The sequence below is a fragment of the Momordica charantia genome (genome assembly GCF_013281855.1).
Source record: "Momordica charantia cultivar OHB3-1 chromosome 5 unlocalized genomic scaffold, Mcharantia_2.0 BLBB01000005.1, whole genome shotgun sequence".
In the NCBI taxonomy this organism is placed as follows: Eukaryota; Viridiplantae; Streptophyta; class Magnoliopsida; order Cucurbitales; family Cucurbitaceae; genus Momordica; species Momordica charantia.
In genome coordinates this window covers 8,190,102-8,262,190 of record NW_028275163.1, presented here as the reverse complement: position 1 = coordinate 8,262,190, position 72,089 = coordinate 8,190,102, and the positions used below count along the sequence as shown (strand labels likewise).

The 72,089-nt window shown below is 33.2% G+C and overlaps 3 protein-coding genes, 2 long non-coding RNA genes and 1 pseudogene across 8 annotated transcripts; 3 read left to right on the top strand and 3 right to left on the bottom strand.

Annotated features, from left to right (window-relative positions):
* Positions 1–7,541: 7,541 nt before the first annotated feature.
* On the bottom strand, positions 7,542–9,639 carry LOC148211237 (uncharacterized; annotated as a pseudogene).
* Positions 9,640–13,271: 3,632 nt separating this feature from the next.
* On the bottom strand, positions 13,272–17,984 carry LOC111015227 (uncharacterized). Of its 2 annotated transcripts, none has more exons than XR_002602000.2 (4): positions 17,223–17,984; positions 17,008–17,055; positions 13,639–14,349; positions 13,272–13,562 (listed from the first exon to the last, which is right to left on the bottom strand). It is a non-coding gene; the product is annotated as an uncharacterized LOC111015227 (long non-coding RNA). The 2 variants fall into 2 exon arrangements; XR_002602002.2 differs by having other exon boundaries at positions 13,639–13,673; positions 17,223–17,976.
* A 19,359-nt stretch (positions 17,985–37,343) lies between these two features.
* LOC111015174 (protein NLP8) lies at positions 37,344–45,881 on the top strand. The gene is made up of 5 exons (XM_022290118.2): positions 37,344–39,133; positions 39,761–39,805; positions 40,446–41,174; positions 42,189–42,312; positions 44,262–45,881. The coding sequence occupies exons 1-5, from the start codon at positions 38,189–38,191 to the stop codon at positions 45,377–45,379; spliced, it is 2,961 nt and encodes a 986-aa protein (XP_022145810.1). The 5' UTR covers positions 37,344–38,188; the 3' UTR covers positions 45,380–45,881.
* An 8,133-nt stretch (positions 45,882–54,014) lies between these two features.
* Positions 54,015–57,311, top strand: PEX13 (peroxin 13). Its single transcript, XM_022290175.2, has 6 exons — positions 54,015–54,192; positions 54,814–55,047; positions 55,158–55,480; positions 55,836–55,928; positions 56,730–56,979; positions 57,076–57,311. The coding sequence occupies exons 1-5, from the start codon at positions 54,165–54,167 to the stop codon at positions 56,946–56,948; spliced, it is 897 nt and encodes a 298-aa protein (XP_022145867.1). The 5' UTR covers positions 54,015–54,164; the 3' UTR covers positions 56,949–56,979; positions 57,076–57,311.
* Positions 57,312–60,162: 2,851 nt separating this feature from the next.
* LOC111015202 (GPI-anchored protein) lies at positions 60,163–66,288 on the bottom strand. 3 transcript variants are annotated; one of them, XM_022290150.2, is made up of 8 exons: positions 66,033–66,288; positions 65,021–65,177; positions 63,404–64,264; positions 62,348–62,593; positions 62,229–62,243; positions 61,335–61,475; positions 61,182–61,229; positions 60,163–60,450 (listed from the first exon to the last, which is right to left on the bottom strand). In XM_022290150.2, exons 2-8 carry the CDS (start codon positions 65,052–65,054, stop codon positions 60,374–60,376), a joined length of 1,422 nt encoding a protein of 473 aa, XP_022145842.1. In that variant the 5' UTR covers positions 65,055–65,177; positions 66,033–66,288; the 3' UTR covers positions 60,163–60,373. The 3 variants fall into 3 exon arrangements, with proteins under 3 accessions (XP_022145842.1, XP_022145841.1, XP_022145843.1); XM_022290149.2 differs by having other exon boundaries at positions 65,021–65,158; XM_022290151.2 differs by lacking the exon at positions 65,021–65,177.
* Positions 66,289–67,404: 1,116 nt separating this feature from the next.
* Positions 67,405–70,231, top strand: LOC111015225 (uncharacterized). The gene is made up of 2 exons (XR_002601999.2): positions 67,405–67,764; positions 68,961–70,231. It is a non-coding gene; the product is annotated as an uncharacterized LOC111015225 (long non-coding RNA).
* The last annotated feature ends 1,858 nt before the right edge of the window (positions 70,232–72,089 follow it).

Here is a 72,089-nt window from a genome sequence, read left to right as displayed (position 1 = left end):
AAAAAAGACGTAAAGAGAAGTTTTTAGAAACCAACCAAAAAAAGTGCCAGGCGCAATTTTGGACAAAATCCCGAGCGTGTTGAAAATCAAATCATTTGACTAAGGCATTCCACAAGGAGGTTGATAACTAATTTAGAACATAATTAAATGAAAGTAAATGCACGAAAACATAAAGAAAGTATTTTTTATTGAATTTAAATGAATAAACGAGCCGTACAAGGAGTTCTAGCTTAACCCTCTTCTCTCTCGAGCGTGAGGGGAGTTGAAACTCGCTAAAGAACTTTAAAAGAACATAATGAACAAAGAACGGAAGTAAGAACTCGAATTAAAAGCACTACGAAAGGTAAAAGCGTGAAAAACAAAGAAATGAACAACTAGAACATGAACATAAACCCTTGAAACGTGTTCTACAACTAGAGAGCATCTATAAGAAGATGAAATGAAGCTTGGAAGGGATGATTTGCTGAGGGATGGATGGCCTCCTTTTATAGCACCATAGGTTGGTTGAAACTCCCCTCCATTTTAGGTGGAAAAGGGTTGAGATTCACCTAACCACCTCTCTTGGACTTGGACTCACGGTTTTGAACATGTGGGAAATGTCCTCATTGCCCTTCATTAATCAAAACGTGCGTTTTGACAAATTGTCCTCCAAAAATGCGCCAGGCGCAATTCTGCAAAAGACAGAATTCTGTTATTTTCTTCCAACTTTGACCGCATTTATCTCATATTTTTCCTAAAGTACCATAGTTTGACTTTTATGCATAAATAATCTATGTATGTTCTACTTTAAGAATATATGGTCCTTTTTGGCAAATAATAATGGGAAATGGGTCAAAAACGTGGTCAAACAGGGCTACTGACACATGTTTCTGCAGTAAAAAGTCAACCGTAATACCAGCCACCGCTGCCGCCACCACCACCATCGGCCACGGCCGCCGTCGTCGTCGCCTTCTGCCACCATCATAGTCGAAAGTTTCTACCACCACCGTCGCAGTCGCAAGCTTTCGTCACCGCCGTCCCCAACGTTGCTGTATTTGTAGGCCACTGTCACAGCCTTCATCACCGTTGTAGCCTTCATCACCGTCGCACTTGACCACCGTCACCGCCGTCAACCGCCGTCGCTGTTTAATGCTTCCCGTGGGTTCACCGGTTCGCTGTTTGTGGTTCATTTTCCATTGAAGGTGTGGCTGCTAGGGTTTCTAGTTTCAGAAAACACACGGTCCGGTTCAGTTGGCCCAGTTCAGCCGGTTCAGTTCAGTTGGTCCATTTCAGCCGTTCAGTTTAGTTGATTTGTTCGGATTGAATCAATTCGGTTGTTTGTTATGGCTGCGAAGAAATCAACTGTAGCATCTGAGATTATCCCAATGCTACGAAAAATTACAGAACATAAGTTAAATGGATCAAACTATTCTTCATGAAAAATAAATGTTTGTGTTTTTTTGCGAACTATTGATATGGACGATCACATAACTTAAGATCTTCCTAAGGATGAGAACCAGAAAGCTTGGTTGTGGGATGATGCTCGACCGGTTCTGCAGATCAAGAATTCGTTTGAGGGTGACATTATTGGCATGGTCAATGAGTGTGAGTCCGTTAAAGAATTGCTTAAATACTTGGAATTCCTTTATTCTGGAAAAGGAAATGTTAGTCAAATATTTGAAATCTGCAAGCGCATCTACCAACCAGAGTGTGGTGACCAATCGCTTACAAGTTAGTTTATGGAACATAAAAATACTTATGCATAGTTTAATGCATTACTCCCAGATAATAATGATGTAAAATTTCGACTTGTCCAACGCGAACAAATAACATCTATAAGTTTTCTTCTTGGTCTTCCACCTAAATTTGATGTGGCCAAAGATCAATTACTCTCTGGTTTGGAAGTCACAACTCGTCCTGTCATCTCAGTCTAATAGTGCTTTGGTTGGACGTAGTACAAATGCATACTCAGGTAATACCTACCAAGGAAATTCCACGACTTTGAATACTCAACGATGGAATTCTAGTGCTCCAAAATCTAATTCAGGAGATGTCATTACATGCAATTATTGTCATAAGTTTGGACATACAAAGCGAGAATGCAGAAAGCTATTTAATAAAGGTCAAAGAATACAGTCTGCATATGTTGCACATACTTCTAATAATGCTGGTGAGTTAGTTACGATTCCTGCGGAAGAGTTTGCTATGTTCCAACAGTATCAAGAGTCATCGATGGCATCGTCCTCTAATCCGATTACAGCAATCGCTGAATCAGGTAACACCAAAAAATGTCTTCGTTCCTCCGCGACAAAATGGATCATTGACTCTGGCGCGACAAATCATATGTCAGGTAATCCTAATTTATTTGCTAATTTCTCCCCATCTACATTGTTGCCTGATGTTACCATAGCAGATGACACCACTTCTCATGTTCTTGGCTGCATCTTTCCAAATCGCTTTCATTGACCTATGTCTTAAATCTACCACAATTTTCATTTAATTTAATCTCTGTCAGTAAACTTACTCGTGATCTCAATTGTGGTGTCTTATTTTTCCCTGGTTATTACTTATTTCAGAATCTTACGATGAAGAAACTATTGGTAAAGGGCGTGAATCCAATGGCCTCTACACATTTGATACACAAATCCTTACAACTACTGTTTGCACTCGAGTACTATCTCTTTTCCAAGAACATTGTCGTTTAGGTCATCCATCTCTCTCTGTGTTAAAAAGTCTACGTCCTCAATTTCATAGTATGAATTCTTTAGATTGTGAGTAATGTCAATTTGATAAGTTTCATCGTCTCAGTTTGTATCCTAGAGTCAATAAATGAGCTAATGCTCTTTTTTAATTAGTTCATTATGATGTTTTGGGTCCTTGTCCTATTGAGTCCAAAAATTGGTTTCGGTATATTATTACCTTTGTCGATGATTTCTCTCGTGTAACTTGGTTATATCTAATGAAACATTGTTCTGAATTACTTTCTCATTTTCGTAACTTTCATGTTGAAGTTCGAACTCAATTTGGTGGCCGTCTTAAAGTTCTACGAAGTGATAATGTCAAAGAATATTTTTCTGGTGCTCTTGGGTCTTATTTGAGTGAATATGGTATTCTTCATCAATCCTCGTGTGTGGATACTCCGTCTCAAAATGGAGTTGCAGAAAGGAAATATAGACATCTTCTCGAAACAACAAGGGACTTAATGTTTCAAATGCATGTTCCAAAATATTTTTGGGCCGATGTTGTTTCAACGACTTGCTTCTTGATTAATCGCATGCCTTCATCAATTCTTAAGGGTGAGATACCTTATCGTACTCTATGTCCTACGCAACCTTTATTTTCTCTTAAGTCTAAAATATTTGGTTGCACATGTTTCGTTCGGGATGCTCGTCCCCAGCTCACCAAATTAGATCCTAAGTCATTGAAATGCATTTTTCTTGGTTATTTTCTTGTTCAAAAAGGATATCGATGTTATTGTCCTGATCTCAATAGATATATTGTCTCTCATGACGTTACGTTCTTTGAAGATACTCATTTTTCATCATCCTTGAGTACCAGTCAGGGGGAGCATTCATAGGAAGATGATGACTTTCTTGTCTATTTCATTGTCTCTACTTCCACTGAAATGCTTCCAAGCAATACATCTCCGCCTATGCATGATTCCTCTCTCCCAACTGTTACTCAAGTTTATTCTCGCCGGTAACCTCCTACAGACTCATGCCCTATACCAGCAGCTTCCTCGTCCGTGGATCCTGGAACAAGTGATGACCTTCTTATTGCTCTTCGAAAAGGTAAGCGTAAGTGTACGTATCATGTTTCTTCTTTTGTTTCATATAACCATTCGTTCTCATCTACTTATTCGTTTCTTGCATCTCTTGAGTATGTATATGTTCCTAAAACTGTTCATGAAGCTTTGTCTCATCCTGGTTGGTGGGCTGCTATGTTGGAGGACATGACTGCCTCAGATGATAATGGTACTTGAGATTTAGTGTCTCTTCCTCCAGGAAAGAAACCTATCGTTTGTAAATGGGTGTTTGCTGTTAAAGTTCATCCTGATGGATCAATTGCTCGTTTGAAAGCTCGTCTTGTTACTGAAGGATATGTGCAGACTTATGAAATTGATTATTTTGATACTTTTTCTGTGGTTGCTAAATAAGCTTCTGTCAGGTTATTCATTTCCTTAGCATTTATTCACCATTGGCCCTTGCATCAGCTTGATATTAAAAATGCATTCCTCCATGGTGATCTTTAAGAAGAACTATATATGGAACAACCACCAGGTTTGTTGCTCAGGGGGAGAATGGAAAGATATGTCGTCTTCATAAATCCTTATATGGGTTGAAACAAAGCCCACGAGCATGGTTTGGAAAATCCAGTTAGGTGTTTGAGGACTTTGGAATGAAAAAGAGTAAGTCGGACCATTCTGTTTTCTATAAAAAAGAGTATGGTATTATCTTGCTAGTTGTATATGTTGATGATACTATGATTACTGGTAATAATTCATCCGACATCCTATCACTCAAAACTTTTCTCCATAGTCAATTTCATACTAAGGATTTGGGAGTGCTGAAATACTTCTTAGGAATTAAGGTAATAAGGAGCAAGAAGGGAACTCTCTTATCACAGAAAAAATATGTACTTGACCTATTAACTGAAATAGGAAAGTTAGGTGCTAAGCCACGTAGTACCCAATGATACCTAATTTATAACTTACAAAGGAAGGGGAGTTGTTGAAAGATCCTGAAAAGTATAGGAGGTTAGTTAGGGAAGTTGAATTACCTTACAGTTACGACGCCAGACATAGCTTATCCAGTCAGTATTATGAGTCAATTTATGAGTTCTCCTATGACTGACCATTGGGCGCATTGGAACATATTCTATGTTATTTGAAAGGTGCTCCTAGACGTGGTTTGTTATATAAAGATCACGGTCATCTTAATATTGAATGTTTTTCAGATGCTGATTGGGCCGGTTCTAAAGAAGATAGAAGATCAACCTCAGGATATTGTGTATGTTGGAGGTAATTTATTTCTTGGAAAAGTAAGAAACAAAATGTGGTGTCGCGTTCGAGGCTGAATCAGAATATAGAGCTATGGCACAGTCGGTGTGTGAATTAGTATGGATATATCAGCTTTTGACTGAATTGGGATTTGGCATCACCACTCTAATGAAACTTTGGTGTGATAATCAAGCAGCTCTCCATATTGCATCTAATCCAGTATTTAATCAATGAACCAAACACATTGAAGTTGATTGTCATTATGTACGTGAGAAAATACAGCAAGGATTGGTGGCTACAGGATATGTGAAGACTTGAGAGCAGTTAGGAGATATCTTTACTAAAGCATTTAATGGAGCACGAATAGGTTGTCTGTCTAATAAGTTAGGCATGATTAACATATATGCACCAACTTGAAGGGGAGTGTTAGAGTATATATATTAGTATATTTTATTCTATTGTATTAATATGTATTAATTTGTCATTTACCTTATTCTTATAGGATTAGGTCAACTTTATATATTTGTCTATATATATAGACTTTAATAATGAGAATAAGTCACATTGGATTCTCTCAAACCTTAGTCTCTACACTGCCAATATCAAACCAAGGCCTCCCTTAGGGGTTCCTTTAGGAGTCAAAGCAGTCCAATTGTTAACTTCTAAACCATATATAGTATCGATCACCCGTTCCCACAGGGCATCATCTTCTTGAGTGAAGCGCCAAAACCACTTAAGGATAAGAGCATGATTTCTCTATTTGAAGGAACCTATAACGTCTATCCCCAAGTCACTAGAAGTGAGGGGGAGGGGTGTCCACTCCAATTTGACTAGATGACTATACGAATGAAAGTCCCCACCATCCAAAAAACAAAGCTCTCACTAATGTGTCTATTTCTTGATCCCCACTAGATCTTTTAAGGAGGATAAGTAGTATAAAGGTAGTCTGTTAAGGATAGATTGAACAAAGTTAATCGACCACCTTTTGAGAGGAGGAGGCATTTCCACTTTTTTAACTTTACTCTAAACTTATCCCCCGTGGGCTCCCAACAACCAAGAGTTTTGGGGTTTCCTACTAAGGGAAAACCTAGGTAGTAGATGGGGAAAGATTCTGTTGCGTATCCCAGAGAAGCAACATTGTTATTCAAAATAGTTTCACTAATGTTTATTCCCACAAGAGACATTTTGGCAACATTAAGGGAAAGACCCAAGGAAAAGATGAACAAAGAAATGAACCTCCACCAATTTAACAAATCATCTTTGGAGCCATGGCTGAATATGATTGTATCATCGGTGTATTGAAGATGGGTTAGAGGAACTTGCTTGTTGCCTACCAGGAAACCTATGAAAATTTTCTTCTCTTGACAAAAATGAACTAAACATCTTAAAGCATCCCCAATTATTGTGAAGAGGAGAGGGGAGAAGGTGCAACCTAGTCTAAGGTTGAAATTTTTCCTTTAGATCTTCCATTGATCAAAACACCCAACATAAGAGGTTGTATTGCAAAGGTTTTACAAATTAGATGATAAAGGAAGGAAATGTTGTGCCATAGCCTCTCAACTTATTCTCAAATAGCCTGAATTTTTTTAAATGAGGATATTGTACCATCTGGTACATTACAATCTTGAAAGTCTTAAGGTGGTGTTTGGCCCACGGGTTCGGAATCAGTAGCATGGATTTGTGTAACCTGGGGGTTTGATGTTGGGGTGTTGTACAGCCTAGGTTTGTGTAGCCTATGTTTGGGGTGCAGGGTTGGGTACCCTGGCTTTATGTAGTCTGTGTTTGGGGTGTAGGGTTGGGTAGCCTAGGTTTGGCAGAAATTTTTTATTTGTTTCTTAAAAAATTGTTAAGTATTTGATATAGTTTAATTAAGTTTTTAAATGTGTTTTAGAAGGCAATTAATCTATCTATTTCAAAATTTACATTTGTTAATTTATATATTTTTCAACCATAATTTTCTTCATTTTTTCTGTTGAATTGCCACGTAAGTTTAATTTTAAAATCAGACAAATAGTTCACTATAATTTGGAGCAAGATCCTATAATTTGAAGTCAAAAAAATTGTTTTATTTGAAACAAATGTGTTCATATAACATACATAATACTTGTACATTTAATTATAAATACATAAGACATTCTACAAAATTAATTATAATTACTTAATATATTCCACAAAATTACATCATAGGTTCCTAACATATCTAATATAGTCCATAAATTTACATAATAGACAACATAATTAAAAACTTTAAAAGTCTTGGAATACGTACCGGTTCACAAACTTACGTTGTATCCAACATGTAATTACAAAAAAATAAGCTTAAAAATTCTTGTAGTAGCAAGTTAGTCCACAAAATTATATCATATAAAAAATATATGAAGATATTGTTAGAGTATCACGATTATGGGTTCTTTCCAAGTAGACGCATGCAGTACCTGTACTTCCAATTTGGTGGGAAGTCAAGGAATGTGTTCACCTTATTGGAGTCTGCAAGTAAAGTTTCTCCGACTACTAAAGAGTCATCCAATGTCATTCCAGGGACGGACTCAAGTTCTGCAAACACTCATTTCCTTTGAGCTGAGGCCCTTTCATCTCTTTCGTTTGGCCAAGTTGCGATCTTGTCGAGAACAACTGTCTGTATGCGCATCCCTGATTGGACTACTCCAACCAAATCCCCAGACGAACATTGCTTCCTCTTACTCGTTCTTGATGTCCCTGTGCCATCCGGCTTGCTCGAAGGGGTCAATGGTATGTCTTCCCTGAGAATGTAATTGAAGGCTGGGGGTTCTGGTATGTAAGGTTCTTCGTTCTGCATATTCAGGTCCTCGTCTACACCTAGATTTGTAGTAGATGTCATGTCAGATGGAGTCTTCGCGCCTGCACCTGTGGCCCTATCCTTCCCAAATACAGTGGCAAGGTCATCAAAGTAAGGGAATGACTTGTTTCGAAGACCCTTGGTATTCGGATGAGTCTGCACATATTCACGCAAGCGTAAATATAACAGACTATTAATTAAAGTATTAATGCTTGTATTCGTCGTACCTTGACCCATTCATCGTACACATCATTCTTTGTCTCAGTGCATTTAAGTTCATCGTTCTAACCGAATCCACTGCACGCTGGTCCCATCATCTCAACAATAGCAGTATATTGTTTCTTTAGAATTTTGACTCTCGATTCTAAGTGGGGGTTCACTCGTATGCGGATCCTGGAATTTTTTCTCTCATTAATTTTTCAACCTGCACTCAATAACCGGGCCTGAATGTCCCATTATCTCCCCTCCAGCCACCTGATTACACTAGTTGCACCAGACATTCAACTAACTTCTCGTCCTAAAATGAGTTCCATACATGTTGGATTTGGTACCATACTCTACCATTGACACTAAAACACGTGCAAAAAATGAAAAATACATTTAATTATGTAATATGTTTATCACAATTCACATGCATACATTCATATATATAAGTAGTTCAAAATACAACATCCTACAAAATTATATTTTAACGCGTCGTACATAATACAACAAAACATATTTATGCATTCGACCATTGAGCAAACATCTCGTTTGCGAGGCTATCTCTCAATGCAGTCTATGTAGTAGTTGTTTCGACAAAGTTTATGTTATCTCCACTGGAACCATCAAATTCATTGACAACAGGACACACTTGCTCGAATGATGGATCTGGACCCATTTCTCTACACATCAAGTTATGTAACAGGCAACATGCTGTTATGGTTCTACGCTGTATCTGAACGGGGTAATATGATTTTCCTCGTAGGATTGCCCACCTTCCCTTTAGAGCGCCGAAAGCCCTCTCGATAACATTTCTTGCAAAAAAATGTCTCATGTTGAATAGCTCTTTTGGAGTAGTTGGTTCGTTTCCCCCACTCCATTCAGTCAAATGGTATCATTCTCCACGATATGGCACCAAGAATCCTTCGACATTTGGGTAACCAGCATCAGACAAATAATAGCACCCTGTGGTGCATGGATGAATAATTTTTTTTAATTGACAACATGGTATATGCTATATGCACTTTGCAACACTAAGCATCATCTTACCCCTTGGGACATTCAGACCAATAGGTCGAGATACTGCATCTCTTAGAACTCTTGAATCGGATGCGGATCCTTCCCACCCAGGCATAACAAATATGAACTGTCCATTCTGGGAGCACACAGCAAGCGTGTTCGTTGTAATATCCCCCTTCCTATTTCTATACCTCGGGCGATCGCCCGACAGATACGTTCACTTTTATGTGTGTGTCATCTAATACACCTAGGCAATTCTGTTATGCAGAGATACAAACCTTGGATAATTGATTTTAAAAACATCATTTCTATTAAGAACTTAGTTTATTTCTTATACCTAAAACCAGTGCCACCTCTTGTCCGTGCAAGAGTTAGTAACTGGCCCGGGTGTCTTCAAAAGGACATTGTGAAGTCTAAGTATGACATTTAGGACAGAGTTAAAATGTCTAGACACCGTCTCGCTGAACCTTGCAAATTGTCGCCTTACGACTCTAATCTTAACATCATGTGCTAGGATATGGAGAAAAATAGTGACCATCTCCTCGACATCCACATATTGAGTCGCTGTCAACTCCCCCGTTGTCCTAAGCAAGGTACATAGTATAGCGAAACATGTCCTATCCATCCTCGTACTTTCTCGACATGATAAATCGTCTGCATGAATAAGTCGGAAGAAAATCAGTTGTCTAATTTGGTGTCTAAAGTATGGTGATTGATTCTCTATCCTCTTTTGGCTCTTTAGTACGATATCTAAGACTACTATGAACTGACGTTGTGTTGTACATATGACAGTTAATATTGCAATCTACTCATGGGGTTCTATGTCCATGTCCATTACTAATAATTTTCGTTAAGGTCCTGAAACAAAAGGATTCGATACATGAGCCTCACAAATTTTTAATGAAACTACTTCCTACATAAACTACAAGTATTCCAAGTATAAACCATATTGCTAACAATCTGATAACATAAAATCTTCCTTCATATCCTCCTACGTGGTGAGTACTTCTTGTGGGTTGGATGATAAAACCATGATTACTAGGTCCTAGATCAGTCGATTGGCCAACTGTGGCTACAATGTAGGCATACTCAGCTTCTTTTAGTGTCAAATATGACTTGTGCACAGACAAATACGAAATAGAATTTCGTTTTTCCCATATCCCTAATATGTAGAATAAAATCAGTTTACATCTACCCCTAAGGAATTGATCTATCATTGCTTCCCATAACATTCCCAAAATAAGTTGTCATTCATTATTTAATCATAGTTCCCATGGTCACTTAATTAGAAGCATATTTTAGTAAGTTGATTTTAAAATTAATTGTTACTTATTATTTCAAAATATTATCAGAGTTATGAATAGAATAGTCCATATTTATGACACCACTTTTCCAATCATAGATAGTCCGACTTTAAAAAAAAAAATGCAACCATTTTAAAATAATCTGGACTCGTTATTTTAAAATATTATCATGATTATAAACTACTAATATAAAATATTATCTACTTTTCAATTATTATATTAGGATCAAATATTTTGAAACATATTAAGCAAAAAAAAAATTCTCAAATTTTACGGTCATTTTTAAAATAATGGTACTGAAGGGATGTGAATCCCGGAGCGGAAGCAGACCGTTGTTCGTGATATTTGGGTAACAAAATCAATATTCAAAGAAGAAAAACAGGAGAAAAATTATACCTTTGAAGAACTTTTCTTCAATAAATTTCCCTCGAACACCACCACTGAATCTTCCTTGCTATCCTCTTGGGTTTCGAGATCACGCTTGTGGGAGCGTTTCTTTGGAATGAGAGGGAGTGTTGAGAGAGCTTGAGAGAGATAGGAGTTCTGTATTTTTTGTTCTGTACCTCTGTGTTTTTGCAGAAGTGCAAAAAAGGAAGAACAAAAAACAGTGACGTGGGAGTTACCGCACGTCACTTAACTGCCCACTCCCCTGCAATTTTGCAGGGGAGTTAATTATTATATATTAATATTATTAATTAATATATATAATAATTAATATATATATATATAATTTATTAATTAATCATATTAATTAATAAATATAATTAATTATTAATCCAATTAATAATTAATTAATTAATATATATATAAATCAAATAAATAATTAACACTTAATTATTTATTATAAAATTAAAATCATATTCTAAAACATTTCTCTCGCATAACCTATAGTTGTAATGTACATCTTATGCACATTATTTTCAACCTATAGTTTTAATATGAATCATATTCATATTAATTTTATTTGAATCTCATTTAAATAATTTCTCTCATAATATATTATAATGTAATATACATATAATCCCTTAAGTAATTTGAACAATTCAAATTCTTCCAAAAACTTAATCCTCGTTTTATCTGTTATGAGCTAGCAAAGGGACCTAATGGACCTACAGATCAGAAGCTCCAACGATGCAAGATTAATCGGTCAAACTCATTGACCGAGTTAATTAAGATTCATTAACTATGGGTCATTCCACTAAAGACCCGTAATTGCACTCTTCTCACTGCAGAATGTTTTCGTGTCCATGGATATACGACCATTAATGACGAGTCAATTCTTCATGAGTGCTCGTAACTCAAGTTGGGTCAAATTACCGTTTTACCCCTAAGTTATATCTTACTCCTTAAATACCACTGCTCCTCTAATGAACAACCTGGTTATGGTCCGACCAATAACCGGAAGTCCCTCTCGGGCCAATGAGAGGGTGGGGCCCCTTGTTCAAGTCCCAGCGTCAGCATTTAAGGGAACACTCATCTACTCCCCTAAAGTCGAAGAGGAGTGAATTCCATCTTGTGAAGTTATGTTCCCAGTTCCCCACTCGGTCTCATCTCCAAAATGGTAGGAATGTTGAGTCGGCAACTTGGGCCACTCTCACCCATACATATCAAAGGACGAGCCCTCACGGGCAGGAGTCTATAACTCACTCAAGATTGAGACTGAGTTGCCTGGTCGTCCTAAGAAACAACAATCTATTAGTTAACGGTGTTACATCTAAAGATTGACTATTTCGTGGTCCAGTCTTATACAAACTCATTGTATAGGATACCTCCACTCGCATGTCTCCACACGAACGACCTGGATCGAGTCGTCTGTAACCTTTACAGAGTGGGCCGTATCCATAGTGTTGCCAGGATAAAGTACCCAGCCTTATCCATATACTATAAACCCTTTAGGTTATTCACGGGACATTATCCACTTGTATATCAGGGTATATCAAATATATACCTCGTATATCATGGGTATATCAAATATATACCCAGTATATCAAATATATACCTAGTACATATACTGTCCCGGTTTCACTAAAATAACCTTGGATGTTTAGTTTATTGGATTTTGGACAATGCAATGCTATGAATTCAACGACAAATTTATTGAATATACATTTGTTTTTACACAAAATACAAACACCCAACAGGTGCAACCATTGCAACTGAAAACATATTTTAGTAAAACCATTTTGCAACCATTTCAAAATAGTCTTTATTGAATATTTTAAAAAATTATCATGGTTATAAATGAACAATATAAAATATTATCTACTTTTATTATCTACTTTTCATTTATTATATTAGGATCAAATATTCTAAAACATATTAATAAAAAAAAGTCTCAAATTTTACCGTCATTTTTAAAATAATGGTATAATCATTGCAACTTAAGGCATATTTTATTAAAATCATTTTGCAACCATTTCAAGATAATCTTTATTGATTATTTTAAAATATTATCAGGGTTATAAATTAGTATTATGAAATATTATATAATTTTTGTTGATTATATTAGGATCACAGAAAAAATTAATTGCAAACTTAGACATATTTTAGTAAAAACATTTTATAACTGTTTTAAAATTAATTGTCAGTTATTATTTAAAAACACTATCAAAATTATGAATATAACAATCTAAATTTATAAGACTATTGTAAAAAATAATTGTTATTTGATCGAGTTCAAATGTTCTAAAACATATACCTAGAAATCTAATCTTAGCAAAAACATTTGTACATTCATTTACAAATATCATTATCATTCATTATTGGAAAATATTATCAAAGTTATATGTATAAGAATATAATTTAATTAACCACTAGTTTTAGCATAATTTATTTATAAAAAAAAACAATCTTAGCATTCATTCCATGTCTTGAATACTTGCTGTTGTGATCTCATCCATTTCATTTTAAAAGAACATCTAAATTTCTCTTATTGTTATGAAAGATATGTAAATAAGACAATAAAATTGGCATAATAAATTATAATATAGTAATGTCCAATACAGATGTAAGCTAAAGTTGAATCATAATACAATAAGTTAAAAACAAAGGTTTGAATTGCAAACATAAATGAGTAATGAGCTTGAACAACATATAAAATTAATAACTATAATGGTATGTGCACATAGCAAAACACTAACAGATGAACCAATGCGTAAATATAGATTGGAAAATCGAATATTACGTAAATGCAAAGATGTGAGGTCGAGAGGGGCAGAGATGACGTAATGAATGGTCTCACGAACTGCAAGGAACATGAACAATATAATAAGTAGGTGAGTGGGGGCGCAAAAAAAATAGATAAAATGAGAGGAGAGTACCTTAGGAAGCTATGATCCATGTGAAATGCATGCTGCTAAATAAGAAAGGCTTGTATTAAGAAGGTAATAAGAACAAGAATAAGGGAAAAAATTAAAGTGAGAATAAATAGGTTAGGTCATGCAATAAAAATAAAATAGATAAAATAGAAGAAGCAAAATTTTGAAGTTTGGCCTCAAGATTCGTTGCTCATATATTTGAATAAAAACTAGTATGAGATCCAACATCAACTACTCACATAATGTAATATTGCAAATCAAAAAGATACATTACAGCTCATGGGAGATAAATTCATTTTACAAAGCATCACCAAGTAAGTGTTAAGGAAGGAAAAAAAAATTACAGTAACAATGAATAAGTTAGGTCATGTGTTAAAAAAAAACTATGTATAAGAAGGAGGAATTTTAAAGTTCGACCTCAGTTTCGAACCATTGCACATACACGGTGAATCAAACAAGAAGTATGAGATTCAACACAAAGAATGGAAAATTTGAAACACAAAATATACATAATACAACTTACCATAAACAAAGGCAGAATGGGTGGCAAATAGAAATTACAAAGAAAAGTCCGAGTGTTGGGGGTGAAAAGAGGTGAATTTATAGGGGATGTGGTTTGTCGCTACAGGTTTGCGACGTGGAGTGTCGACTTTCTTCCCGAGAGGAGAAAAAATGGAGTGGCCACCAGTCTTTATTTAGGGAGTGACTGGCCACCTGAAATGCATGGATAAGTTGATCTGCACAAAAAGATTTAGGTTCGGGTGTCTTTTGTGTATGGGGAAGGTATTAGCACCTCACAACACTCGTTCACTGAACGATAATTTATTTTTTTGTATTATTTTCAAGAAAAATGGCCCTTAATAAAAAAAATGTTTTATTTTATTTTTAAATGTCTCGTGCTTAATTGGTCCTTATTCTTAAGATAAATAAGGAACAAATAATTATGGATGGCTTAAAGCCATTAAGAAAATTTTAATCATTTGAATTTAATTTGGCCTTCCAAAATAAATTCATCACCTCAAGAATATTAGAGGATCAACCTTTCGAATTCCCCCAATTTCCGTCATAGGAATTTTTTTAGAAAAAAAAATTTAATGACGAGATTTAATTTGTTAACTCTTATAAATATCACGAAGGAAATACCTTTATGAGATGCTCATTTTTTAAATGCTTTTCTTTTCACAACAAAATTTTCCTTATAAGGAAAAAGTCTTACACGAGACAACGAAGACATGTTTTCTTTATTTTTTTTAAGAAAGATAAATTTATTTACTTCAAAATGATAAAAACAATGAGAACAATTTGCATTTTAGTGGATTATTTTATTCAAAAAAGACACATAGATAAAAATCAAATTTATTTAAAAAAAACGTCTCTCTAGGGAAAGATAATAAAAATCAAATCTCGGCCTCCCGAAATATTGACCTTTACCCTCAAGAATCCCAGAACGTCGGCCTCCCGAACATTTCAAGGTTCTCTCGTTGGGACTTTCCTTTACAAAGTAAATGTATTTGTTTTTTTAAGGAAAAAAAAAACTTAGCTTAAAGAACAAACGGAAGAGAAGAGATAAAAACATAAACATCATATAACTCCCCCGAGCTAGCATAAACTTTGATCCGAATATCGTTAACTAATACACATAAAATGGTCAATATATGTATATATGTCTATTCCAAAAAACCTAAACATCGTATGACTAACACGAGCTAGCATAAACTTTGATACAAATATCGTTAACTAATATGCATAAAATGGTCATTATATGCATATGTCTTTTCCATACCATAATAATAAATAATGATCTTAAAATGAATCACATGTTCACTAGTAATCTTCAACAAAGACTTTAATATGAATAAACGAAGAAACGCAAGCCGAATCTTTATTTCAATGCAAACATGGTTAAAACTATGAATATACAAAGAAGCACAAGCTAAGTTATTATTGTTTTAGGAAGAAAATATTGTTTTAACATAATGCAAGAAGATGATAAAACTAAACTACCCTTTAAAATAAACTAAAAAAAAACAGTTTTGAACTTTCTCAAGTAATCTTTTTCCTTATCTACGTATATAAAAAGAAATATACCTCAAAGTTAGTGGATGAAAATGTAATATCTACTTCGTGAGTGAGGAGCATGTCATTGGAGGCTATAGAGTTACGACGATCTCGATGATGTGGAGAAGTGAAAAAGAAAAAAAAAAGGTTGTTGGGATTTTGCACTGGTGAGGGAAGAAGAAAATGTAAAGCAGAATCAAAAAAATCCCAGCCCACCGAGAAAAAAGAAAACCCTCCCCTTACTTCAAAACATTTTCCCACTTCATAGGCATTGAAATCTAATTTTGTTAAGGGAAAAAAAATCAAATAATTAAATCTAATTAAAGAAAGATTTGTTTTATTTTTAAAATCCTCAAAATCTTAACAAAAAAAGAAAGAAATATAATTACTAAAAGCCTCATTATTTTTTTACCATTTTTGTTAAGTCAAATCAAAAAGGTTTTTCCTAAAAAAACTCATTTGCCTCCCAAATATCGACCAAAATGGGAAGATTATTTCCCTCTTTTTTTTTTTACTACTTTTGATCAATCAAGTAAAAGATTTTTCCAGAAAAAGAATTTTTATTTTATCTTCCTTAAAGATTTTATCCTTAGAAAATGAGTGAATCAAAATATTTTTATTTTCCCTTTTTTTATAAAACATCACAAAGAAAATATTTGTCATCAATTAAAATAAAAGTTCTAGAGGGAGAAATATTAAAGACTAAAAATAAAATATAAATAAAATACAAATATAAATACAAATAAAAAAGAAATAATGAAATGGAATGCCGAACAAATTTAGGGGTCTACATGGTTAGTTGAGGAGGTGAAGGTATTTATTATCCATCCATACAAGTTAATTAACATCTCAACCACCATGACGAATATAAAAGAGAAGTAAATTGAACTTCACAGAACATAGAAGTAATAAGTGAATTATATTTCAGATTTTCAAACAAATAAAAAAAATTAAAAATAAAATAGGAATTATTTTTATAAAAGTTATTAAATATCCCAACTACCATTTCATTTCATGGGGATGAAGAAGAATAAATTGAAACTATAGAAGTAAATGGATATGAGGACTATCTTTAATGCAATTGGTGGTAGGAATACGAATAAAAAATCAAATATTATTGAATAACAGAAACCTCATACATGGAACAACAAAGAACATAGCAGAACATGAAAACATGGAACAATAAATCACAGGCAACAAGAATATAACAATGCCCACAATATGAATCACAAACATCTAATCATATCTATGTACTCAGAAAATTAAAAATAATGGTAACAAAATAGAAACAGAGGACATCAATGGCAAACCTACTCCAAAATTAGTCTTGGAAGGAAGTTGAGAACCAAATGAAACTTCAAACTACATCAGAGAAACAGTTTAAAAGGAGATTAATAATTACATCAATCGGAAAAAAGGAAAAGGAAGCAAATATGGGAAGGAAGCATAAAAATTATAGATGATACAATAACATACAAAAATTTCAGAAAAGGTTCCTCATCATCAGCCGTAAAGGATAGAAAACAAACCTGTTTGAAGACCCTCCCCTGCCAAGCTCTAACAACCCCATCAATTATCCTACCAAGCCTTCATCTGAGAAGAATCATGTTCTGTTCTTGGGATAATTGGAGGCGGCAAGAGATGAAATGTTGGGGTAATTTGAGCGACAAGGGATCGGATTTGGGATTAGGGTTTCTACAGGGTGGCTATGAAATGATGGTAGCGCAAGAGAGGGAAATAGATGAAGAGATTGAGAACGTAACACAAAGGCAGTAGATCTGAAGAAAAACGAAACCAAAATCATAAATCTAAAGAAATGGAAAACTGAAATCATAGATCTGAATAAATACGACACCAAAATCGTAGTTATGGAGTTGGGGGAGAGGAGGAAGAAAATTGAAATCATGCGGCGTGAATGGTTAGAATGAAGAGGTGGTTGGAGATTTCGATGAGGGTTTTTGAACAATGATTTTGCATGAGGAAGAATGAGAGAAATTAGTAATAAAATTTAGAAGAAATTCATAATAGGAAGGTGAGAGATAGAAGAGAGAAGCTAGAACCCTAATCCGTATGAAGAAGGCAAGAAGACAGATGAAGAATGAAAGGAGAAGACGAGGAAAAGAGGAAGACCAAACCTGTGTTGCAAACCAAGGGATTACAGAGTATTCTACTCCAAGCTTCAAATTAATTCATGGACTTCTCTACCCATTGAGCCAAACGTGGGGTTAGCTCAAGATACCAAACCCAGCCCAAGCCAACCCCACGGGCCAAAACACCCCTAAGTACCTTTTTGCCATTCTTGGGGTTACCTTGTCTAGTTGCAGCCACTTCCTCTCACTCCTTGGGGTCCACTTGTCTCCATCCTAATTTTGTCCCAAATTTCATTCTTACACTTGGATCCAATCTTCTTGATTCATTCTTGGTCCAAGATTTAAACCATTTGTATTATAGAAGGCACAAATGATTTGATTTAAATTTGTTAAAATGTCTTCAATGGCAGTCATCCTTCTATCCAATCCTTCCAAGGAAGAATGTGTCGTTGGCCATCAAGAATGGAAGCCTGAAGCTCACAACCTGTCAAAGTGTCACTTACTTTTCTTGCAAAATATGGCTGGACACCATCCTATATTGGGTGAACACAGCTCTCATACCACTTTAATGTGAAAGTTCTTAAGAGAATATCATTGATGGTTGAATGAGTGGGCAAGCTTTTTTCATAACCATCAACCAGCGACCAATTGACCCAACTAAAGAAGTAAACAATAAGCATCTTGTTACCACTAAACACTGTCGTGGTAAAATACAAAGCTTAGACACTGAAAAAATACATAAAAAACGAACAAACAACCTACATTACATTTCCATTTTTTGCCAACTTTATCATAAGATGTCAGTTGCCAATGACAAGAGCCCATATTACGTATTTCTATCTGAAAACTGTATCTAAATAGAGAACACGAATTGTAGGAAAATAAGAAGTATGCCTTGATACTACTCAAGCCAGGAATTTTCAATACAAATTAAGGTCATTGCACTGATTAGCACTTGGATGATAAAATGTTATCGACAACACTCCACTTATATTGTACAGATACTGAAGTTGGAGTAAAGCTTCTGAATAAATACGGGCCAAATACCAATATAATCTAGAAAGAGAAACTCTAACTAGAAACCAAAACGTAAGAAAACCGAACAAATAAGGTAAGAAACGGGATGAGATATCATATAGAAGTGTTCAACTCTCAAGCACATGCATACTCATAGTTGATGAGAGTCTTACAGCTATAAAAACCTTTATGAGCAATTGTGAAAGGCATGGCTCGTCAATGTCTCGCACAATCAAACCTACTTTCTGCAAACTGACAGCGCCGACTTTTCCACAAGTCCATTGCTCGTCAGCTTCCCCACCACAAGACATCACAACCCAGAAAACCCATAATCCCCCTTCTTCCTCGCCTCAACCATTGCCAGGGAAAGGTCAAATGAATAAACATCAATACTACAGCAAGGAACATATAAATGATAACCCTGAATGCCCCAGAAGAAATAACCGACTTTCACAAACATATAATCACCACTAACAAAAAAAATGATAACCTGGGATGCAGTCTTGTCTTGAAAAACTCTCGAGCAAACAAAAAGAAGTAGGAGAAACACTTGTGAGTTCAATAAAAGATGAAGAAAACGAATGCGGCATGGCATGAAATAAGGGGAAGGAATAAGCAATCAGTGGTTGATTGAGATCATCGATGGAACTGCAAATTGCATAACGTGAACGGGCGAGCGAGGAATTTCTTCAAAAGCGATTGATTGAACAAGAAAAGAGCTGAAGAGATCTCTGAAATTCACAATTAGGTTTAAACTTGGGTTTGGACAGAGGTTAACGAAGAGAATCTCCCTCGCTATTTACGCAACAAACCGTTTCTTTCATCATTCTCTCTCTAGTCCTTCTCTTTTATCTCTCTTTTTTATTTTTCTTTCCTTATTTTCAAACAAAACTCAAGAAGCAAAGCAACAAATTTTGAGCACTGTTTTATGGCTAATGCTAATACTAATTTAGTAGAAATCGTTTTCTCTCTCGTGGTGAGGTTTTTTTTAATATAACATATGGGATAGGTGATCGAACTCAAAATCTTTTATTATGGAAAGGCTTTTACTTCTGACTGAGGTGTCCACTAGCCTGCTCTATATAACTCGGCTCGTCCACTAGCTATGCAAGAAAATATGCACACAACGAATAATGGTTGAGAACGACAAAGGAAAAATGTGTACTTACAAAGAAAAATAAACAATATTTTATTATTGCTTATTTTTACCAGTTTTAATGAAAAACATTTTATTTTGTTTTAATTGATTATTTGAACCTTACTGAATTAATTATTTCACGTTTTAATTAATTCATTCATTTTGTTTTCTAATCTTTTAATTAATTAAGTTAAAACATTTATATTTTTTCCAACTAAATCAAGTTTTATTTATGTGATGATGAGATCCAAAAAATTTTGACAAAATTTATAAGCATGTTTTTCAATTTTATTCGACTCAGACGAGTGCACGTCTGAGTTCGAAGTTGTGCTAACCTTGGGAGTAACTGACGTACATACGATTTAGTACCGTGATCGTGCCGAAATTACTTTCAAGACAATAGTTCATCTACGGCACAACAAGTGTTTTCATCTAAATCCTCTTTCAATTTTGAACCATACAAACTCTGACACTCAAGTCAGTCCAAAGTTCAAGCAATGTAAGTCGAATCCAGACATAAACACATACACTACGAGAGTGAGTGCGCATTTATAGAAATCACAGTCGTTACAGAGGTTGTTACATGGTTGTAACTGGTTTCATCTTGTAGCTCGGTCTTTTTACTTGGATAAGCTTTTCGAAGAGGTACGAGCTATATGAGATCAGTATATTTCATAAAGTAGACAATTCGTCAAGTGTTGAGCTATTGAGCTCGTTACTAGTAGGTAAGATGTTGACCTGAGGAAACGAATGAGGCATAATCATCCAATTTTATTGGTCCATGTGACATGCTATAATTTATCATCCAACAATATATTTGGTAGTAGATTTAGAAATTGAATCATAATTAAAAATATGTTGAAAGTGTGCTTAGTAATATATTTTAAACTAGTGCAGTTACCAACTAAATATTTAGTATAATTGATAATCCTTGATTTCAATGGCAAAAATGGTATAATTCATGTTAATTTAAGTTTGGTTGAGTAAGAAACCACCTTTAAAAGAGCTTGTCTTGAGTCCAAATAGTGCATATTCATGATCTTAGTATTTAAAATTAGATATGAGTAAGGCTTATAATATAGTGGAGTGGAGTTTCCTTGAGAAGATGATGTTGCATTGGGTTTTGTAGAAGAATGGGTGAAGTTGATTCTTCAATGCATCTCCTCAGTCTTGTGTTCTTTCATCCGGAATGGAAAGCGGCAATCAGATTCAACTACCAAACGAAGCCAATTCCTCGAGCGAGCAAGCTTCAAAGCTTCCAAGATTCCTCTGATTTCAGCCCAAGGAGGAGTAAGGGGATGCAGAATGTATTGTCTCTGATCATCAGACCAAGTCTCGTTGATGTAGATAGACAAGCTGAGAGTTAACCTTCATAATAGAACTAGATGGAGGAAGCCACCGATGAGGGCTTCGGGACGAAGAAGATTCTAAGCTTTGCTGAAGCAATTCTCCTCTATTTGCCTGTGCATGCAAGTAGCTTTGGAAGTAAGAACTTATCCAAGCACACTTTAAATCAGTGGAAGACCGTTGTTCCATGGACCGTGACATTCTGATCACCCCAAATCGCCCAGTAGGTAATAGTAGCAAGATCTCTTTCTTCTGAGTTTAAACTATCATTCACATAAACATAAGTCTTAATTACGAAAGAAGACATAGCCCTATTACTAGAATTCAAAGACGTTTTGTTGCTAGGTGAAGCCTTGCGGGAAGAAGACACTTCATAGGTTAGTCTGCTATTGGGAGATGACAAATCCTATTTGATACATCTCATCTCTAAGAATTCCTTGCATCACCACCTTTAAACGGATTGTTTCCAAACTATTTATTTCCACCAGTAGTTTGGAAGAAACATAGTTAACACTTCCTTCAATATGTTCACTGTGTTAGATATCCAATATATGAATTAAATTTACCCAATCCATCAGCTTAAGCTTTTGGGTTGAGTGGTGGTTTATTCACTCTTTAGATGGTATCAGAACATGATCATGTGTCTGATCCCCTGCATTGTTGTTTCCTCCCCATTTATTATGTACACCAGCAAATCCCAGCATACCCCTGGTTGGGATGGGTGGCTCTTCTAGGCGGGCTACAGAGAAAGCGGCACTTTCGTGTAACATGCTATGGTCTCAATGCAGAAAAGGCTGCTGAACAGAGTGTCAAAGGAACACAGCCTACCGAATGTGTTCCGGAACTTCGTCCGCGTTGTCGGGCTACCAATGGATGATTTGATCTGAAAGCTGGAATAACTCAGAAAGAGAGTGGCGCCTACGTTGGTACTCCGCATCTTCACGGAGAATTCAATTTCACCGGGTCACGAGGTTGAAGCAAAGCCAAAATCTGTCCCACTAACCTGGCCAATCTCTCGGGTGAAATGTCTGGGGTGACATGTGCATTCCGAAATATTTCCCATCCACATAGAAAGCTTACCCTCTTCCACACATTACCGGTGGATGCTACAGCCGCTATCACTTTGGCTGCAAGAGGGGAATGAAGGTCGAGGGGAGGTAACCCTATACAAACAAAGGCATCAGGAACGAACGGGTACATACCCACTAGCCTCAAACCAGAAAATACGGACAACTAACTCTTCTAACACATTTGATACAAACTATCACAGTTAAATAATAAATCCACCACATCGTTGATGGGGACTGAAGTGTTGCCATACGATCATACACGAAGTCCGTGGAGAAGAATGTCTAGAGTCGTGCACTGTCGGGCAATCAAAAATCTACTGCGACAACGTGTAAAATCTGCTAACGCTAGTGTTCGTGGCCGCCGCTAAATTTCATGGACGTCAGAGTTCGTGAGAGACCAATCACCGGAGTGGATGTCATGTTGCTACCGTTCACTATCCTTGAGTCACCAATCTAAGTCTCATGGGTGAGTTTGAGAAAGCGAGAGATTTAGAGTGTGAAAAGAAGGAAGTGAAAATATTGATGGTGGTGGGTACGGAGGAGAGAAAGTGATCAAAAGAGAGAATGTGGCTCCTATCCTTTCCAAAAGAGATAATTGAGGAGAAGATATGCTTTGCTACAATGAGGGAGGATATTTGCATCTCCCAAGATATCTATTTTGCAAATTTGATTTTAGATTTTTTGAGTTTATTAAATATATATAGTTAAAAAACACATTTGGTCCATCAATTTTCATTAAAGCAACGATTTAGTTCTTTAACAATTTAGTCCTTCAACTTTTAAATTGGTAATGATTTAGTCCCTACCGTTAAAAATTAAGTTAACAGTTAACGAAAGTGTGATGTGGCTGCCAACTTGGATCCATGTGTACCAATTAAATGACCAGCTATATGGGTCGGTTTAACTTTGGTTCAATTCAAATCGATTTACGGTTTATTTTTTTACGAGAGAAAGAATGAAAATCCAGATTCCAAAATTCTCTTCGTCTTCCTTTCTTGCGTGAAACATCTCACCCTTCGACCACTTGTCCGTCTCTGAGTCATCTCTCCTTCATGACTCTCTCACCCTTCAACGCAAGATTTTCAGGCTCAATCTCAATCTCCTTTTCTAAGTGATGCGGCTTGGATTACTCTTTACCTCCATTTATATATTGTTTTTCTTAAAAAAAAAAAAAAAAAAAAAAACAGTTTTAGGACTAATATGGATTTTAAGTCATATCAACCTATTTTTCTTCTCATGTTCAATAACATTTTAGTTCCCATATTCTAACTTTTCATTGTAAAAATCTTAGTTTTTAGCTCAACATGGACAGAAATGAACATCACCAATGGTAGATGCCACTGTAATTCAATAAGAATATTAAAAATCAAATTTTTTTTGTAGTGCTCAGATCAATAATTCAACAAGAATGCAAAACAGAGTCCTCATTCCCAACTATTCTCCATCACATCCAAACCCCAATAGAAATTATCGAAGTATCTAACAGAATTCCATTATTCTCTGTCAATCTAATTTATATTTAATGAGAAATTTCTACAATTCGTAATACTAAGTTGAAGAAGAGACAAAAATCGAGAAAATCGTGAAATGTTTTCTCCTTTCTTTTCAAAAATAAATCTTGAACCAATTTGAATTGGACCAAAATTAAACCGACTTGTATGGTTGGCAATTTAATCGGTACACGTGGATTCAAGTTGACAGCCACATCACACTTCTGTTAACTATTAACCTAGAGACTAAATCGTTACCAATTTAAAAGTTTAAGGACTAAATCGTTAATTTTAAAAGTTCAGGGACTAAATCTTTACTTTAATGAAAGTTGCGGGACCAAATATGTTTTTTAACCGATATATATTTAAGATGACAAATTTGTAAAGTTCTAAACGGGTTTCCTCCTGTACTGGCCATTTTAAGACAAAAATGTAAAATCTTAAACATGAATCCATTTATGAATTTGAATCTTCATATAGTCTACTAGTGTACTTATTCCTATAAAATATACTTAAAAAATCATATTTATACTATACTTAAAAAAATATGAAAAATACATAGTAAATTTACCTCATATGTTGTACTAAAAATATTAGGGAAATTGCATTGGGTAGCAAAATTTTTATACATATTTACAAAAATGTCAACTTCTTTTTGTATTTTATAAATATGGCAAAATATTTGAATTTTTATTTTCAGAATTTTTATTATTCCAACTTTACCCTTATGTCATATGATGTATTTATATCTGATATACCCCTGATATACATCTGATGTATATCTGATATACATTCGATGTACCACTTATATACATCAGATATATAGACTATACATCTAATATACATATAGTGTAATTCTAATTTATGATATACTAAATATATTTGTAACTGATATACTAAATATAAGGTATATCAAATGTTTAATTTTCAGTGGTATATATGTTGTTTAAATTGTAGTTTATCACTATCAATAATTTTGATTGTTATATCACTACTATCTAATTTATATTAATATTAAATATATACTAAATATAATAGATATCAGCTATTTATTAAAGTACATCAGACTTTTAATTTTTAATTTTTTTTGGCATCTATGATCAACATCAATCTTTTATGCATTAACTTTAGATTTCATTTTCTTTTTTTTTTCACCACTATTTTCATTTAAAAAAATAGTGGATATATTAGTAATATATCAACACACATATGGAATAGTTACGTCAGTAGATATTATAGTTATATAAGGGGTGTATTAGTGGTAAATTGGAGGCATATATTAAGTATATATAAGAGATATATCAATGTTATATTAGTGGTAAATCATATAATCATGTAAGAAGTTACATTAGTAGATATCATAGTTATATTAGTGGTATATCATTTGTATATCAGTTGTAAATTAGAAGCATAACAAGTATATATCACAGATACATAAGTGTTATATTAGCGTGGTAAATCAACGGTAAATCACATAATCTTATCAAAACTTATATCAATAGAAATCATAATTATAGTATACGTATATGTAAACCATATTAGAAGTTGTATTAGTAGATATCATATTTATATCAGAAGTAAATCAATTATATATTAGTAAATATATAACGTGGTCTCATTGATATAATCATATAATAAGTTATATTACTGGATATCATACTTATAACAGTCGTATATTAGTAGTAAATCAGAGGTATATCAAGTATATATCAGATATATATCTATTGGTGCTATACAATATTATTCACCACTACCAGGGTAAATTTTACCTTTTATTATTTGGACCTCCATTTTTTCCAAAAAATTTGCTATATTTGCAAAACTAACATGTATGTGCTAAACTTTTTGTTTCCTTAAATTTTTTTGTCATATTTGCAATTGCTCTAAACAAAATTATCATTTTTCTTTTGAGAATTTACAGTGGGTGTCTCTATTTATCACTTGGTTTTGAAAAATGGTCATATAGTTTTTGTTGATAAAAAATGTTCATTCCGATTTTTCCAACTGTTTTATAGATTTGATTTTGAACATCCTACCATTTCTATTTAGTTATTATTTTCAAAATCAAAATAATACTTTTTCTCATATTCTCAAATACATGTTTCTTGTTATATTATCTTTCTTTCCTCCTTTTAAATATATATTTGAATATAACATACCATAACTCAAGGAGGACAGCACACAAAGTGAGATACGGTCAAGGGGTATCGCGGGAGACAATGGGTATGGACGGGAATTGAGCGGGAATGGAAGAAATTAAGCAAGGGAGATAACTGTGGAGCAACAAGACGGGTGACATAACTGTAAGTGAGGTGGGGAGTGGCGAAGGGTAAATAATAAAGATGTCAAACAGTATCATTTTCTATTGAGGTAAAAATTTTATTTATTTATTTATATTTTTGTATTAATTGTGTCACAACAATAAACATTATGTGTTCATCTTATTTTGCACAGTAATGTTCATATATTTGTTCACCTATTTATCGTATTTGTTCAATTGTTCACCGTATTTGTTCAATTGTTCACCGTATTTGTTCAATTGCTTACCATATTTGCTCATTTGTTCATCGTATTTGTTCATTTGTTCACTGTATTGTTCACTGTATTGTTCACCATGCTTGTTACTGTATTTGTTCATCATGTTTGTTACTGTATTTGTTTCCATCTTCGGTTTTGGTATTTCCAGTTCTAAAATGATTTTCTTGTTTAAATTTTGGAATTTCCATTTCTAAAATGATTTTCTTGTTTAAATTTTGGTATTTCTATTCCTAAAATGATTTTTTTGTTTAAATTTTGTTTTAGATTTTAATTTAAATAATATTTTTTCTTTTTAGGTTTGTTAGTAAAATTCTCTTTGAAAAATATTTGAATGAAAAATATCGGTAGGATTCTCAAAATATTTGAATGATTCATTAGAAAAAAAAAATATAGATATGATTCTCCTATATAAAATGATAAATAATATATTCATTTAAAAATCATGGAAGGGTAATTTCGTATCTACAGAGATTTTGACATTTTTCAAAACTAAAAATTATTTGGCCATTTTTTGAAATAACTTATTTTAAATAGCTATATATGTTATTATCCCTTTTCTTTTTCTTTTTTTGTTAATAAATGAAAAACAAGATGTTGGGCCGGTGGCATTTAGATGGGCTCAACCCAATCTTCAAAAGCTAAGTCCAAGACCTATCTCATGGGCTGAGGTTGGATTGGGTTTAAATTACTTTAAATTAGACTTGGATAATATTTTTAATTAATTCGAAACAGATAAAAAGGAAGGAATTTATCTTTAATTATTTCTTTAAAACATTTTCAATTAATTTATTGAATTAATTAAAAAATATATTTTTCCATTTTTTCTTTTGGTCCTCTCTTTCGTAGGATTCATCTTCTTCAAAAACGAGATCTGAACAAAAGTTTTGAGACCACATAATACACTAATCGATTCCAATTCTTCACTAACGAGTACATTGTTGTGTTAATTTTGGAAAACAATTAATGTATAGACGATTTAGTATCAATGTCGCAATACTTTTTTATCCTTGAAATATACCACTCATCATATTTTACTTGTTTAGATAGACCTAAATTAGACTCCACGCTCAAATACAATTCTAAATATTTATTTAAAAAATATACTATTGTAAACAATTTCTCTGACAAACCTCAAATTATTTGCAGTCCAGTCCCCACAAATTAAACATTATAATTACAAGAATATTTTTCATCCAAACCAAAGAATCTTGGTGGGGAATCAAAATCTGATATAGGAATCAAGATGGACGGCTGTGATCGTCCCAGATCCAATGCCATTGGTAATGAAGCCCATGTTCAAAAGTAAAACATATATATATATACACACACACACACAGCTTGAGATTGGTATCTTAATTTCTTATTATATAATTTGATTCCACACGGTTTGCTAGCTTTCCCACTCCTACTCTTTTGACTATTTTTTAATTTTAAATTATACCCTAAGATCATTTTCATAGCCAAAATATCTTGTATTTAATTTGTCTTTAAATCTCGAGCTAGGTTGGAATGATATAATTAATCAATATTGAGTCATTTGAGTAACAAAATTGTATTTGACCCATACAAAAATATCTTTCGTTATAATAAATTATTTGTATTTAATGGTATTAAAAAAATCAAAAATTAGATCACTTGAACATAGCTCAACTGATTAAGACACTTATCTTCAACTAGAAAGTCGTGAATTCGAATCTCCACCCTACTGAAAAAAATTAAAATTAGACAATTTTTTTTATTATTATATATCATGCATGATTTGGTTAAAAATTTGATAGATGTTTATTCTATAGAAATACTATTTGTGGTGTCAACTTCTAAAACCACTTTTAAGAAGGTGAGATTTTTACCACATTTCACCTTTATATAACTATACAATCCAAAATTTTACGATTTTTCTTCAAGTATTAAGAGTTAGTATTCGGTCAAATTATAAATTTACTTTTGATTATGACAGAGGATTGAAAGATTCGAACGACGTCTAATTTTTAGGATAGTAAATAATGTTTTGTCTAGTTGAACTATTTTCACAATAAAAAACCTATAGTCCCTCAAGTTTAAGAAAAAACAACTCCAAAAATATTCCTAAACTTTTAACTATGTTTCTATATTTACGACAAATGATATTAAGAAAATATATAACTATACAAAATAGAGTGACACATGCAACGCACCGTACCGTGTTTTTAAAAGCAATATTAACTAATAACTTGACATGATTTTATGTTAAAAGAGTTGTTTACAAACTATTTTCCCCCAAATGGACCATATTTTTCTTCCCTTGAGTTGGATTCAATTTGTCCTCATCCAATTGAAGAAGGAAAAACAAAAACCCAACCCCAAACCAACATGTGGTTGTATATATTTGTTTTAGAGATTAAAAAAAAAGGTTGGCTGTTTAGGAAAGCAACTTGTACTTGGTTCAACTTAATTGATTGCGGGACAAGAAGGAAAGAATAAGTAGGTAGGTTTCTATTTGGTTTCTGAATGCTTTTAAAAAATGTGATTAAGTTTCTTAACGTATAAATCTTATTTACTTTTAATGAGAATTTTTATATTGATTAATGAAATATGAAGGCGTGATATTTCATTTCTTGAAATTTGGATGATGTGACATGCTAATATAAAAATGAATGGACAGAAAAGTGGATAGATAGATGCAGGTGAAATTAGATTTAGGATATGGATTCAACAAGCAACGGGTGAAGGATTGATACCACATTTCAGGAGACTTGAGCATATAGCTTAGTTGGTTAAAGTACGAGAAACCTTCAAATACTATTTGTTTGAAAAACGTTCAGATTTAATTTTTTTTATATGGATTAAATTTTAACCATAATTTTAATATGTTTGTTGGACTTGTGATTTATTGGCCCAATTTTATATATAAAAAAAGAGTAAATAAGCATAATTTTTAAAATTGCAAAATAAATAAATAAACGTGTTAGAGTAGAATTTTATCACTATTTATATTCAGGATCTTTCGTTCCTTTTTTTTTTTAATAAAACATATCGGGATAGAAGATCGAACTCACAATCTCTTGGTTGAAGATATATGTCAATTATCGTTGAGCTATGCCACTTTAGCATACAAATATATCGTTCTATTTTATTATTATTTATTTTTTTTAAAGACCAAATTTTAATGTAGTTTTCAATGACTTTTCATTCCACAGGAAAGTGTCTCCTTTTTGCGTTCTCAATTTTTGGGGAGGAATCTTTGAAATAAGAGATTCCTACTGTTGGGTAACTGTTTATTTGAAGAATTATATCTAAACTTTCTCAATCATTGGTTTGATAGATTGACTTTCTTTTTCTTTTTCTTCTTTTCTTTTAAATAAGTTATATTAAGAGTTATTTTGTTCTAAATAGGCTTACAAATTTATCTAATACAAAGGATTTTAAATTATATGTTAAATTGAAATCTGTTTAATTATATTTGACATTTGAGCTGTTCACTTTAAAACTGTATTAAAAAATATATAATAATTGTATTCTTATAGTTTTTATTTACTTTCTATACTCAATTTAAAGTAGTAGTACTTTGATTACATTTTTAGTATAATTATTTATTATTGTAAGAGTTTTAATTTTAATGAGAAAGTAAACTGTTTTTTTCTTTTTAATCCAAAGAAGAAAACCATATTTGAAAGAGAGTTATTTTATAATTACTTATTTTAATATTAAATTTTAGATCTAAAATTTCTTAGAAGTGTTTCTCTTACCACAGCCTATACAAGAAATACAACATATTTTCTGCCTACTTTAAATTCTCTATTTCCTCTATTTTGCTATTTTAAGAGCAATTGACTATAAAGACCAAGGGTCTTCTTATTATGGAACTTTGAGGTCAGTCTTTAGTGACATAGTAGTTTGAGCTACACAACGTTTAAGTGGGTTGTTGTATTCGGGAGGGGACAGAAAATATATGTTGCATTGTTGATGATAAATAAATACACACCGTAAATGGTTTAAATTATTTTTTGTACGGTCTCAAACTTTCAAAATATGTATTTCAGTCGTTAATTAAAATTTTTGATTTATTCTTCAAATTATTTATTTTGGTCCCAAATTTCTTTAAGAGTAATTATTTTGGTTTAGTTATTTAACATAATATTAAGAATAATAAAAACTTCAAAATGTGTTGATGTGAGCATGTATTGAAGCTGACATAAATTAGTCAAGACAAGTATTAAGTGACATAAATTAAATGACAGAATAAAAGGCGGATCAAAATAGTTAATTTTAAGAAGTTTGGAGATTAAAATAGGTATTTTAAAAGTTTAGCCACTAAAATGGATTTTTCTTATAAACTAAGATATATATTTTGAAAAGTTTACAACCAAAATGGGATATAAATCATGTAAGTATATGATGCAATATAATCATATATTGTTGAAGGGTTGGCTTGAATAACCTATATTTCTATTCCATTGGTGTGACATAACAACCAATAAAAATAAAGGTAGAAAAGCTTTATAACCATTTTCCCAAGTTTCTCACCACTAGAATCGTGAATATATGATTCACGCATGACAAAAAATTTGACTAAGACCTATACTTGCAACTATAGTTATATTACAAAAAAAATAATAATTATTATAAATATGCTCTCTTAAAATGATAATATTTATGGGTTTCATCTCAAATATTTTTTTTTTCCGTGTGAAATCCTTAACATACACTTCAAGATCGTGACTTATTTGACTTATTGATTTTGACTGGATCAAATTTTTGGATCTGATCAAATGCGTGTTTGAATTGTTTGGATTACAATAACATATCAATATTCATGGAGTTTAATTGATTTTTCTCTCATAATCTATTGATAATGAGAATAGTAGCCTGTACCTATTCTATTAATCATATTCATGTATTTTTTAGGATAAAATACTATTTTCATTCTATATTTTTAATTTTTTTTCATTTTGGTCAATGTACTGTCAAGTTTAGTCTATTTCAGTCATTGTACTTTTAAATGGTTTGTTTTTATCCCTACAATTTTAAAAGATAATGATTTTTGTCCATTCATTTTGATTTTTTTTATCTCAGCTATTTTCGCTTACAATTTCAACATGACAGTATACTCAATATATTTCTTGAAAATGCAGTCATAACTTTGCATCAAAGACTTTTAGTTGTGTATAGAATTCGTGTTAAAATATTGCAAACATGGACTAAAATAGTAACTTTTTAAGAGTACAGGGACGAAAACAAAAGTACATTGACTTAAATGAACTAAAGTTGAAAGTAGAGAGATGAAACAAAATGAACCAAACTCAAAGTAGAAGGCATATTTGGTACCGTTCCTGTCTTTGACGGCCGTGAAGTCATCAGATGAATTGCCGAGTTGACAGATCATATCTAGATGCGATTGTTGCTCTGCAGCGATACAGATTCGATCCATCCGCTTTCCATTACTCAACGAGAAAAATTTCTCGCACATAATTAAGGGAACCATTGAAAGGTGACTGAAACACTATAAACCACGACTACTCGAACCAAAAAAAAAGGAAAAACTGCTCCCACCTCAAATTCACATGCATTTAAAAACTATTTATATGTTTGTAGTTTCTCATGTTATAAAAACATTTCCAGAAACAACAAAATCAAATTTGTTATTAACATTTCTAATTTTTTTCAAAATATTAATGTTTTATCCTTCTCAACTCACAAAAAAGATAGATACTTACTTAATATGATTATGTTTTTCTATATTAGAAAAATTGAAAGAAAAAAAATTACCAAACCAACCTGAAAAAGAAAAGAATGAGATTTGTTTTGAGGGACACGTAAGGATACAGGTGTAAATAAAAATAATGTGGTGTCGTTCGTAACGTAAGATATGGCTGTGGGTATGGCCTCCGCCTCGATTTCCATAAAACCGCTTTTTCTACTTTCCCCTTCCGTTTGGAAATTGGAATCTCATCCCTCAGATTCACAGAATCTGACAAATTAAAAAGAAGAAGTAATAAGTTATACTAATAAATAAATAAATATAATAATAAATATAAAAACTGGTGATGTCTAAAACTAAAATAATAATAAGAAAAGTAAAAACTGGTTCCACGTGTCATCTCATCACGTTACTCTCCACTTTCTCCTCTCTTACTCTTTCTTCCCTTTAAAGAAGAAATAGATATGTGTAAGTTTGATTGAGGACTATATACTATAGATTAATGATGTCGTCTTCGAGATGCACTTATACTTTAAATTTGTCTTTGTTTTAATTATCCGTCTGGATTTTTTTTAGTGTAATATATGGGGTGGAAAATCGACGTTACAACCTCTTAATTAGAGATATATATCAATTACCGCAAAGTTATGTTCATTTTTACAGGCATATTACATATCATGTTTCACAATTATTCATTTTTTAAATATTTACGAATATAAATTTTCATTATTTAAATAAATTATCTTTTTTTCAAATTACCCTTTGCAGTCATTCTATTAAAGTTATTATTATACTTTAAAATGTATTCCAAAGTAAATATTTACATTAATTATTAAAGGATAATATTTTAATAAATAATTAAACAAATATAGTAACTATTGAATACACCTATTCTTGCTTAATGTTCCAATAATTTTTCTTTCAATTTTTTGATGTATATTATTTTCTTAGAATTTAAGTTTATGGTTTTATTTTTTTATTATTAAAAAATTGTCTTTGGTCAAGTATTCAAGATTTAGAGTTTAGGGTTGGATAGGTCTATAATTTTTACATGGATTTATAAATATTAAAAATTTTAGACATGTACGTAATTAAATGCTTAAAAAAGTCTAAGTGTGTTACCTAAAATTTATTTGTCCTTTTTGGTGGCTCCCCTTTGGACCATTATTTTACTATATTTAATTTATTTTATATGCTTTTAGACTATTTTTTTAGTTTTTCAATTTTCTTATTTTTGTATATGTTGGAAAAACCACAAACAATAATGAAATTGCTAACATGAGCATGATACATCTACTCTTTCCTTTAAGATCGGAGATTCACTCTCATACTTCCAATTTTTGTTGTACTAAAAAAAATAATGAAATTAACTTTAAAAAAAGAACTAGTGTTACCCTACTAGGTTGTTGGTTGACGTTTCAATTTAATTTAACCAAATATATTTCCAAGTTAAAATTGCTCCAATATCTAAGAATAGGGTGAAAACGATTTTTTTCCTTCTCAGTTATTATTTATCATTTTTTCTATACTAAAAGAAACTAAAGTCTCCGTCTCTTAACATTCCTGTTTCTGGTTTATATTTCTTGATGGAACAAGAAAATAGAAACTTGTTTTTGATTGTTCATAAAATTTCTATACCATTGTAAGAATGTTCCAAAAAAAGAGAAACAATAAATAAAGTTAGTTGTAAAATACTCAGGGCCGTTTGATAACCATTTTTTTTGTTTTGTTTTTTTTAAAACAGGGTTGTTTGATAAGCAATTCAATTTTCTGTTTTTTGTTTTCAAAAACCATTTTGAAATTCTATGTAAATTTCAAAAACAAAAAAAAGTAGTTTTCAAAAATAGGGTTTTGTTTTTATTCTTTATTCTAATACTTAATTTTTTTTTTCTTTTTCATGTTTATATATAAAAAATTTATTTCTCACTCTAAAATTTTTTATTTCTAAATTTCTCTCTACAAACTTTATTTTTCTCCCTCTAAAATTTTCATATTTTGAATATTTATTATTATTGTCTCTCCCCAAATGTATTTTTGTTTTTTTTCCTAACAGATCAGTTTCATTTCTCTCTCTAAAAATTTAATATTTTTCCTAACTTTTTTCTCTTTAGAATTTCATCTTTTATAATTTTTCTTTCTTTTCGTAATCTATTTTTTCCTCTGAAAATTATATTTTATTTTCTCGTTCAATTTTCTTTCACTGTAACGTTTATTTATCTTTGTATTTATTTATTTTCTCTAAAAATTATATTTTAAATCTTGTTTTTATGTCTAAATTTGTTTCCACTATAATTTTTCTCTTTCTTTGTAATTTATTTTTTTTCTTTAACATCTCTATTCATCTCGAGTTTACTTTTTTTTCTCTAAAATTTCTCTTTTTATCTTGAACTTTTCTTCCACTATTTTTTTTAAATCCTTTTATTTATCTCTCTAAAATTTATCCTCTAAAAGTTATTTACATCTCTCTAAACTTGTATTTTCATGTCTCTACATTGGGGATGACAAAAATTCCCGTAGGGTCAGGTCAAAAAAATAGGAAATGCATGTCCCGACTCCGTCCCCGTCCTCGGTTCCATTTTTTAAATAATTAGTATATATTTATTACACTTTTGTTATACTTAAATTTTAAAAATAATTAAAAACAATTATAAAACCGATAATTTTTCTCGAAAACATCTCTCGGCCCCAAGAACGAGTTGGAGATAAAGACTAAAAATTTTTACGAGCACGAGAATGGGGGAGAGCATCCTCACTCGCACCCACACCATTGTAGTCTCTACTCTACATAAAATTTTCTCTCTCTAATATGTATTCTCAATTTTCTAACTTTTTAAAAACAAAAAACAAAAAATGGTTATCAAACATGTTTTGGTTTTCTGTTTTTTAAAAACAAAAAACAAAAAATTGTTATCAAACATATATTGTTTTTGTTTTTTAAAAACAGAAAATCAAAAACTAAAAACAAAAAAAAAACAAAAACTAAAATGGTTATCAAAGGGCCCTTAAATTTCTTAAGAAAATTGGAAACGAGAAACAAGAAAAACGTTACCAAACGGGCCCAAATTGATTGATTTGATGCATTCGTAAAATAATGATTTAAAATCCAAAATATCAAACAAATAAAAAATATATTTAAAAAAAAATCATCCCTTCTGGTTTTTTAAGAGGTGAAGAGAACATCCCCTTAATTTTGATTTTTGTCGTTCACAATGATTAAAAAATATATGTGATGCAATTATAGTAATTCATTAATTAATTTTTTTAATTGAATTAACAACTATGAAATGATCATAAAAAATCTAGGGTAAGTAGGTCTTTCTTTATTTATCTTGGGATTGTTCTAACTTATTTTTTTTTATCAAAATTACGGCATAAGTATATATTTATATAAATATCCTTCCTTTTTGTTTTTTCGAATGTCACAAAAATAATTTACAGTTTGTTTCAAGTGATAGGTATAAGTTTTGCAATTTATGCTATTTTTGTAAAATTTTAAACTTAATAGCAATACTATATACATAAATATATATATATATTTTTTTTTATTTTTATTTTAGTAATTTTCTATTTTTTTTATTACAGGTTGCTCTGATCATGCATTTATTTTAAAAGTTAAATTAGTTTATTTTGTTCCATGTACTTCTCAAAATATTTTTGAATTATGGGTCGAATTATGAAATAAATAAACCTACTTTTTTAAATTAATATTTTCTTTTTTCAAAATCCGGCTACAGCTTTCTGTTTTAGAAAAAACAAAATTTGAGAGGAAGTAAATAAGCTAAAAGGGAAAAACAGAATAACTATCATACATACCTGGTAAAATTTTTGTTTTTAGCTTTTTCACGTTGAAAATAAGTTAATTTATCACTTTATTTTCTTTTAATATTTGCGACATTTAAAAAGAATTGAAAATTTCATCAACTGTCATGAAAGGGAAAGGACAGTTTTTCTTAATTACATTTATAATTTAAATTTTTGGTTAAGAACTTGAAGATATTTTGGGAAAAATAATTATGAGTAAATAATGACCTCTATGTGATGGTGATATATAATATGAAATTTAGATTATTTTTCCCAATTATTTACAAATTGAACATTTTTCTTTATAGAGATTGAATATGGCCTATTTTTATCACGGAGGTAACTTGAGATTTTTTATTTCTCGACTTTCTAATGTGTTATTATTCATAAATATGAGATGGTTTCGTCAATTTAAGCATAATTAACTCAATAAAGAAGACGTTTACTACCTTCTTTAAGGTGAAATTGATATATGTACGGTTAAAAAGACTTTCAGTTTGATTGCTTTCCATTTTGATCCTCTAGAATATATTTTAAGTTTGGATACTTTAATCTTTCGATTAGAGTGTTCATTACATGTGATTTTCAATTAGAATTTCGTTACGTTAGGTTCTACGTTTGTTTTTCTTTCATAGCCTCCACTTAGGATTAGTCAATGCATAAAATTGTGGACTTTGAGGCTATTTAAAATCTTAAGTTATTTCCATGTAATTTCAAGATATAATTTGAATAAAATTGGATTGTTTCCTAAACTTGAGCCATGAGTTTTATCTTGTCATTTGTCATTCTTGATTTAAGGTTGCATACTTGAATTAAACATGCAAGAAGTTGATCAACTTGAAGTTTTTAAAATTTGGGTAAAAAATTATTGGATCATGATCCATCATCTAATCCGAGTTGATTCGTAGAGGTAGAAATTAACTAGTTTTTATCCGCAATCCCATCGATCCCACACCTCACTTTTTTTTGTAAGAGTAAAAACGGATTAACCATTGGGTTGGTGGGGGAAATAATCGACTAAGTTAGAATACTATTTTGTTCTCCGAACTTTCAATCTTGTTTATTTTGGTCCTCGTGCTTTTAAAAAGTGACAATTTTAATTTCTATTTGAAAAATTTTAACACATAGAAACATTTTAATATAAATCATGGTTACATATTAATAAATACATCGAATATAGTGTTTTATTGAAATTGTGATAGAAAAAATGATATTAAAAATAAAGTTAAGAGATGTTGAAGTAATAACTAGATGGACCAGAACGCAATAACTCCTACTATACCCACCTAAATAAACTAAAATTGAAAATAAAAACACAAAGTAGTATTTCTAAGGATGAAATTATTATGAAATTTACCAAATTGGGCTAAACAAAATGGTGAGAAAAAAGGAAATTGAAAATGATATGTGGATTAAATCTCTTAAAAATGTAAAGAAAAAGGGAAAGAAAAGGAGGACATAGTTGTCTTTTGAACGTGCATTGGACATTCCATTCCACAATTTCGATGGATCACAAAGGCTGAAACCGAAGGTGAAGCCAAAGCTTCCATTTTATCTTCCAATTGCTTTCCCAATTCTCCTCTTTCTGCTGTCTTCTTTCTGTGTCTCTGCAAATTCTTGTAACCAAAAAGGTAAATTTTTAAGCCATTCACCGTTTTCTTAGATTCTTTCTATCAGAAGAGAAGAAAAGGGGGCAAAAAACAGCCTTGCAATGGCGACAAATGTTGCTATTTTTGGTAACCCATTTCCAAGAGAATTGCTCCCACGCCGCAATGGTGCCCACTCTCTCTCTAGGGTTTAAGTTTTCCTTTTATGGGGCAGAATTCTCTCTCTCACATCACTATCTCTATCTCTAATTCTTGGAATTCTGTGCGCTGCTTCCTTCGATAAGCTTCGCGGTTTCTGCTAACTCATACCGTTGGCTGCTTTCGTGAGTGATTTGCGGTCGCATCCGTCATCTTTTGAACACTCTGTTATTGTATTAGAGAACCCTTTTCCTGGAATTTTGCTGATTTGGGGATAAGGTGTTTGTGCGGTGGAAGTCTGGTTCCTTCGATTTATGGCCTTTTCTGTCTCTCTTTTTTGTTGTGTTTGGGGGAATCTTTACAAAAGTGTAGTTTTGTAGTTTTGTAATTGTATTGCAGATTTCTTGGTCGGTGCGTGCGGTTAATTTGGGGGGGTGTGAGAAGTTGCAGCAGGGGATATAATAATGGATGGTTTTCTGAACTGTGTAATGGCGGAGAAAGATAGTAAGCTTAGGAGTATTAGTTTCGGGCGCTGTCGCTGGATGGAATTCTAGCATCAATCGCCATTTGATTTAGTTCAATATGGAAAACCCCTTTTCGTCTAAGGAACAAGGGATGGGGTATTGGGGGCCTTCGAGAACTCAGCCCGAAACTCTGGCTTCTTCTGACGCTGGGATGAGGATTATGAGTCCTGAAGATGTGCTTCACGGCTTCTCAGAGCTGATGAATTCTGATTCATACGCAGGATGGGGCAGTAACTATGCAACAATTGATCAGATCTTCACGTCTTGTGGCTTTTCGTCGATCACACCGATGGGTACTAGCACTTCTTTGGAGTGTTCGACTTTCCCAGAAGGGAATTATGGAACATTCCCTCTGAATGAAATTAGTGGAGCTTCCATTTCCATGGTAAACTCTTTCAATTATGGAGACAAGACAATGTTTCAGCGGCCAGATACTGAATTTGGGGTGTCTGATGTTTCGGACAATGCAAATGAAGCAGGTTCGAAATCAAATGATGTCCTCCCAGACATGGATAGTTGTTTGATCTCTAGGCCACTTGGTTGGTCACTTGATGATAGGATGCTCAGGGCACTGTCCTTGTTTAAAGAGTCTTCACCTGGAGGAATTTTGGCTCAAGTCTGGGTGCCTGTGAAGCATGGAAACCAATTCTTCTTGAGCACAAGCGATCAGCCATATCTGCTTGATCAAATGCTCACAGGGTACCGGGAAGTGTCGAGGTCGTTCAAATTCTCTGCAGAAGGAAAACCGGGTTCTTTCCTTGGGCTTCCTGGTCGTGTTTTTATCTCCAAAATTCCGGAATGGACATCAAATGTTAGATATTACAGCGACAATGAGTATCTGCGAATGAAACATGCAATCGGTCATGAGGTATATGGATCGGTTGCCTTACCAATAACGAATAATGAACTTGAAGGGTCATGTTGTGCCGTTCTTGAAGTTGTTACTACAAGGGAGAAGCCCAATTTTGATGCAGAGATCGACATGGTTTCCCGAGCTCTACAGGTTATTTCTCCTTGTGCAGTCGTTTATAATAGTTATAAATTGTCTCATTCCCGTTTCTTTAAAGTTAGCTTCTTGGCAGTTAACACTATAGAGTTGCACCATCTTTCCTGCTAAATTGAATGGAAATGACGGATCTGTTGGTTTCTGTTATCCTATTCGGTTTCTTGTCTCTATCACTACGATAGCAAGAAGTGTTCTTTTTTGTTGTTGTTGTTTTTTTTAATTAATTTTTAAAATTTTCATTGATAAATATCATGTGGAGTAGGTGTGCGTTTTAAGTTTTTATTATCACTAGTTCCTTTTTTTTTTTCTGACAAAATTCCTACTGCTGGTAAAATTTTCTTTTAATACCTTAAATGTTATGCATATTGTGCCAATATGCATAGACATGTTCAGTTCAGATATCTAAGAACTCATTTATAAGAGGATCAAATGGTTCCCAAAAAGTTGTAGATGATCATAAGGAGTAACTAATGCATTCAATATAAACTTACTCTTCTACGGATTTGCTGTGCTAGTGGTATTTTTTTTTTTTTGCGGTCCACTTTCCTGAGTTTTATAAATGACTGCATTATAAGGATCTATTGATCATATTGTTGATGCTTCTTTGGACCATGCTTGTTGCAGACTGTTAGCTTGAGCACTATCGCACCTCCACGACTCTATCCTCAGGTATTATTGGCTGCACTATTATTTGTTGGTTTTTTCTGCAGTTTCCTTTTAGTGATTTGTAATAACTCTTAAGTGAGAACTTTAATTAGGCCAAATATAAAGATTGATTCCTAATGTTTACAAAAATTTTCCTATTTCATCTTAGTTCTTTAAAATTTTTACTTTTAATACTTAATGTATCAATTTGTTTCAATCAAGTCCTTCCATAAAAAAGTATAAATATGCTAACAGAAATATGATGAGGCACTAAGAGATATGAATTTATTTGGACACATGGACATATTGAGCCCCATGGAATACTTAATGACTAAATTCGACTCACGTGGAGTTGAGGGATTGAGAGAACAAAAGAGGGAGTGGGAGAGAGCAAGTGAGTGAGTGAGAGGGATCTGGAGAGTAAGAGAGATTGGATTGAGAGAGTAGAAGGGGAGATGGGAGAAGTGGGTTCATATTGATGGAAAAAGGGAAATAGGTTGGTTGGAGAAACAAGAATAATTAGAAAAAGGAGATTTCTGCCTGTGTTATATTTTTTGAACACTTGGGATAAACTACATGACAATATTAGCCATCTTAATTTTCAATCTTTTTTGAATTCCACATCTTTTCAGCTTTATATATATCAATGAAATATTTGTTACAGTGTTTGAAGAAGAACCAGAGATCTGCATTAGCAGAGATAACAGATGTGCTACGTGCTGTATGTCATGCACATAGTCTGCCTATGGCCCTAACCTGGATTCCTTGCTGTTATACTTTGGAAGCTGTCGATGAGGCTGAAAGGGTTCGTGTGAAGGAGAACAACATTTACCCAAAGGAGAAATCTGTATTATGTATTGAGGAAACGGCATGTTATGTTAATGACAAAGCAACTCAAGGTTTTGTGCATGCATGTGTGGAACATCATCTTGAGGAAGGGCAAGGGATAGCTGGGAAAGCTCTTAAATCCAATCATCCCTTCTTTTATCCTGACGTGAAGACATATGATATTAATGAGTATCCACTGGTCCATCATGCTCGCAAGTTCTGTTTGAATGCTGCGGTTGCAATCAGGTTGAGAAGTACGTACACTGGTAATGATGATTATATACTAGAATTCTTTTTACCTGTCAATATGAAAGGGAGCTCAGAACAGCAACTTTTGTTAAACAATCTCTCTGGTACCATGCAAAGAATGTGTCGGAGTTTGAGGACAGTTTCGAAGGAAGAATTAGTAGGGGCCGAGGAACCTATTACTGGATTTCAGAGTGGATCAATTGGAAAGTCTGCAACTACTTCTAGGAGAAACTCACAACCCACGGTAACAGACAGTGAAACAAGAGTATCTAACTCAATAGATGGTGGAACTGAAGTGGAATGTCCTAAGAAGCAGGTAATTTATTCCTGGGATTCTCTGTATTGTTCTACTGTTACTTTTTTTCTTGCCATTCCTTCCCTTTATTAATCATTTCATTTATCATTTGAATCTTTTATTTTTTTATGATATTGGTCGCCATCTAAATAAGGCATGTGAGTTGGGGATTGTTTTTTTTAATAGCATAAAAATGTCTAAAATATCATCTACCTAATACTGGATCAATTTGCAACAACTAATAGTTTTGGTTTTTCCTAGACCATTTTAAAGAGGAATGCTTGCATTCTTGGATGATTAATTGTGCTTAATGTAGTACGTTGCTGGTGTTAAATAGAAAAGGAAGCACCAGACGTGGACTTTGAGTCTCATTGTATGTTTAATTTGGACCTATCGAGCAACATCTATGTATTTATTGCACTAGTCCTATACAACAGGATGGAGGTGTATGGCATATCTGTTATAGGAATATTATCTGCAGTGTACATCGTTGCATGTCTAGACCATCTATGGCTGCTCAGCCTTCTTTGTGGTTAGGTGCCCCGGGTGGAAGGGGCATCGCATTTTTGTCTGATGAGACAATAATTTGATCACTCAATTTACTAGCTACCAATTGATGGTTTGTTTATTCTTCGATTGTTTCTAGTATAATGTTCCTTGTACTCAATTTAGTATTAAGTACAGGAAGGTGATAAACTGAAAAACCAATGTGCACTTTAAGCTACAAAGTACAGATATTGAGAAGGATAGGGATGTGTAGATGGAAGGAGTGTATCATAGGTTGCCGCATCCCTTTTTTTTTCTTGTTGAGAAGCAGATGGGGCATTGGATTTCAAATTTAACTGGCACATGGTTGTACCTTGTTTTGATTCGATGTGTCGTATGCATTGAGTACTAAATTTGGCTTGTGACCAGTATCTTTTAAATTTATGGGTGAAATTTTCTATTTTTTTCCTTTAATTGTAGGTGCACAATCATCTCCAGGTTATGGATTAGCCTTTTACAGTTTCTTATGCAACTTATCCTACCTTGCAGATAACTAATGGATCACGGAAGCCTGGAGAGAAAAAACGTGCCACAGCTGAGAAAAACGTGAGCTTGAGTGTTCTTCAGCAATACTTTTCTGGGAGTCTCAAGGATGCAGCAAAGAGCATTGGTGGTAAGCCTGCAGACTTATTAGTATTTCAATGATCTTTCATTAAAATAAATGGATAGAAAAATAAGGCCACACAAAACAACCAATGGCCAACAAACGGGAGACAATAGAACTTAAAAATGATCCCAGCTATTGGTCATCTATGGGTATCGGGTAACTTCAGAAAAGTTCTTTGGTACGAAATAGAGATGTAAAAATCCATTAAATCTCAAACTTCCTCTCATGACTTATTTAGACTCAAAACAGTTCTCTTTTTTTTTTTCCCTAACCAAATACTTTATTTATGGAGGGATTGAAAATAATTTCCTCCATCTCATTGAATACTGGGCTATGCCATAAACAACACCACACCTTTGTAGCAAAAGGGCAAAGCCTTAGAGGTGGTTTAGTTTGTTCGAAGTGCACTTGCACTGAATGCACTAGTTGGGGCCAAGGACAAATGTGGATACTCTCTAGATTAAGTGTAAGGTTTTAATCCTCTTAAGGGTAAGAAACTAAGACTCAACAGAACTACACAAGTAGTTATGACTAGGAGAAATTGAGAATCGAAATGACTCTTTGAGTGATAGAGAGGAGGGAAGTCAATTCATTGATCTCCTGTAGTGAAATAATAACCAAAAGAACGAGAAGTTGTGATTGACTGGTATTGTTTTGTTGTGAGATGAAGAAACCTCCCGAAAAACATGTTTTGCAACTATCCCTTGAAAGAAGTTAATAAAAATACAAACAATCGATTGGCAATGGTGGGTCACCTTCCATAGGTTCCTGAAGGTGCTTAAAGATCCCGGACTAGAAACCCATTTATTGGGGCGGATCCCACACCAAATCACATTACCTAATGCCACAAAGTTGGTCTGAGGTTCTACAGAAACCTGCATAACCATTTGGATAGAAGGGTGATGTTTGTACCATCAAGATTCTCCACATTACCACGTTCCTCTTACAATGTTGTCATTGAAACCCAATTAACTAAATGCAATCTTCCTCCGTCTAACCCATTTCATTAATGTCCCATATTAATTCCCAACTTCACCTTAACTGATCCTGACTGTACAAGAAAAGAGAAGTTATACGAAATCCCGCTTGATTCAAATTGATTCAACGTGAGTCTGCCTTGAGAAAATAATCTTTCAGTAAGAGAGCCTTTCTCGAACCTTAATTATAATTGAGTCTGTACAGTATTCATACTCCCTACTTCAAGTTTTATGCCGAGATCGTTCAGGTTTTCTTTGACCTAGAATTTAATTTTTTGGAACTTATATTTTCTACTTTCTAGCCCTCATTTTTAAATGATTAAACATAAGGAAGACTGCAAGTTACAAATATGTATTTTAGTCATTGCTAGTAAAATCCCTGTATTTTCAAGAGTTACAATCTACTCTGGTGCAAGAAGTATGCATTTAACATGTTCTATCATGTATATCTCTATTGATCATTAATGGATTTAACCTTGTTTTTGAGAATAGGTCTGAGGTTGTTATGGTGCCGATGCATTTAATTATTCTATTACGGATCAGCTGTGTGTATACATAAATTAAATAAGTAGTAGGCATTTGCCTTTTTATTTTTTTATTTTTTGTGTGTGTTTGTGTGTGAAAAAGATTGAGGTCATTCATGAATAAAACAAGAGTTAGTGTATTTGAATATGATATGAAAGGTGAGCCATTTCGCCTGGGACTTGTTATGCCGAGTATATCATTGACTGAATATAATACTGTCAAGAACTAGAAAGAGGGAGGGAAGAAAAGAGAATGTGATGGAACTTGAATAATCTATTCAAATGTCAACCCCTACAAAAAAGATTTAAAAGGAGGTTTATATGTGCCCTTAACTAGTGTTTTAATTTATTTTAAGCAAAAACTTATTTCAATATATTCATACTAGAATAGGCTCCATTTTATCACTAACTTCATTTTTGTTTTTGTATTTCGTTTTGGGTGGTGAATTTTCAGTTTGCCCAACAACCTTGAAAAGAATATGCAGGCAGCATGGGATTTTGAGGTGGCCATCCCGAAAAATAAACAAAGTAAATCGTTCGTTAAGGAAAATACAGACAGTTCTCGATTCTGTCAAGGGGGTGGAGGGTGGATTGAAGTTTGATCCAACCACAGGTGGTCTTATGGCAGCCGGCTCTCTTATTCCAGAACTCAATGGACACAATAATCTTCTCTTCTCTGATAATAACCCATCTATAAGAAATCTCGAGCCATTCCTTCAGGATGTAAGTTCTGTACCTTCTGCAACTTTCAGTAGTCAGAATTCCACCATGAAATTGGAAATGGACGAGTCTGCTGTCGCTATATCCCAAAGAATGTCTTCGAGAAATGTTATGGTCCCAGAAGAGGAACCTAATGTTTGTCAGCTTGATTGTAGCGAAGGTTCAAAATCCATTGGGATAGATGCTGCATCATGCCAGCTTGCTGGCTTGGATATGATGACTTGGGATGTCTCAGGGAATGTCCCAGGTTCCATTGTTGCTAAAAAAATTAAGAGATTGGATTTTTCAGAGAATGATTTTAGATCAAGTGGTGCTGACTGTCCATTTTTGGCCAAGAGTTCAAGCTCTTTTGCAGCTGTTGATGAAGTGTGTACCGTGTTGCAAGGGGACGATGGAATCACTGAACATTACCAGCCTGCTACTTCGAGCATGACGGACTCATCGAACGGCTCTGGCTTATTGATGCATGGAAGTTCATCCAGCTGTCAAAGCATCGAGGAGGGGAAGCATTTGCAAGAAAAAATTAGCTCTGTTGACAGTGATTCCAAGATTATTGTAAAAGCTTCATACAAAGAAGACACGGTTCGATTCAAATTTGATCCTTCTTTAGGATATCTCCTGCTCTATGAAGAAGTTGGAAAGAGATTCAAGTTAAACCAGGGGACATTCCAGCTCAAATATCTAGACGATGAAAAAGAATGGGTAATGTTAGTAAGCAATTCAGACTTGCAAGAATGTCTTGAGGTAATGGATGAAATCGGCACCAAAAATGTGAAGTTTCTCGTTCGAGATGTCGCGTGTTCCGTGGGCAGTTCTGGCAGCAATAGTTGCTTCCTGTCTGGAGGTTCATGACAAAGGTTGGATGTCTCAGCCAAAGATAAAAACTCAATCATGTGTCAACAGCATTCTCTTCGACATGTCACTAGAAATGTTACAGCTCGAAGCCAGTACACAATACATCCTTTCCCTTCCACACTTCTTGATCTCTTCTCTGTTTTCAAGCTTCAATTGAAAGCACACCAATATTTGGGTCGGGTTGGATCGAGGTGCAGCTCAACGTCGCGTTGAGTTCGAAGTATGGTTGTGTTATCTTATGCCAGGGGATCAGGAAATGCAGGAAGGGGAAGTAAGTTTACTTTCTATATATGTTGAATAGGTTTGTAAATGATAAATTAGGAGAGTAGTAAGTTGTTTGATTTAGTGGGGAATGAAAGCATATTCTGTTTGAGAATGCCAAGTTCCTATACCCTGTAATCATATTTACATTAGCCAAGAGGTTATAGAAATTACTTTATATTCAATATTATTATTTTCTCGCTGTAATATAAGTTTTAAAGGAAGTCTGTTATTGGTAGCTGTGGGATGATATCTCGGCCAAGAATGTCAATTTTGGAAAACACGTAATATGCAGTGTTGTTAAGACTATCTTTTGAATGTTAGACACTGTGTTTATGTCATATTTCAATTGGAGGGTGAGGATTATATCTTGTAAGCGTAGATTAGTCTTTTACATGTATTTTAGGTCTAAATTTTGTTATGGTTCTTTTCACATTAAGACGGATGCAACGTGTTAAGATTATGTATTTTTGTAGTGCCTGTAGTATTATGTATATTTTTTGCATTGAATATTTCGACATTCAACGTCATCGTCATATGTATTTTGTTGTGTTTGAGCTCCAAATTTGATGATTCAAATGTCGTTGGAATCATTGTTTCGAACTATGGACACTAAAATAGTCAATAAACAAAAATAAGTTTGTTATCATCAAAACATTAATTAATTAATTAAAATTAATTAATTTGAGATTAAGGACCAAAAAGTCAACACTTTAGTTCTATTGTCAATTATTTAATAGATAGATCAGGTGACTTCAAATATTTATATTAACATGGTGATGAAGGCATCTATTGGAGTTGTATAGGTTAGTTAAGACGAGTATAAGCAAGGTGTTATAGAGAACAAAAACGACGCGACGCCCATCACAGTGCCTCCGCACCGACCCCACCTCGGTGCTGGCCTCTCACCTTGGTCCAAAGCCAAGGTGCAATGTGGTTTCCTCCGCTTGGATCCAATGGCCAGAGGTTAAACACCCCTGTTTGGGGTCGAGCCCAACATCAACCCTCTCCTATCGATGGACAATCGTTGAGCCTCGACAATACAAAGTTAGGGCTAGATTAATAGACCTAACCCTAAGGCAATGCAGTCTCCATACTAGAAACTGACTATTTCTCTACTCTCATTGCTGACCTAAGCATCGGAGTCCGTGTGGCAAAGGTCACACCGGTTTAGATCGGATTTGTTTTTGCAGGTGTTCGCTCCCTTAATCATTGCATCAACACAAAGTATATATTATGATCTAAATTAGGCCCGTTCCTTTTTCGCTCATGAGTTACGACATAACTTATGCCTTAAAAAAGGCTTGCCTCTCCTCTAATAATCCATTTTTCCCTTTCTTGTTGGTGTAAAAGTAATCCAAAATAATTAATGGTAATAGAAACTTTCTTTTTCTAGTAACAACAAAATCACATTTGAAATTTAATACCTATCTCAATCCGACTAAAGATTTCAATATATGTCCATATCAGACGTTAGTATATATATATTTGAATTTGTCATTCATCTGCTTAGTACTAACAACCAAAATGATTTTACCTTTTTGTAAGAATGGAAGGACTAAAATAAATATCTTGCAAATTTATAGAGTAAAATGAAATAGGATTAAAAGTTGGTTGGCCAAATAAAGGATAAATTCTATTTTCGTCCTTTTAACTTTTAGGATTACTCCACTTTTAACTTTTGTTCTTAAACATTCAAAATATATATTTTAGCTTCTAAATTTTCAAGTCTATTTGATGTTAAAATTTTAAGATGTCTATTTTAACTCATGGATTTTAAAAAGTAACTATTTTTGTTATCGCTATTATTTTGCTATAATTTATTTAACAGATAGATAATGTGTCTGTGATGGTGTGTATTAATGTGTTGATGTAGATATATGTTTGAACCATATAGATTGATTGATGTGGGGAATGAATATTTGATGTTACGAGACAAAGATTAAAATTGTTATTCAAAGTATATTAACTAAAATATACTTTTTAGAAGTTGAAGGACCAAAATATATATTTAGGATTTTTTTTAATGGCTAGAATGATAAATAAAAGGGAAAAATCACATATTTGGTCATTAAGATTTGAGGTAGGTGTCAATTTAGTTTCGAAGTTTCAAAACAAGCACTCTTGGTCTCCGAAGTTTCAACTAGTGGGTCAAAGCATTCTCGAGGACCATTTAGAACAAATTTTCAAACTTCAAGAACCAAAATTGTATATTTTGAATCTTCAGGGACTAAAAGTATATTTTTCCCTAAATCAAATGTTCATTTGAGTATAGCTTAATAGATAAGACATATTTACCGTTTTAAGATCAAACGTTCGATCTCCCATCTCTACATTTATCGTAATAAAAGAAACAACAAACAAATAAAAATAAATAGAGTTGAACGAACAATCAACAAGAGAATGACAATACTTTTTTTTTAAGTTTGATAATTACAAGAATAGGATATCAGACCATCGATCTTTTAGATGACAATAAATATCTTATTTCACCGAGCTAAATGAGAAGATTGTTTATACAATTCAACGGTTAAAATTTTCAAATTTAGGGAGGAAAACCAATTGCAAAAACAATTCTCAAATATAATTAGGTAGTAGTGGGAAAATGAAAGAGATGATTTTCCGAGATGCCACCACTTGGCTTCTTGGAATTGCTTTGGATGTTGAACGGATCCTTCTTTCTAACTTCCAAAAACTTGGTCAACGCTTGTTGGACAAAAATGTCATTTCACAAGCTTCCTTTTCTTTTTAAATCTATTTAGTGCACGAACGACAATATTTTTAAAGATTTCAAAAGTTTAAGATAAAATTATTGAACGCGTTAGTATTAAATTTACATCGATACGGCTCTTGCTCTGATGTTTGACAGCCGTGTCCCCCCCTATCTAGTAAGGTAAGTGGTCCGGATAAATTGATATTTTTATTGTATTGTAAAAAAAATTCGATGAAATATTAGAAAATATCAATTTTTGATCTTGTGAAATGTTTATTTGTTAATTTAGGGGTAAAATAGAATTTTGGTCATTGAAATTTGGACTTAGTTTCTATTTGGTCCGCGAGTTTAAAACATAATCATTTCTTTGTCCATCATTGAAGTTTTTAAAGTAACATGTTTAATCCATGAAGTTTGAATTTAATTTTTAATTGGTCCCTAAAGTTCGAATTTGGTTTCTAATTGATTCATGAGCTAAGTTGACCGTTAGTTAATCTAACAACGTTCTTCATTCTCTTTTGACTAAATAACAGAGTTTAGTCAATATATGTTAACTGTCATATCATTATTTCGTTAGGTCAATTAATCGTCGACTCAATTTAGAGATAAATTATAAATCAAACTTCAACTAAGGGATTCAATTAGAAACCAAATTCAAACTTCACGAAACAATTCAAACTTTAGGAATCAAATATATCACTTTTGAAACTTAAGAACTAAATCTCAATGACAAAAAATGGTGAATTTTTAAATTGAGAGACCAAATAAAAACTGAAGTGCAAACCTTAAGGACCAAAATGTATTTTACTCTTAATTTTTTTTAATTTGTTACTTTTATAACTTTTCCAAAAATATGTATCGATGTTGATATTGACATCTTATTGATATTTTCACGGACACTTCCATAAAATTAAGAGATCAACCTTTAAAACTACAAAAGTCTCACTATTTTGCTCGTATGTTCTTTTCCTTCCAAAACTTTTTATATTATTTTGTTTATGAATAACAAGATTATTACTTCATTTAAATTAGTTCTTAAATAGCCAAGATTATTACTTCATTTAAATTTGTTATTAAATACCACGTGGCTAGACACTAGATAGACTTGTTAATTAACCTAACTTTTTAGTACAGATTTGAGTCATAGAAATTTGATTATATATTTTTCACAATTTATGAATAGTTGTTTCATAGATATACCATAAGTGTATCTAAGCTTAATTTAAAATTATTTATTATTATTATTATTTTTAACAAATGTGTTCAAGCTTATCAATTGGGAAGTTCGGGCTTGCCTTGACCAAAACAATATTTTTGATCTTCTAGGCTTAAGCCTAAACCGAGCTTGAACTATAATCTTTGGGATCGGGACCATGTTAGCCTAATAATAACGATGAGTTCCAAACCGATCAAAGAATATATATATTTCAAAGACTAAATTATTAATATTTTTTTTTAAAACAATTAAGTATATCTCACATGCTTTGAGGATTGTTCATTGAATGTTTATTTAATCATTCTCCAAAAAAGAGAAAGAAAAAAGAAAAACTCTTTTTGGTGTTTGAGTTTTTTTTCTTTCTTTTTCTTTTTTTTTTTCTTACGAAATTTTATGGCTAAGTTAGGGATATTTTGTTTTGGCTAAATTAAGTTAGTTTGTAAATATATATGTTATTGGCTAATTTCTGGTTGAATTTGGGCAATTTAGGGTAATTTGGGTAATTTTTGTTTTGGTCGATAACTGTTGATGTCGAAATTTGGTCTCCTCAGATATCACCAAATTAGTACCAATCTCCTAGGTTCGGAATGGATCGACGTGACCTGCAAAACAGAATAACACTAGGACCGGTTTTGCTTTGGGCACACAAGCGCTTAAGTTAGTATCGGGGAAGTCGAGTGAGGAGAGTAGGAGGACAGTCGGGGTTTCAGGTGTACCTTTTATTAGGTGTGACTCATTTCCTTATTTATAGTTCTTCCTTCCCTCCTAGGTATCATTATTTGAACTCTAGGTCATTTACATCATTGGGCTTCTTGGGCCGTGAGATACTTCGTTGCGGGCTCTAACATCAAAACAAGGTCGAGGTTCTACAAATACAAGTTGGCCTGGACAGGGACCGAGAGAGAAGTCGAGAGGTGTTCTCGACTAATCGGCGCCGAGGTCGGGTCGGTCATAGAGTGGGCCGGCTCCGGTTGGTAGTAGCTACGGGGTTCTTCCTTCTTCCCGGTTCAATTCTCATTTTTGTTTGGACCGTTTTGCTTCCTATAACAATAACAATTTTATGTTTTCAAAAGTTATGTTTTTTCTCGCTATTTCTTTGGTATGTTTTTTACTTTTTTTTAATAACACATCAAAATTGTTAGTCCAAATTTTTGGAAATCAAAAAATTTTTTGAAAACTAAATTGGTTTAGATTTTGAAAATATTTTTAAAAAGTTAACCACAAGACCATGAAATAGAACTAATCATTGTAACCTTAATTTAAAATACATATATTATTAAAAGACCAAAGGGTGATCAAAGAAGCCAGCTTATTTCGCACATAGGTTTAAGGTTTTTTTTCCTTAGTTATTATTTGGATAAAGAGTTTAGACATTTTTGCAACTTAATTTTATTAGTTGAATTTTGAGTAGTTTGGGCAATTTTTTTTATTTCATTTCAAGGAGATAAGAAGTTCATTAGTTATTCAAAATTTGATAAAATTGAGAATTAAAAATTAGAATTCCACAACTCTTTTTTACCTAAAAAGTTTTATACAATTCTTAAAAATGTATATCTTGTTCTTTGGCCATCTCTTCAAAAACAAGAAAAATAAATCATATTTTACCATTTAGTATCTATCATAAAAATTCAGTAGTTAAGGTAAAGCATCAAACTTGGGAAATCATATAGTTACATGCTAAAGTCGCTAAATTATTATAAATTTTATGTTAAGTTATAAAAAACGTTACGCTCCTGAAAGTTTAGAGTAGGCTTCCATTTCTATAATGCCTCTATATTTCAAAAAATTCATTTCTACCTTCAACCTTTAAAATTATTTGAAAACAACATTCCTGTCAACTTTTATATTAGGAAAAAAAAAAGGAAATGTGATGTGGTAGGTGATATGCCGATGAATTGTAGAAATAGAGGTACGTACACATGGTCATATCATATGTAGTTTCAATCATGTCCTTGATGCTTCAAAAGTTGCATTTCAACCCTTAACCTTTAAAGTAATTTCAAAAAACTATTCTATTGAGTTATCCATTAAAAAGAAGATGAAAATAGTATGATGTTTCATGGAGTTATAAAACAGAAGTTACACGTGGGCACAAATGACAATCGAAGAGTTTAGTCACATTCTAAATGATGCCGAGTAGAGAGGGGAAACAGATTTTGAAATAAGAGTTTTAATCGAAATTGCATTCTATTAGCTTTTTGTGCATAACTTAGGGTGTGTTCAGTCACTTTTGTCATTGTAAAAATCACCCATCTTTCCATTGATCATGTTTGACAAATTAAAAAATTGATTTTAACAATTTTAAAATCACTTTAAATTGATTTTTAAGGTTTCACTTAACCGTAATTTTGAAAAATCAATTATACTTAAATTTTTTTTTTCAAAATTACTCCCCTATCATCACTGCCAGACACACCCTTAATGATTCATGTGGTGTTACACCATGATAATTGGTAACCACAAATCTTGTTTTTGATAGTAACAATGTAAAAGACAAGTAAAGAAATATAAAATAATGCAATATAAGTGACTACACTATTCCTAGTAATAGTTCAAAGTAGAATCGTTCCCCATTTTTCTGTGGGGGTAATTTTGGATTTTGAATTTACTTATTTAGGTCTGTTTGGCAACGTTCGTGTTTGTTGTTTATGTCGTTTTTTATTTTTAATGAAGAAAAATGAATTGTATGGCTCCAACATCCACGAATTCAAGTATGATAAAATAATGTTTTCATTTATATTTTGGAACAAATTAGAAATAGGAACCAGAAATAAAAAACTTGTTTGGGTTGTTTCCAAAATGTATATACAATTGTGAGAAAGTTAAAAAAAAAAAAAAGAGAAACAAGAAAGTTAGTTTCAAAATGCTTAGATTGTTTAAAAAAGTTGGAAACAAGAATCAGGAATATTATCAAAGGAATCCTTAAGAGTAAAAAAGACATAGTGGTATAATTGAAACATATTCCAAAGTTAGAGGAGAATAATTGAAAGCACACTCATATTCTTGTAGGTTCAACTCACCACCACGTTACCTGCCTTGTCATATTTTCATTTTATTTTTAATCGAAAGGTTGACAGAATGATTGTTTATTAACAATTTTAAAGACGAAAGGTATAATTAAAATTTTTAGGTTAAAAAACACATTTGGTCCTGTACTTTTACTAAAATAACAATTTAGTCACTCAACTTTAACTTGTAACGATTTAGTCCATGTACTTTCCCTAAAGTAACAATTTAGTCCCTGAACCTTAAATTGTAACGATTTAGTCTCTATAGTTTAAAATTTGTAACAATTTAGTCCCTATCGTTAAAAATTTTATTAAAATTAAGTGTTAAATTTTGTCATATAACAATTTAATTTTTCTAATTCATAAACATATTTGGTCCCTCCTTAGTTTATAAATCTATACATGCAAGAAACTTAAAAAAAAATTAACGATAAGGATTAAATCTTTACCAACTTTAAATTACATGGACTAAATTATTACATATTAAAGTTCAAGGCTAAATTGTTACCATTTAAGAACTTCGACGCAATTGATCACGGATAAAAAAAAAATGTTAAAATCGTATGCGCTGCCTGAATTCCTTCATAGAATATTGATATTGTGTGACTATCATTTTCTAAATTATACTCAATGTGAGAGTACAGAGATTAGATCGTTACAAACTAAAGTTTAGAGGACTAAATTGTTTTACTTTAGCGAAAGTAGTAATTTCTAAAACCATAGTAGCATAATTGAAATCTACCACCCAAATTACTACTGTTTTATATAATTTAATATAAATTTTAATCTATACGAACTAATTAATTAGTTCTAAATTTGTGTTTCATTTGAATGTTCAATCCTATTGCTACGAAGTTAATTTAAATATAGCTCGATATTTCATCTCCGATAAAAAAGTGGTGAGTTTGAATAAAAAAAATTCATAGAAAACAAAAGATCATGAGGATATTGCAATAAATAGACATTTTCCCAAGAAAGTATTATTTTTTAGTCACTCTTTTCAAAACCTATGTTTTCTTAAATGGTTGTTGACATCAGCCTGTATACCAAATAACTTTACCTACCTCTCTACTATCTGGCTCTCCATCTCTTCTTGCTCTCTCTCCCTCCCTCGGTCTCTCTCTCCTATCTCTCGATCTTTTTTGCTCTCGCTCTCTCTCTTCTCTCTCTTCTCTCGCTCTCTCGCTCTTGCTCTCTCATCTTTATTCAGTGGAGGAACAGTAAAGTCATTTAATATCTAAGTGTCAACAAATACCTAGAAAACTTGTATTTTGAAAAATGGGATTAGAAAACAAAAAAGGCCGTGAAATGCAAGAATATGATATAAAAAATGCCAAATTACGGTGGGACCCTCCAAAAGAGAGGAGAGAGAGAAACAAAGAGAATTGAGAGGATAGGAACGTTTTCTTCATTGGGTTTATAAAAAAATGGAAATGTTGAAATGATAATTGGAATACTTTCCGCGGAGGCTGAAAGGAAACCGACTGGATAGATATGGATCCTTCTTAGCAACAAGATTTCCCCATAATACAGAGAGAGACTTTGATCTCTCCCCAATTCTGATGCACTTTCTCTGCCATTTCCATGGATTCCAACCCTCCTCAACCTCCAGGTTTGTTCAGATTCATCCCTCTCTCCAAACCCCATCTTCTTATGCTCTTCAAAATCTCCATTTTCGTCTCTTAATTCCCTTTCCCCATAACAATTGGGGGTTTTTTGAGGTGGGGTTGTGCCTATCCTTTTCTCTGGTCGAATTCTTGAATTTGTTGTGGATGGAATTTCATGGGCTGCCACTTTGGCGTTTTAATCGCGTACCCTTTTGTTTTCTGGCGACAAAGCCCTAGTTTAGATTGTACTTTCTTTGCTTTCCTTTGTTTTAGGGTTGGATTATCTTGTTGGTAAATGCCCAAGAAGTTGAGTTATGTGACCTCTCTTGTTTCCGGTTTTCGGGTTCAAGAAATTGTCTGATGATGCGATACTTGGAAATTGAGTTGTAATCTCTAAATTATGATCTGAATCAATCATGTTTTCATGCTCAGAGAAGGGGGAAAATTATCTTGCCATTAGTGGAATCTGTTTGTTTCTCTCGCCAGTTAATTTTGTTTTCGCTGGATAATCTTAAAATACCGTTTGATTTAAGCGATCTCTTTATTTGCGTTCGCTGCTTTGTGATGGCGGTATTCTTACTCAGCTTTGGGACTCTAGAAATTTTCTTTTGTTCTCATTGTTGCAGCTACTAATCCTCCACCGAAACCTTGGGAGCGAGTTGGGGGATCATCTGGTCCAGCACCTTTTAGACCTCCATCAGCTGGAAATACAAGTGATGTAGTTGAGGCTTCTGGAACTGCAAAACCTGGAGAAATCGTTTCTGGTTCTGATAGGACTACTGCTGTTAATCGGAATTCGCTCGGTCGGCCTGTTCCATCGAGGCCTTGGGATCAGAACTATGGGAATAACAGCTACGGAGGTTATGATTTAAATTTTATGTTCCCCTTTATGACTGATGTATGTTTTCCCTTGTACTATATGATATTCTTCCTTGGATTGTGAGGTTATTTTTTGTTGTACTCAATGCAGGTTATGGTTCAACTTCAACCATGAACAATTCTCTTTACGGTTCTGGGATGTACGGTTCTTCTTATGGAACCGGAGGAATGTATGGTGGTGGAATGTATGGTAACAGCATGTATAGAGGAGGAGGTTATGGTGGACTTTATGGATCTTCTGGTATGTATGGAAATTCTGGTATGTATGGTGGTGGAATGTATAATAGTGGTTTTGGAGGTCCAATGAATGGTTATGGAATGGGGATGGGTGGTCCTTATGGCGGGCAAGATCCAAATGACCCATACGGTCCTCCCTCATCTCCACCGGGATTTTGGATGTCATTTCTGCGAGTGGTAAGCAATCTACTAACTACTAATCTCTGTTATCGTCACCATTGTTATTATTTGAAATCGATTTTTGTACGTGGCAACACTTTTGCTCCAAGTATGTTCTTAAACCATGCTTTATTCTTTTGAACAATTGATAGTTCGATTCTGGAAGTGTTTACTTTCATCTAATTACTTTTTAAAATTTCTTATTTTCATGACTTTAAGGATGAATTGATGATAATTATGGGTGTTCTCTGCTTTTTCAACTAAGATTATAAATATTTGTAAAAAAGAATTGTTCCCATGTTCTGTAAAAAAGAATATTTGTAAAGTACTCGAGGTTCAACTCCTGAATTCTCTCCTTTTTTCTTCTGTGCAGATGCAGGGTGTCGTAAACTTCTTTGGCCGAATATCTATCCTTATCGACCAAAACACACAGGCCTTCCATATGTTCATGACTGCACTACTTCAGGTGTGCCCTTTGACTTTACCCCCCTTGAATGCCCCCTATAAAAGTTTCATGGATTATACTGACCATCAGCAAGAATGAGTCCTGTTTAAGATCCACTGTTGAAGACTATAAAAACAACGTTAGTGGTTGTAGATGTTTGGGGCCGTTTGGTGAAGTTCATGTTTTCTGTTTTTTGTTTCTTCTTTTTTCTTTTGTACTTAAAAAAGAAACAGAAACGATGTTTGCTAACTTTCTTGTTCTCTACTATTTGAAAAAAAGAAAAGAAAAAAATAAAGTAGAAGTTCTATATGCAAATTAATTTTTCAAATTAAATATTCAAAATTTTTGTGTTATATTTATTTTTTTGATATTTATTATATATTTTATAAGTAAACAATGACGAAATAATGCTTTTATCTATGTCTTTTAGAAAACTAAAAAATAAAAACAGGAACAAGATTTTGTTGTTTTCAAATTTTTACATTGGAAACGTTTTCTTGAAAATAAGAAATGAGAATCAGAAGCAGTTATCACAAACACTTGCGTTCCTCAAAAATTAGAAATGAGAAAATTGGATGCAGGTACTAAACACTTAGGTTGAGAAATGAGAAACAATAAATGAGAACATTACCCAACGGACTCGTAATTTTCAAGGTGTAAACATGAAATACAGGAGTGAAAGTTAATTCTAAATTAGGTATAACTTTGTAAAGGTTTGACAACAGAAGTTATTATCTTGAGCAGTAGATGTTTGTGGTTTGACTTCTTTATTATAGAAACTGACATCTATCCTAGATTTACAATGAATTATTTTTGTGACAGCTTTTTGACCGCTCCGGTATGTTATATGGAGAGCTTGCTAGATTCGTCTTGAGACTGCTTGGGATTAAAACCAAACCTAGGAAGGTTCAACATATAGGCCCTGATGGGCTTCCTCTTCCCGGAGCTCCCCATCCTCATCAAGGTCAGAACTTGATCGAGGGGCCGAAGGCCGCTCCTGAAGGTTCGTGGGATAATGTGTGGACAAACGATCCTCGTTAAGTAAACGAACAAAGTTACTTGATATTGAAAGGTAAAAAAGTTTCATTTCCCCATTCGTCAAGGCAAGGCTATGTAGTTAGTCAATCACAATCTATGCAGCTCGTTGTGTCTGATTACTGCATTACAGGTTATTTTCCAAGAGCAAATGGAAAAATGATGCTGGAAAATTATAATAGAACAGAGAATTGAGATGTGATCCAAGCTTGTATTGGCAGGATGCAGCCACAGAGATTCTCAGGTTAAAACTGTCGGGGCATCGTCATCGGCTTCAATCGTATTCTTTGTGCTGGAATCTGAATAAGTTCACCATAGATATGAATTTAGCTTTCTTTGACCTGAAATATAAGTTGATTTTACTGGTTCTTCTTTGGGTGTCTCGATTTCGGTCTCTTTTTCTTTTCTTTTTCTTTTCCTCGGTGTCTGGTGTTTTATAATTATTGATGGATAAAACAAAGGAAAAAGAGAGGACTTTCAACTGTGCAAATAAAAATTAAAAACTTGTTATCTTTAAAAAAAAAAACTCTCTGAATTTTGCATTTATAATAAGGTTGTATTTAGTGTAATGGAGCAGAGGACCATTGTTTTGTAAGGGTTTTTTTTTTTTTTTTTTTGAGTTCAACAATGGTAGGAAGGTCGAAGATATATGCTTTTAACTAGTTGGGTTATGTTTACGTCTTTTTTTTTTTTTTTTTTGGTTCTTTTACATAGTCTCAGATGGGCAATTTAAAACTTGAAAAATGAATGTTATTCAAGACTTAAAATGAGAGCTTTAAATGATTTAATAAAATATAACTTCAAATAACTACAAGAAATTCTGTATTATGTTAAGAAATGCCTCTCCAATCATAAGAGATGCTTATACTTATAATATAATAACTATTATTTGTAAATTAGTTTAATTTAATTGTAACTCCATTTTTAGATTTTTATATAAATAAACTAACTATTAGATTGATATTGATATTGACGTTCAATTTGAATTCAAAAATATTAGATATTTATGATATTGTTGTAATGTAATTTTAAATGTTTTATTAATTAATTTTTTAAATGCGTTTGAATATTGATACATATTTCTGCATTTCTATACTTTCAGTAAGAAATTTTTAATTTGAACTAATATTATAGTGCTCAAAGCGATGATAATTGATAATAGAACGAATTTCAATGAATGACAAATAATAAAATTACACGTTTAAAAAGACAAAAATTACATGTTATTGGAGACTATTAAAATTCAAGCCTTTTTTTTTGTTCAAGACAATATTAACTTATTAGCTATTTCTACTTGTTTTTCTTTTTCAGGATTATTTTAAAAACAACTTGGTCCAGCTTGGTCCAACTTGGTACATGATATTTATATTAAATATGTTTATTTGTTATGAATTTTTTTATTTATAATTTTTCTGAAATATCTATTGATAGACATTTCTATCTTTATCGACATTTAAAATTTTGGCCTTCGAACTACTCTTGTTTAATATACATATATTCTAACTAAAAGATTATTAAAAAAAACTAGAATATGGAAGATTAAATTTGTAAAGAATTTTAGTGTTGTTTTTTTAGTTTTAGATTCACTTAATCAAATATCTATTTCACATATTTATTTTTTAAAACTGTTTTTTAGATTCTATTATCTAAACCCTCATTTTTATTTAGAGTTTGAATTTAAAACTTTAAAACTTAGAATTACATTAAAAAAATAAAAACTATATATTATTTCAGGTTATAAATTGATTTCATTTTTATTAATATAAGAGGTATAAAACATAATATATTTAAATTATATAATATTTTCTGAAAAATAATTATATAAAATTTATAACATATATGTTAAGATACTTGTTGCAAATATGTCGAAAATATTTAGGAAAATAAGTAAAATAGCAACCACATTTAGATTTTTCAAATATAACATTTTTTTCAACAAAAAACGGAGGTTCAATTTTAAAATTACAACTTTACTCGGCAATATATCTGGTATACATATGTAATATATCTGCAATATATCTGACTGCTGATATATGTTTCTGATATACCACTGATATAATAATGATATACAATTGATTTACTACTGATATAATTATGATATCTACTAAACTTTTAACATGGCTTACAACTGATATACGTATGATAACCATTGATTTACCACGTCGATACAACATTTATATATCTGTGATATATACTTGATGTGTCTCTAATTAATGATATACTACTAATGTAACTACGATATCTACTTATATAACCTTTTATATATGGTTATATAATTTACCACTAATATAACACTGATATATATTTGATATATACTTAATATGCTTCTAATTTACCACTGATATACCTCTGATATGACAATGATATCTACTAATATAATTATGATACATGTGTGTTATATTAGTTACCTTATACTTTTTTACCTTATACTTTTTTATATTAGTTACAAATATATTTAATATATCTTAAATTAGAGTTATATCAGATATATATATTAGAAGTATAATACATACATCTGATAATGTATATGATACAGATCTACATGAGACATCAGATATCGTAAGGGTACAATCAAAATAATAAAAAGTTAAAAAATAAAATTTTTGAATTTTTAAAAAGGTTGTGACATTTTTTAAAATACATATTTTACTGCAATTATCCTATTATTAATAACATTTCACTCTATTATTAATAAAATTTTAGTCTAAACTAAATATTTAATTGATAACTACCTATATAAGTAACAAAATAATATTTTAGATTGATATTCAATTTTCAAATCCATTTTAAAAAATATTTCATTAAATTCCTTATTTTCAAATCACCAAGCACAATCTTATTTGTTCACAAATCCAAAGCCAAAGGCTCAATCTTCTTGACCGGAGGATATGTCGGTTAGCTTCCAAACCAAAGTTTACATTCAGACATAAATATCATTAAGATTTATATTTATATTCCACAATTTCATTTATTTAAACTTTTGAGAAAATAGGATATATATAATTTAAAAGATGTTTTAAAAATGAAAAACGAAAACAAGAAACATATGCATTACTAAACACATACCTTTGATTTCTTCACCTAAAATCATAAATTTCCAAAAGTCAGAAAAATTGTTTTCAACAAAATCAGTTGAAGATATTTGTAGGTACATGATTATACCAACACTAATGTACCAGATCTCATCAAAACGTCTTTACCACAGAAAACGAGATTTAGATGGTACTCTTCAAAAATGGATGATATTTATAACCTGCAGTCTGCAACAACACAACCCTCTTCAAGAGAGGGAAGAGAGAGAGAAGAGAAGAAGAAAGAGCTACTACTATACACAAGAGACTCAAAATATACATACAAAAATCCATTGTAAAGTTCCCAAAGATGCCCCCAGAATTGAACAACACAGAACATCATCATCATCTAAATCTAACTCAGTACAAAAATGCACTGACCATAATAAAAAATAAAAAAATGGGCATTGGGAAATCCAATCCTTCCTCACGCTGGCCTGCACATTAATACCATTTCACACAAACTAACTCAGCCATTACCATCAAAATGAGAAATGTAAGCAACTAACACAATCAAATCAAATCTCCAAATTCTAAACAACAAGCATAGCATTCCCCTAAATCTCAAACACTGAGTGAGTTTGGTATGACTTTTAAAACGTTGAAAACACTTTTGAAACGGCTCTATTCTCCAAAGTCATCCTAAGCTCAAAATTTTTCGATAGTGAGTTTGGGATAAGTTTCGAGAGAAGTGAAGTACTTGAAAGAAGCATTATTTAAGTGCCTCTCTAAGAGCCACTTTGAAATGCTTTTAGGTGTTTTTACCTTTTTATTATTTTAAGATCAAAACAGATGAAAGGATCTTCCTAGAGGAGCAGGAATATTTGAAATCAAGGCCATTGCAATTTTATTGCTAGACAAGATAACCTTCACATTCCTCTGAGACAAAGTATGGCTCTAACTACTTTGTATCCTATCCTTCTCCACATGATGAAAAATTGAAGTTCCAGGTTTTAGATTTGAGAAAACCAAAAAAATTTTGGTTTGGTTCAGTCATTTTATAAAAGAAATCGAAAAAATCTGAAATGAACCGAGTTATATATATAAATTTATAAAACCCTAAATTCCTTTTTCTCTTTTATTTTGCAGCAGCCAGTCTCCCCCTCTTTTAGCTTATCATAAACACAATAGTTCACAAAGAAAAACTCCCTATAACAATGGCACCCACCATGGTTTTTCTTAGTCTCTGATGTTGGTAGTGCAGGCAATGACATCTCTGTGCAAGTAAGAGAAGTCAGAGACAATGTCGAACTAACCGACTTGACAAACTTATAGGTGAAAATAAGCAACATGGTAAAATAAATCTCTTTCAATCAATTACCAGGCGCACAGAGAGACAATGTCGAAATTGAGGATGATGAAGGCCATGGTGCTGCAATGTTATCAGTCAAATCACAAGTAAAACTAAAGCCTGTTGAGTTATCGAATACCACATCCGAAGGCAGGCTGCGAAGAAGACATCCTGAAATTCGGAATAGGATCAAGACATAAATTTTCAACACACATTTTTGCAATGCAATAATCCCTTAAAATTTGATTAAAAAAACAGAAGCAGATAGTGTGACTCCATTGAAATGCATTGAAGCACAACCACAAATTCCCTAACATTTAATTAGCTTTTACGCCATTCAATCTTTCAAATACTTTTTTATGAAAAGAACAACTTTAACTTCACGAGGGAACTACAAACAAAGAAAGTCCAAGCCAAACGGAGCCAAAAAGCAACAAAAGAAAAAAAAGATTGAAGATTCAATCTTTCAAATATTACTTCAGATGAGGAATGGGGTGCCCTACGATGTGCCTTTTATTAATGGCAGTTTCATTCAATTGTATCTCTGATGAATTTCTCCTTTTTATGAAATCTCTTGGCTCAATACAAGTTTACAAGGAAATATTTCTGAACTTCACATTTTCTGATCTCGGCAAGAACCAGCAATCTTATTAATTATGAAAAACCTCACTTTCATTGAGAAAAATGAAAGAATAACCAACATGATGTAATGCATGTTAGGGAGGAGGAGATTTTGCTAACTGCTACATCACTAATTTCCTGCCAAAGCTTAAGTGCAATAAGTTTAACTGAATAATGGAAACAACAAGCAAAGCCATTCATAGGTTCATTGAGAGAGAGAGAGAGAGAGAGAGAGAGAGAGAGAGAGAGATGATAAATAACAAAAATAAGAAAAAAGTTGCAAAACGGAGCAGAATGGCAAACCTTGCTGTCCGTAGGCTGTATTCCAGATGCCATGCAGTTGCACATAATAAATTGGAACGTTAGATAACTAGAAGTGATGATGGAGGAAAATCAGATTAGCAATGTAGTACCATTATTACCTTGGATGCTGAAATCTTTCAAGTCAACATCACACAGCTCATAAACATTTGCCATAACCCCACCTTTTCGCAACATGGATCCAAACATTGTTGCACAGATTATAGCTTGTTTGTTTGTAATTAACATCTGCTTTTGGACCCCTGCGATGTAAGTATTTAATGAGCTGCAGCATGAAGGACTAGGAGCAGCAACGTTGCGGCAATCTTTAATTACTTCTGCAGGCTGCTCGAAATCCAAAGGACAAACTGCACAGTGCACAGACAATACTCATTTCAGATAAGAAAGCAGGGAGTAGTAAATAAAGGAAGGTAAAGTGATAGTTTAAACTTTGACATGCAGATTCTGTGAGAAGGAAAGGGGAAGAAGATTATAAGAAAATGGTCAATCAGCTGAATTCGGGACACATAACAGGTTGCTCTATGGATGTACATTTCTCTAAACAGCCAAAGAAATATCCAGGTCCATGCTTTAATTGTGCTTTTCTTTCTTTTTCGTTTTTCCTTTTGAGAAGAATTAAAGAACAATAAAAGAAATAATTGTTCAACCTATATACTGTATCTAAAAGTAACGAAAATCAACTCTTTACACGAATATTTAGAATTACAGAGAAAAGGGAGCTTCTGCCACAGCTCGTGTTTAAGGGTCAAACTCTCATTGTTCTGTTTGATAATCTCTATTTAAGAACGACATATCTAATAACGGTAAAAAAAAGGCACAACCAACAAATATTAGTTGATATTAATAATTCAAAACATAAAGCGCATAAACTGGATCACATGCATTGCATTAATCAAATAAAATAGAAGAACTACTCGATATATTACCATACGCTTCATTTCCAAGAAAGTCTTTAAAAAAAAAAAATTAAATATGTTACCACCAAAAATTTGACAGATTGCAGGTGTGAGAAATATGCAGAAATTTTCTCTACTCTTACATTGTACATCCCATAAAATGGAATTCAAATACTTAAAAATTATCTGGTCAAATAAATATATAGAAGAACCCCAGTGGAGAAATAAAGATCAAATAGATAACACTGATAAACATCAAACCTTTGTTAACTTTGCAGGCAGATAATATTCGAAATGCAGTGTTGGCAGCATCTGAGGAGAGTTTCCTAGAAATATATGAATAAACGACCCTTTTACAATCATTTAGTGAATCAATATGATTAGGCCCCCCTCCCACATTAGTGCTTGTATCAGTAGAAAATTGCCTTCCAGATATCTGAAGTGCAGCCTCCATGATAGCAGGCTGACATATTGGTCTACAACACTCCTTGAGAGGATCAACAGTATCACATGCATCCAATAATTTGCTAACATTAACTGATTTTTCAAATGTCACGACATCCGTCACTGGACATGACCCACCAGTGAGATTGGAAGATTTTACAGAGCAAAGAGAGGGTATCGTCTCATTGGCTCCTCTGCTGGCTAAGATACTAATGATATCTGAAAAACAATCATTAGCAACTGCATCTTGCAGAACCAACTGATCAGAAGTTAATCCATAGAAACCCTGGAAGATATGGAGCAGGCTACTTAGTTGTGGGCAGCAAATAACATTTCCTACAAGTGCTGCCATAGGCTGCGAACAATCTGATGCTGTTTTGTCCATGACATTTGATATAGCGGAGAAATTTACAGGACATCTTCCAGTTAAAACTGGGTCATATCTGGTAGGAAAAGTTGGATACATTGGAGGCAAAGATTCACTGGGATATGGGTATTGAGGGATAACTGCAGGTGATATCTGTATAGGATCAAAAACCACACTACTAGTACTAGGTGACTGAGCCTGCTCCCTTGTGGAAGAAACAAGTTTATGCTGAACGACAGTTGGTAAGGCAACTCCATCATGAAAATTGGATATACAGATGACAAACAATAGTAACCAGTGGCACATATTACCTGCAATAAGGTAACAACCAGCATTCAGCAGTGCATATGCCACTATACCGAGGAATTATGTATTCCTTAACACGAGATGGAATCATGAAATGTTTAGATTGTCCTTGTCAAATTCTAGTGCAATATTATATTGCCACACAAATGCCATAATCCAAAAGCTTAAATTTATTGATTTTATGCAATTTAACAGTTTGATATTATATTCATAATTAGTGTAAAATGTGTTAAAGATGGTCTTTTTAACCATAAGAGACAAGAATTGAGTCACGTCCCAAGGTGAGCCTAAAGGTGTAAGCATAAAAAAAATTGCAACATTGGTCAAAATTGATAGAATAGAACGGTAACTACAAAAAAATCTTTGAGAAATTCCTCCAACCAATTCTACATCAAACGTAGTTCACCAAACAGCAAACCTTACAAAACTTCCAACTAGTTTATAGTTTATCAAAATGGGTATATATCTTTTATAAAAGTCAATACTAAATTTGAGGAAGCACAATAGCAATGCAAAGGACCTAGGTAGTACTAAAGATGATTGAATTTTTACATGAAAAATGCCAGACACAAAAAGGCTATGGCAGCGTTCCAAATATTAAATTTTAGCCACGCTTGAGAAAAGAATAAAGCACTGAAGAATAAAATTTACAATGTAATTAGTTAAACAGGTATAGTGTACTCCATTTTAGTACACCACTAACCCCCTATGTCTACAGCTATGCTACACATTGAATAATGTTTCAAGGAAAGCAGACCTACCATTCGGATAGCTTACAGTATAAGAGCAGCTCATTATTCCATTAGCCTTCAGGAAACATTACATACGCAAAATCCCCAACTGTAATGTGTTGAGTTCGTGGAAACAGCTCTATAGCATATTAAATATGCCAGTACAACCTTCAAGCGGAGGATTCTTCTAAATTAGACAAGAAACCGTATACACAAGATAAAGCCAACAATAAAAGGAAAACAAATAACAGCCATTTTAAGTTTACGTTCACCTATTACCATACCAGCTAAGATTTCCAAATATTATCCATATATACAATTCAATAGTTATACTTTCCAGCCTCATATAGCAATCTTTTTGCAGAAAACATCAACCAATCTTATGGAGTTCAACACAAGAACCAAAATGTTATAGATGCCATTCCAAACACCCAGCACACAAAAGGAATTACTTTCTTAATGCAACTGCAAAATCTGAACTTCACAATCTGATGGAGTGGACTATTCAAATTGTATTGTAGGTTTTAAAAGGAATGCTGTCCATTCAATGTGAAGATCAAAAAGTTATTTTCTTAAAAAAATTTCGAGTTTAAAAGGTTAATATTCCCATGCTACACATCATGTACATATTACAACATAAAACCATACAACACGCATTATGCAGTATCTCTAAAATATGACCGTTATTCAATATGTCAATCCTTAACAAATTCCCGATCGACATAAACAGATAACAAATTAATGCAGAAAAATCACAATTCAGAAACCCTAAACAATCAGAACTAACACATGAATCTCTCTCCTAACACATGGCAACCTTTTAGAGCTCTGACAAATTCACATTCCAAGCACCTTCGAATGACTAATCCATGAGAAACAGGACTCCCACGCGCAAAATAATTTCAGAAAAAGAATAAGAAGAGCTCAACCAACCACATACCACCAAAATCGAGCTTCACAAAGCAGAAAACAGACAGTAAAAGAAACCCATTTTTCTCCTAGCCAAACAAACAGAAAACGACCCAGTTCAAAGGGGACACACCTGAAGAAGACGAACCCATTGAACAACTCCGTGTAGCGTGGAATTACACAACCATGAGCTTCGAAATCAGCAGTGGGAGCACCCGGACATGGTTCTGGGAGCCGATCGGCCGGGAAATTGAAGGGTGTGGGGGCCCTAAATTGGAAAAAATGGCGGTGGCGGAGTCCCGAAAAGAGCCGGGAGGAGAATTACCGGCTCCCTGTGGGCGTAAAAGCGAGTAGTAGGTACTGGAGAGAGTTGGGAGTGGAAAAATGAAAAAAGAACACAACTTTACCTTTTTGTTTCACCGTCGACCCGGAAAAATACGGATCCGGGTCGGGTCTTATCCGGAATTTGTTGGATCCGAATCCAATGAGAATCTTCACCCTCTTGGGGGAGTGGGTATGGACGCTTGACTTTTGCAAGGTTTGGTTTGGATTTCACTTTAACAAATTTGTTTATTGTTTTATTGAAGTTAATTAGGGTTGGTTTTAAAAATGGTTTTTTGATGTAGGAATAAAAGTAGTGATGTATCATGGCTAGGTTAAAAGTAGAAAATGAATGGGGTTAAGTGAACTACCGACACTGTAGGATGTAAAAATGCATCGATAGGGAAGTGTCTCGTCTTAGAAAGAAACACTTGCGTGAGTAGTGGTTGACGAAGCAAAAACGAGAACATCGATTTGAGTAACGTAAACATTGGAAACTTAATTTTAATATATTAATGTTTCTCATACGAGTTCTTAATATAAATAAAAGAAAAATCTAAGTAGAAGCAATAAAAATTGTATAACGTTTATTCCAACTAACTAGAAGCACTGATCCATTGGTCTTCAACTAAGACATCTCTTCTTAAAAATCTCTATGACCAAAAGGCCACTATTTTTTATTAACTTGTATGGAAACTATCTCACACTGGCCAGTAGATTTATGGCCTGCAATAAGTACAATTGACCTTAAAATATAGGTTATGTATAGAAAAAAGATATAAAATTAGAATCGAGAGAAGCTCCAAATCAAACGATCATATAAGATCAAAATGATAGCAGCAACAACGATAAACCAACAAAACTTGATGAACACTGTAATAGAATGATTGATTCTATTATATTTTTTATTTGATTCCAAACTATATTTTTTATTTAATTTCAAAAGATAGAGAATCAAGTTTAGAATTAGATTGCAGAGGTTTAAATTTTATTTTTTATTTTTTGATTTGTTAATGTTGATTGATTCCTAAAGACCCATTGTATTTTATATTTGTTATATAAATAAATTCCTACTATTCATGTTTGTTTTTGTTTTGAAACATTCATGTTTGTTTATTTAGATGAATATATTATAATTATAGGTAAAGATTCGAACTTACCCAAAAGACTTTTCTAACCATTAAATCATATTTAAGTTTTTTTTTTTTTTTTTCTCTTTTTGAAACGAAATAGATAAAACAGACAAAATTAAAATAGATTAGCCAAGCATTCCGACTCCAACAGAGCTTCCATCTCCGAAGGCCACTCCTCTATCCAAACCAGATCTTCTTGCAGACTCCTTACATGGGTAGGCAACGAATTTATTGCAAAACGAATTATAACCCCAGTTTCCGATAGGTCTTCCACCTCCCGTTGAAGAAGGCGAAAACCCCACGTGGAATCAATATCCAGCTGAAGATTGTGCAAACCGGCCTCCGTCGCCAGCCGAAGCCCTCTGCCGCCGCATGCGCTTCCGTTTCATCCACCGTTAGAACATTTTCCAGGTACTTTGTTTTCATCGCCATGACCTGACTTCTGTGATTTCTGATAGCAATTCCTAACCCAGCATTTAGATTGATAGGGAAAAAGATGCATATTAGTGTTGATTTTGAAAACCCCAGCATCAGGAGGAGTCCAATTAGTACTCTGATTTTCATTGACTTCATTCGAAAAGTCCTCAGGGGAGGGAGGGGTTTGAATTTGCTGCTCTGTAAACTGATAGATAAGCTTCTGTCCATTCGTTGAGATCAACTAAATCCTCCTTCCCTGATTCTCTATTTGGACCAAAAGCCATCAAATTTCTCTAAAACCAAATCCCCCAAAGAAAAACGACTAGATCTTCAAAATCCACTTCATCCAAATGATCATGCCAATCCCGAAGCAAGAGACGGACATTATTGTAATAGCTCATCCTATCTGCAAGATTAGCAAATTTAGATGTAGCCCACCTTTTCTTTGAGTGCTTGCACGCCCAAATGAAAAGCATCTTCTCCTTTCCTTCCACAGAAATAACAGCAATTAGGGACATCCACCCCCCTTTTTGTAAGATTTTCTCCCGTTGGCAACCTATCAAGACAAAGCCGCCAAAAAAATATCTTAATTTTGCTTGGAAGGCTTCAACTGCCATAATTTTTTCCACCAAGCCATCATACTATCCATATCTGATGCCGAAGCTTCATAACAAGGTTGCTGCATCAGAGCCCTTCTATAGCCACTCTTGGCAGTATATATACCAGTTTTCTCATGGTGCCAAATAAGCCTATCTTCACCCTATCCCTTCCAATCAGAATAGACAGAATGCTCTTCGCTTCACCTGGAGCGAACGATTCCAGAATCAAATTCCTACGCCATTGAGCCGTCTCAGGATCAATTAGACAACTGACCCTAGAACTTACATGGAGCCGAGGGGCAGATTTTTTTTTTAAAAGGGGTTGATTAGGGATCCACTTATCACCATAGATTCTCACACTGTCCCCATTTCTGATCCGCCACCGAGCGCCTTCTTACAAAAGATTTTGCCCCCAAACAAGACTGCGCCAAATGAATGACGGATTCCACCCCACCTCAGCTTCCAAGAACTCATTCGAGTGACAGTACTGATAGCACACTTTGTGAGCTACATTTCATGAGATTTATATTGAAATTATTTGTTAGTTTTTGTTTCTTCATGACAAATTTAAGCACATAAGTATATTTGCAGGAATAAAGTATCGGGAGGAAACGAGACATATTTGTATCAAAATGAGAGAAAAATCATAATCAAAGTGACCAAGATGGAATAACAACAATATTTGAAGCCAAAAACCCGAGAAGATAGCGCCACGGTGCTCCGAAGTTTAAATTTCGCGTTTTGTGAATAGCGTAGCGCCATGGCTCTGTGTGTAGTGCCATGACACTACCGCGACAACTTTTTATAAAAATAGGGTTGTGCAGCCGTCGAGATGGAGGAGTTTGGAAGGGGACGGACAAACGTCGAACATAGTTTCTTCTCCTTTCCCTTGATTTTTCTAGTTTTGTTATGGAACTCTCATTGAGATTTTATTGTTTTACATTGGATGTGAGTAGTTAAACCTCTTATCTTAGGGATTGATGTTGCACCTCTGCTTGATAGCATGAGGGTAAGTGCAAGTGTGATAGTGTACTTTATACACCACATTTCATGATATTCAGGTGGAAATTATTTAACAATTTCCGGTCATTTATGGCTTATTTACATGCATAGCTGATGTTTTTATAGGATCAAGCCATTAGAAAGAATTGGAGCATAAGCAATCAATTGAGAGGAAAGCTAGAGTGAAAAAGAGGAGCTTAATTCAGCCACATCAGCGTCGCAGCGCCATCATGTAGTGCCATGGCACCTGCAGATCAGAATTGAGAGCAAATTTCCGAAGAAGCAGAGCCACAGCGCCAGTACACAGCGTCATGGCGCCTGCAGACAAAGCTTGGGCCTCTTTCCGTGATGACAGCGCCGCAACGATGTCTTGTAGCGCCACGGCGCTACGAACTTGCTAGTCTATCACAATTTTGGGACAGTGCCATGGTGCTCACTAATGGCGCCATAGCGCTGTAGCGATGGCCTTACATGAGTAAAATATGAATGCGTCGTTTTTTAGGATTTTTGGGGATTCTCACATTGGAGAATTGGAGTTTGGAAGAGGTTTTTTGGCAGTTTGCATTTTTGGTCAATTTGGAGGGCAATGAGACCATTGGAGATCAGAGCTTAGAAAAGTGAATTTCAAGGCTCGGGATCGTGGAGGTTGCTTCGGGAACGAACGATTGACACGCGGAACATAGTTTCTTCTCCTTTCCCTTGGTTTTTCTAGTTTTGTTATGGACTTCTCATTGTGATTTTATTGTTTTCCATTGAATATGAGAAGCTAAATCTCTTATCTTAGGGATTGATGTAGCCATTAAACTTTATGCATTGATTGTTTAGTTTTCTTGATTGAATGTTTATGAATGTTCTACTTATGCTTCTCTATGCTTAACGTCTTGAATCTACTGGCCATAGATTGATTGATTTTAGACTTGAAATCTTACGCTCGGAGAAATGATTTAGAGTTAGAACTGTGATGCATAACTAAAGGGGTTTTAAGATCGGGAGATTTAGAAGTTTTTTAGAGGTCGTTAAAAGACTTGTTCAATAAAGCCTTTACTTGTTCTAAAAACTAGATAGAGATATTGGTTTCATAATTGGTAAGGAGAATTAGCTTGCGTCGGGAGAGGCAGTTGAGATTTGAGAGTTCTTGGCCTATAGAATTAATAATTCGTTCAATCTTTGATTAATTAAGTAGTTGGTTCATAGATTCAATAGGTGAAATCAATTCCCTAGGACCTTTCTCCCCATTGTTTTTATCTTTGTTATTGCATGTTTATTTTCTTTGATTATATTCTCCAATTTGATTTTGATTCTTTGAATAAAATTGAGTGATTGTATCTGTGGTACTTAAGTGATCTAGAAACTCAATCTAGAGGACGATATCGGTATTGACTTACCACTTTATTAAAGCTTGACCCGTACACTTGCGGTAAGCAATTTCTGCTACAAAATGTAGACTGTCACATGTAATAATATGGAAATATTCCAAGTTCGTCTTCACAGGGGCTAGTTTTCTTTTAAAAATGAATTTGTAAACTGCTTAAATGAGCAATCGGGTTTGGGATAAAAATTTGGTGAATATGTTGGGAAACACAATTTAAAAACACAAAGATCAAAAAGCCAACCTCCTACTAAGATTTAGTTCTAAAAGATGCATTTACACCTATCAAGTGTGCCCGTAATTAAGTTCAATTTCTGCAAACTGGTTCAACTCCTATTCTATACCTCATTTGGTTTGTTTAGAAGCTTAGACTAGTGTTTACATATATCTATGCAACTCTAGAATTCTAAATAAATCAAATCTCAACTTACTTTTAACGGGTAAGAGAGCCTATGTCTAGGATTTTGTTTTAGTTCTTATTTCTAAGTAACTTCCCGTTTTACCTTGATAAAATCCATTTGACTTTTAACCTTTTTAGAATTAAATTCAAACTAATGTGATTTAAACAAATGACCAACAAGAAAATCAACTAGAATAATTATATCAATCAAGATAAGCAAAGAGAGCGTAAAACGTCGTGCTCACTGATAAATGTAATTTAAAATAGAAGAACTAAAACATTCGTAGGAGGGTTGAATAAACAATTTAGCTACTCATGGAAATGAAAGAAATGAAAACACAAGATGTTAAGAAACCCTTGAGAGTTGGATCTAAGAACCTTGTTAACGAACAAGACCCATAGAACACAATCCCAAAAACCCCGAAACCGACTAAGGAATCAACCCAAGGAAAGTAAAAACCGGATTACCTTGATGATCAAATATCTCAAGGCAAGAAAACTCGCTCATTGTTTGAGATCCGAATCACTCCACAAGCAAGATAGATCAAGCCTCACTTGAATGATCCTAAACATGCAAGCTATCACTAGATTGCAAAATACATTAGCTCTTGGCTAAAAGAAAGGCTCAAAGGCTCATTTCATTACATCTTCAAATCTATATTCTATCCTTTCAAAGCTGACATACATGGCTATATTAGCCTTTAAAATAGTCCTTAAAAGAACATATAGGCATGTGAAGGGTTGGAACACTTAACTCCATCAATGCCATAAACAACCATTAACTAAATGTAAATTAAAAAGTAAATGGAAAGTCTTAAAACTTAAAATACTTAAAAATACACCATAAATCTGAAAATAAATATTAAATCAGCAAACCAAGAGTTTTGTAACGCCTCATTTAATGTAGCATGAACTTGAAATCCATAATTGATGCTTTTGTCTTGAATGA

Coding starts and splice junctions, on each gene's coding strand:
- LOC111015174 (XM_022290118.2), top strand. CDS start 38,189: ATGGAAAACCCCTTTTCGTCTAAGGAACAAGGGATGGGGTATTGGGGG. Junction 39,134..39,760: donor TGGTTTCCCGAGCTCTACAG/GTTATTTCTCCT, acceptor TGCTTGTTGCAG/ACTGTTAGCTTGAGCACTAT. Junction 42,313..44,261: donor TGCAGCAAAGAGCATTGGTG/GTAAGCCTGCAG, acceptor GTGAATTTTCAG/TTTGCCCAACAACCTTGAAA.
- PEX13 (XM_022290175.2), top strand. CDS start 54,165: ATGGATTCCAACCCTCCTCAACCTCCAG. Junction 54,193..54,813: donor CAACCCTCCTCAACCTCCAG/GTTTGTTCAGAT, acceptor TCATTGTTGCAG/CTACTAATCCTCCACCGAAA. Junction 55,048..55,157: donor TGGGAATAACAGCTACGGAG/GTTATGATTTAA, acceptor TACTCAATGCAG/GTTATGGTTCAACTTCAACC.
- LOC111015202 (XM_022290150.2), bottom strand. CDS start 65,054: ATGAGCTGCTCTTATACTGTAAGCTATCCGAATG. Junction 61,230..61,334: donor ATTGTCTCTCTGTGCGCCTG/GTAATTGATTGA, acceptor TTACTTGCACAG/AGATGTCATTGCCTGCACTA. Junction 60,451..61,181: donor AGAGACTAAGAAAAACCATG/GTGGGTGCCATT, acceptor ATTAATGTGCAG/GCCAGCGTGAGGAAGGATTG.